This window comes from Galendromus occidentalis, unplaced genomic scaffold, assembly GCF_000255335.2.
Source record: "Galendromus occidentalis unplaced genomic scaffold, Mocc_1.1 scf7180000077497, whole genome shotgun sequence".
Classification (NCBI taxonomy): Eukaryota; Metazoa; Arthropoda; class Arachnida; order Mesostigmata; family Phytoseiidae; genus Galendromus; species Galendromus occidentalis.
In genome coordinates, this window is record NW_003805485.1 from 413,255 (window position 1) to 480,879 (window position 67,625).

A 67,625-nucleotide genomic window follows, 5' to 3' on the forward strand; every position below is an offset into this window, starting at 1 on the left:
TCAACCGTCACAACAATGTGTGCGATGTTCCATATAGTAGTCATTAGGGAGGCTGCGTCTATCCATATCTCCTCGTACCGTCATGGATCAGAGACTACTTCTATGGATTCGTCACGCAGCCTGCAAAATAATAATGGCTCTCGTTTCGCAGTTAACTGAGTGATTTTTATTTCTCGCTCTTTCTCGCCCGCTCGGGACCGCTCTCACTGGGTGCTACCGCATTCCATCTCACGGGACCGTGATTCAGACCGTGGCTTTCTCCTGAGGGGCAGCGATATATTCACGGGAACCCAGCGATCAAAAATGCGAGTGAATTGTCGGTGTCAGCAGTCTATTCCGCGAGTGCCCTACACCTAAAACAGGGTGCGAGAAAGTGCCTTGTGCAAAATTCTATTACGATGAACGAAACCGCACGACCAAGCCGCCCACGTTCGGATGAGCGCGTCGCTCTCCTGAGCACCGGAACAAGCCTTTCCTCGCGACAAAGAACATCTTGGGTTGCACGCTTCGGCTTGTGTTGATTGCGCAGTATTTTCAGAGAAAAGGCTTATGGGCGCGACATGCTCGATTCTGGACACGAGTCTCTGAAAAAGTATTTCGAGCGAAACTAGCCCGATTCGTTTCATTACAATATTCGGTAGATGCTTCCGAGATACTGGCGGTAGCGTACAGTGCTTTTTAGGGGGCGCGTCATCATTTTGGAGCCTTTTCTTCCTCGCAAGATTTCAGTAGGTCCCCTCCAAAAAGAAATCGTTTGTACGCGCCTGGTCCACGGCTAGTGAGCGGGGTCGGATACCAGTCGTTCCGGACTGAAGCATCCACCTTGTGCTGATCCCATACATTGCCGTCAGCACGGATCTAACTCCAACCCTGGAAATTCGCGGACCCAAAGATAGTCTCGAACCAGCATCTCCGTCAACGTTTGGTTTTCACGGCCGCGCTGTCCACCCGATCGGAACGCGCTCCTAGCCAGCGAAAAATGTGTCAAAATAAGGATCACCGCGAGAGATGAATGTCGCCTCAAAGCCAGATCGACGTCCATGAATTGATTGATGCACACGGATTGGTGGTCTCGATAACGCTCACAGGATTCGATCACTTCCCAGAGAGGCGCCTGTCAATGACAAGCGAGGAACTTTCCGTAAATTACGACGTATATAAGCACGCTCAACGTCCCGTGTTTCTTTGAGTCCGATGCACTGCGTTGGATATAGGGACCGAGAGCTGCACGCACCGAAGAATCGGAGGCCCATTGAGTCGATAGTTTCCCTGGTTGTTCCCTCGTGTGCCCGAGACTCCCAAAGGAACGAACGGAGAGATCCAATCAGCCGTTATCCCATCGGAGCTGTCTGAGCGTTGTTTGACCTCAGCCGTTTCGCTGAAGCCCGGAAAGAGCCATTTGAAGGCCATCCGGACGATCCTGGATTAGCGTCTTATCTACTAACACGTCTCCAAATCTATCTACCGGCGAGGTTCTACTCCGCAATCGGCCTTGCGTCCCGCTCCACCAGCCTGGCCTAGGGACTAATGAAAGCTTTTGTGGCGAAACGACACTGCTCGACGAAACTATTTCCGTGATTAAAGTAACCCATCTGCGCTGGCAGCTGGAGGGAATCAAGCGGCGGCAGCGTCCGACCGTCATGGACGCGGATCGCTTTCGAGTGTTTCTAGCGATTTTCCACGGAAGTGACGCCCGTTGTAATTAAGGCAGGGCTGTCCGCCGCATTGTTCGCGCGTTCGCCGCTTCCACTTCCACGCCCGACCCCCCGTCAGGGATCGGCCTGCTCTGTTCAGGTGGAGCACCTGCAAGAATTATAATCGGGTACCTTGAGACGCCCGCATCGAGGCTGCTATTGAAGAGGTCTGTCCGTCATGGATTCCTGATTTCCCGATGTCTTAGCGGAGAACTCCGATCTCTGTCCCCTGGAAATTCCACAGAGAGCAGCGTCTCGGCCAACAGCATGCAAGATCTCCCAGGAACTCGCTTTTCGGATGCCCGATTCCCGATGCGCTCTCATGGTTCGAATTCTTGCTGTTGATGAGTTACCTAATTTCGTACGTAAGAGGGCCACGCCTGCGAAGTGTGGCGCTCCGGGGAACCATCGATCAAGGTGTCACAAGCGTACAGCGGATGTAGATCCTCGACGAGGATTATTCCCGGAGTTCCTCTGTCGTTCCTTCGGATGCGAGCTCCTGAAGGTGGGGTCTTGCGTGCTGGGCTAATCAGATATTTGAGCGAACCACCCACCCTCCTAGAGCGAGGAAACTCCTCGCCGTCGCGAGAAGTCGGCAACCGACGCGACGTCTCAGGCCTAGGTTTGCGCCGCGCCCATTAGAATCTAGAACAACGGAAGATCCATGTCCACTAATACATTTTCGTTGGAATTATCATACGAAATTGGAATATGAAACTTCCGAGACGGCGTTTCTATCAGAACTCGATGAGCGGAGAACCGTGGAGGGAATGGATGCCCGCCGTATCATGAGCTTCAGGCGGCGAGTTCGGGGAATCGGTCCCATACGGCTCCGCAAAGGGGCAGAGCCCTTGGGAAGCGGTGGACCGGAGGGTGTCTGAGAATATATTCATACCAAATGGAAGTCCACATTGGACGAGGAACTATCTGGAGAGAGAGATAACGATCGAAAGGTGCGTGAACCTCAGCGTATATAAAATACATTCTACCTACACCACAGTAGACTCGAGTTCGTTTCACTAGGTGTACCATGACGTATCCCGTCACAACTGCGATTACAAAGGACGCGACGTGCGCATGTGTCCGATAGGGGAGAGCTGCCATTATTTCTATCGTTACTCCATCCTAAATGACGTCGAACGCGGCTGAACGAGGATAGCGACAACCACGATTCTGAAACGACGGACTAGCGACAGTGTTGCAGTGAGCTCATCCGAAACGAGGCATGCGATGCCGGAGATGGCTCGTCATCTGATAATCGATAAAGATGTCTATTTCGGGGCCTTTCCAATGAGAGCGTCTGTTTGTGGGAAGGCCCGCGTTGATGGAAATCATCATGCCCGCGAGAGGATATCACGATTGTCTGAATGTGATAACTGATAACTCTAGCCACGGTGAATCTGGGGTTGAGACGCTCGACGCTCCGGGCTTTCACGACTGTGACATTCGTGCGAAACATCATGGTCATACCGTGAAATCCTCAAGCTTCCGAGTAAGTCAGAACGGAGTCCGAAAGAAATTCTCTGCACGAGTATCAGGAAGCTTCGCTTTGTTCCTCCCCGTCGTATCCGGAGATTCGACGAGGGTTTCGACTAGAACCCCGTCGTGGAGACTGAGAAGACCTCAACCAGCTGCTCGTGCGCACGACCGGTCGGCGAGTCTTCCGCGCCACGCGTCATGCTCGACGTCACGCATCAAGGCAGCGCTGTACGACACCTCCTCCGCCCGCATGCGAGTCCGTGAGGAGGTATCAGGTCGTGCACGTGAAGAGGTATGTGGAATGTTAATAGCGTAGGGCCACTGGTTCGCCATAAAATAGGTTACAAAAGTCCGCATTCTCGGACGTGGAATGCGAGGGAAGTGAGCGCGAGCGTATCTAGCCGAGGGCTCGCGTTCATTGTTGAATTAATTTTCTCAATCCGCTAGCTCTACGGAGTGAGAGCGGAGTTTCCCTGCTAACTCCGCAAAAAGGTTCCAATGCTGGATTCGGCGGAGCCTGCAACCCTCGTTCAGGGGCGGGTTCGGGCTGACTGCTGATTCCGTCCGCGTTCAGCGGTATGGTTCTGGCAGCTCGCTCCCGCGCGACATGAAGGATCTGACCGATTACTTATGGACCGTAAGGGGTGGAACATATCCATTGGACACGGTGAACCTTAGGATATAGATATTTTCGAATATTGAGAACCATGATAGTTCTATATCATCCTTTCCTGATCTCCGAGCTGTCGTTCCAAACCTCGGCGACTGGTCACACGATGATCGCAGAAGGACGAAGATTGAGGATCGCCGTCGCCTCTTTACATGAGCAAAAAATATCAACCTTACCGAGTTTTCGGGTTTACTTCTTCCAGGACTCTCGTTCTTGAGGATTGCCGAAGTCTAGAAGCGGGTCGCACCGCCGGGTCCTAGGTCGCATGAGGAACTCTTTGCGGCATGCGTGGTACATGCGTGGATAGAGCGATAGGAGTACGAACTAGACGGAGACGGAAGAGCTCGAATGCTTCTTGGATCGGTAGTGAGATGGGGAAGCCCCAGAGTCGGATGTAGGCCCTCATGTCCTTAACGCCGCCTATGCGATGCTTGCGAGCTCTGATCAAGCTGTGCCGTTGAAGCGACAAGACAGTCTCCGTCCCCAGTTTTCACCTAATCGAATAAGTCGTCGTGACTGTGTCGAGTAGAAGTTTGTTAAACTTCCACCAGTTCCCTTCACAGCTCCTGGAGAATCGGTCTGGGGAGCTACACTGGAGTATTCGCTCAGGAACATGAGTTCTTCTCTGTTACATGTTCGACTCTCTGGGGGAGGAGTTCTCTCCCTGAAAGTTTTTGGTAGAGACTACGAGACATGAGCAAGGAACATTTCCGAACGAAGGCGATATTCGACGACTGAGAGGGATGCCGAGAGAAGATCGGACGATCACAGACCGGTACAAGACTGCGAGTCCTCCACTAATCGATTCTGCTCAGACCATGCATATCGAGCATCGATGCATGCAGGACTCGTCTAGCATAGGATCAAGAGGAGGAGACCAGATTGCTAGAGGGGGGTATAAGAAAGGGAAGTCGCTCTGCGAGGGTCCGTCGAGCATGAGCCGAAGCACGGGTCAACAGCCATCAACAAACATTGAATGAGCTATCACACGAATATATTTGTAATACAGTCGGAGGGATGAACATTATCGGTGACGACTGCTCATCCCCTCTCGAACGTACCTGAAGAGTAACTAGTGCCTCAGTAGACGCCGTCGGATGAGCAAACTTTCTCTGTCGCATAAGGCCCCATTTGAACTCATACTGGGCGTCTCATCCCAAGGGAGCCAACGACTCGTATGAGAAGCAGAAATAACATTATTTTCTAGGAGGGATCGTGAACACATCGCCTGTCTTGTTCTAGAAGTCACGCCCGACAGAGTACTCTGATGGGGAAATCGAGTCCGATGGTCATTCCACAATCGGAGGCAGAAAATATTTCTCTGTGACTCTTTGCATGCATAGACATGTCGGGGAAAAGATACATCGGTCGCCGAATTTCGCGCCGACCGCTTTCCCCGACGTAGCGGAATGTATCGGCGCGCCCTCCGTCGCCCAGGCTCGAACAGGCGAATATCCGAGAATTTCGAGTGTACGATCGACGATCTTTATGTGTTTCAAGCTCTTTTGCCACAATAACATGGGGGTTTCAACACAGTAATGGAATCCCGGCCCCGTGGAGCAGATTCGGGGAGGCATACCGGAGGATCCCGAACCGTCAATCCTTGCCGAAGGCTCTCCGAAATACGAGCCTGCTGCCCAAGCCGCGATTAGAGGAGTTCAAGTTCCATGCAGAGCCCTTATTTGCTAACGTGAGTGGGGGAAAGATTCTCCCTGGAACAGGACCTCGAGATCAATGCGAAGGGCGACAGTTCGACGTCCGAGTTGTCACCAACGGGAAACCGGCATAAAAATATTTTCGATCATATTTCCTTGAGAGTGTGCTTTGTCCAACCTGCTCCCTATGATAGGCTTCCGGGGATGCTCCCCCGCCAATACCCAGGGAGCGTCCCGAAAAAGCTTCTCAGTCCCCTATGAGTTAAACAATATTAGAACAGACTTTTGTGCACCATGTTGAATAGGGGGGAAGTGATCCGGGTGCTTGGGAGCCAATAGAAGAGTCAGCTCTCATCACTCCAATCTACAGACGCCCTATTGAACGCATAGAGCCTCCGGTGAGCATCGATGCGATTCTATAATTCTCCGCTTGACGAGATGAAGGATCCCGATGCGATATTTTTTTGTCTGAGTCTCCCTGTCCATCCCGATGTTTCTCCAGGAGACTCTTCCGTGGAACTCCGCCTTCGCGGGCTCATCAACTTCTGACCCTGATAGCGGGGGCGAGAATCATAGTACGGGGAGCATCGGGGAGCTCATCGACCGCCAATGAGTTTATTGTGTGTATCTTCGCAAAGACTGATTGTGGATGACGCTGTCCGAAAGAGAAGCAGCATTCCTTATCCACCCGCTGAAGCGATTTCTCGAAAGGTGGCCGAGGACATCGAGCATTGGCTACGAGGTTCTAGTCGAGAAAACTGCTTAGATACCATGAATGGCGAACTCGATTCGGTGTCCCCATGATACCTGCGCCGAGGGTCACGAGCTGCCATTGTTTCCCCGGATCCCCCGCTGATTGTGAGTTGTCGGGAGCAAATCATTCTCAAATCCTCATGTATCAGCAGATCTGTCGAGGTCTCATCCGCTGGCTAGGTGTCTCATTCTCAGCCCAATAGCGTTTTTTCCAAGCATTGTGATACTGCTGTCGATCGAGTGTGTCCAGAAGTCGCAGCACCGCAAACCCAGTCGACTGCTTCGAGAACATCATAGAGAGATGACTTCCCGGCTTAGACTGATCAGCAGACCATCATAGAACGATTGATCAACAATTGACGCCTCAAAGTTCTAGATTCCGATGTCCTTGACCCTGACTTTTTAACTTCTATTGTCGGAGGGTATGGTCTCGAGAAATCTTGAGCGACAGAGCATTCGGAAACTGTTGAATGGGGAAGACTTTCATATTCACGGAAAACGCATCATATTGGTAGCTTTGTAGAATTAGTCAAGGTCAAGGTCAATTCGTGATTTACCATGTCCCATGAATCGCTGGGATACATGAAGCATCCAACCTGAGAGGTCAGATCCGATGGGCGAGAAAGGACGTATACATCGGACAGCCTCGTCCATGAGCTCGATCGAGTTGGTCTTTCAGGCCCCATCGCGTATACGACGATACTGGCGTCTGCTCCAATTCAACCGCCTGAATTTCGCCATTCCAGTTGGTTTTACGGGTGAGATTCAACTTCAATCAATGAGGCCCCGAAGTATCTTCCGGAAAGCAGTCAATCCTATTCTTGGAGAGGTCGAATTTCTTCGATTTCCACAGGTCTGTCAGTGAATCAGAGCTGATACTCCAGATCTGCAGGAGGCAGTTCTTGAGCTCGCGCCGGGAGTATTCCGCGTTGAGGTTCGTCTGTGTATCGTTCTTGTAGATCTCCAGGCTTCCCGATTCCCCAAAGCTTGTGGGTCTCTTGAGTTCTTTGGAATGAATCGAAAACATGGTTTGTTCGCGGAAACTGTTGACAAATATCAAGTTGAGTTCACCGACTAATATCATTGAATGTATGGGCAAACGCATGATTCATGGCCACAACTATTCAGGTCACGACTTCGTTCATGAGTGCTCCTTCATTCTTTCAGTAGGGCCCCAACTTAGAGATGGGGCCTAATTTTTCCCCCACGAACTTCTTATTTGACTTCACGGCACACATTTGGGATATCTGACCGGACTTTGTGAAGACGGTATACCAAGGAGTGTTGTACGGCGGTCAGATGGACTCGCGGACGCTCGAACGTCGTCTGTCTGCAGGTTCGTTGCTGGTTCGTAAATCTTGGGGCGAGAGATATGTCATCAGGGCGATTCGAACGCAAGCATCGCGACGGCGACGTTGTTGGTAGTCTTCATAGAGGGGATCGCATTCTATGCCCGGAGCGCGGGAACAGACTCTTATTCCCTTTTGTTGAATATTGTGCTCAGTGCGTCATCCCGTATGATCTTGGCCCGTCGTCGGACACAAGATTCGCGAGCTCGGTAGACCGTCTCGGTGTGGAGCCGAATCGTGAGATCGTGAAGGGACCCGCCGCCCCAAGTTGATGCTGCATTAATTTGAGATCGCACAAATCTCTCGAATACCTTGCAGACGCAGTGTGCGAAATGGGAGAGCGGTAGTACCGCTGAAGAATCTGGAGGAGAGAAGGCTCGGGCGCCTCGGAATCCCTTGAGAGAAAGGCAGTTACTCCTGAGAACCGCTGAGACGACATTGCTTAGGCTTTATCAAATCCCTCTAGCGAACGGTGGGGTCGCAAAGAGCCGCGAAGAACAGGCTCTTACATATTATGTTATAACGATCCCGGCGAACCAATGCGGCTGTATTCCGATTTGATGGGTCAAATGAATCTCTAGCGGCTATTATGTATCCCCATGGTAATCGTACTGTTAACGATGCCGCTGAATTCACTCCCGAATCGACAACGAAACGAAAGAGAAGTGTGTGATGGTTGGCTCGTCGGCGTCGTTGCGGAACGGACGACTCGTTTCAATGACCCTTATTGCGGCAGTGAAGAAATCCCGCCGGGAAGCGATAGGTCGTCTTTCGTTGGGCTTCGAGAGCTACGTGCACATACGTGTAGGAGGCCTTAGATGCTCTCCCCTAGTACGCGATCGAGCGCGTCACTCCAAGAAGAGCAATTGAGTATTCAATGAGGGCGGACCCGGGCCTCCGCCGTCGTTTTCCACTCAGGCACGTTTCGACGAATCAAATCTGGCGGATTCATCGAGGGCTGACGCTCCACGTGGAATAGATCGATCCTACCACGAGCCCTTCATTCCGGAAGATAGGCCCCCGTTTCCTCGACTCTCCGAAATTCATAAGGTCTTCACAATCCGCAATGACGCAATAGAGAATCTCCAAATTGGAATGAAACGCGTCCTGTGAAACATATACATACGTATACCTGGTCACTACAGACTCATCCAAATCGGGACTGATTGCTGCTGGCGAATCGAGTTGTGAGTTCGAACGGTCCGCACTCCTTGCCTAAGTCTGACGGCGCCGACAAGTTGAGCGTTAATGGGAGGCGATAAGGGCGGTGCGTTTTTTCAGTCCCTGATGTCAACTCGCTCCACATTATCCACTGTATTACCGTGTTTTCTCCAGCAGTAGGGGATTCCCTAATGGAAGGGCACCTGCGTGGAGATCGAGACATAAACCGGTATTCTCTAATGACTGGGCAGCCTCTATTAGAAGTATGCGTTATTAAGTACCCCTTTAGTATGCGCGCCCATGGGGGAACGTACAACCCTGGACTGATTGGAAAACACACGGGCATCCTCTATTAGAAGGGCACCCTCTGATAGACGGACGAGGTTCGAGGGTATCGGGAAGTAAACGGGCACGCCCATCTTATACAGAAAATGCGGTATACCATTCATTCAAATCCACGGAAATTATTCATTCTCTCGGATCGTCAGGGAAAAACTCAGTGGCAACTGATAGTAAGGACACTCTTCTGAAAGTCTGACTGTGGAGTGTCGACATAGGAATAGAATAATATACCACGACCCAACAAGAAAGAAGAAGAGAAGAAGAAGCGGAGAAAATCCATATCGTTTCGTATGGAAAATCAATACGCATACGTTTATGAACGGGGTGTGTAGAGGGAGTCTGTTGGGGCATTCCTTCATTCTAAACTGAACTTGTCCGAAGCTGTTTGAATCTTCTTCGGAGAAGAAACATCGGATCGTTGAGGGGAGCGGCCCTACTCCGCGCTACGGCGAGGAACAAAATGTGAGGGCAACACGGCATTCTTCGCTGAAGCGACAAGAGCACTGAGAGTTCCAAATGAGGAGGAAAGGCTTTTGTCATGATTCATCAGCGTTACGAAGCGTCGTAGAGGTTTCATTCCGATTTGTCTGTTAATATCGATTGTTCGATCTGACGAGCAATGGTGTGGCCCCGAAGTGCGAGCGGCCCCGAGCCTCCGATCGGCGAAATGTACAGCGAGCTCCACTCGGGTATGATGATCCCGCGATACCCAGGTTAAGAAAACGGTGCATGCTAGGTAACGTGTGCTCGAGCAGTATTCGAATCAGCCTACCTAAGATTATTCCTTTGTCAGGCTATACAGATGATCTCACTCATTTGGCTCGATGAGAGTAATTTATTGCATGATTAGAGAGGAATCTCCCAAGTGAATAACATGTATCAAATTATAATTGTGCTGTTTCCATGACGGATCTCGACAAGTTTTGAGCTTGGAGCTGACATTTACGTGTGACGCTGCCGTTGAAGTCGGACGCTCGCGACGATGGCCGCCATTTCTGCCCTGTCGATCATCGAAGAATCATGCTGCTGGCGAAGGGCAGCAGCTGGGTCCCTATTCTGGGAGGACTTGGTCCCGGTCGCGCTCTGCCTTTCATAGAACATGGTCGCGTTTCTCTTGGCATATTTGGACCCCGTAGTCTGAGGTGCACCTTTGCTTGGCTTAGGTTTCGAGATCAGCGGCGCGCCCCTATTCGCTGTTTGGCAGCTCGCAGCCCGCGGTGCGGAATCCCGTTGCTCCAGGGGTTTTGTCGTCGGAAGCTCGTCCCGTTTCGCTGATTGGATTTTCCGGGCTTGTGGGGCGATCTCCCTGAGTTGTCTAGGTTTCCTGGTCGGGGTTGCGCTGTTTCGTTCCTCTCGGATCCTCTGGGTCGGGCCTTCCTCTCGTGGTTTCATTGGCTCCGTGGCCAGGTATTTGTTCCTGCGTACAGCTGACTTCTCCTTGCTCAGACGTGCGTCCTTCCGTGGATCCTTTCTAGCGGATGCGGCTTTCTGTGGTGCCTCTACCGCGGGAGTGGTCTCCTGCGACTTTGCTTCAGCGGGAGTTGTCTCCTGCGACTTCGCTCCAGCGGTAGTGGTCCCCTGCGACTTCGCTCCAGCAGGAGTGGTCCCCTGCGACCTCGCTCCAGCGGGAGTGGTCCCCTGCGACCTCGCTCCAGTGGGCTCGGCCTTCTTCGTCTCATCGAGCTCTTTGACCGCTAAAGAGAACTCGCGGAGCAGATTCCGGGTACATTTGGCGACGACCAAGAAGGCCTCATATCGCCCGGATTTGCTAGTGATGTAGTGCTCATCCGGCCTCAATTCCAATGAGAAGTCAGAGGACGGAGAATAATCATCCACCAGAGGATCTGCCTTACCGCTCAGGCACCTAGCCCGAGAAAGCGCATGCTCGGCACGGTCTCTAAGATTCGAGAATCGCCAGTAACGGGTCTGGTAGAGCATCGTGTCCGTGAAAGATTTTTGCTCCTCGAGAAAGGAGCAAAACTCCGCATATTGCTTTTTGAGCTCCGTCAGCTCACGCTTGAGACGATCCCTCCGGAAACCGAAATCCTGTAAGGAGAAACTCCGGATGAGAATCGACGCCGCGCCGCAAGTCTGACTCCTCATTAGGCAGCAATAAGCTCGGTTCAGAAGCTTGACCGTTGGATTGAAATTACTTACCGAGACATGATGGAAGAGAGAGAAACGGAAGAAGTCCATATTGTTCGTGAAGGCGAGCTTACTTTCGGGAACGAGAGTGACGAATGTTTGACCGGATTCCAGTTTTATACTGAGCTGAAATCAGTGAGGGCTGAAATCTTCGGAGAGGGATCTACGGATTCCTCTGAGAGAGCGGCAGTAGCGTTCCGAATCGCGAGGATTGGAATGCTCGGACACCTCGGAATTTGGTGAGAGGGCAATAACAGCCCGCTCAATGGCGGGGGTGAAAATTCTCGAGCAACTCGGAAGTCCTCTCCATCGAGCGGCAGAACCCCCGAGAGCCGCGAAGGAGGGGAGGCTCATCATGACCCCAAGCATCGTTAGGATTCCATTTCGATTCAGTTGAGTATTCGATCCGAAGGGCTATTCCGAGGACGCTCTCTCCAGCGCATTGCAAACTGGGGTCATCATCATCATCGGTGAGTATCTTCGAGATTCCCATCCGAGCTGCGATCTGGCTTCCGAATTTCATCAGTTCAAACAGAAAAGGGTTCTTTCCGAATCCCCTGCGCACCGCATCTCCGAATATGGCAGCTCATTTTGACAACAATTAGGCAGTGGCTCCACAGGAGATTCGAATAAGGCCCCCGTAAGTTCGGAATGAGCGACCGGAAATACGTGAATATTTCATGAGACGGGCAGCCCAAATGTTGACTTCAAAGTGCTACAAACGAGCCCTCATGAGCTATCTGAGTCAATCGAGTTTGACCTCGAATCTGTACGCTCGGATCCGTTGAAACTCCGGAAAGACTTCGCACGACTCCGCTCTTCGATGCGGACACGATGATAGAAGGACCCGAAATCGAGGGTGACCGTCTACTGGGATATCTACACTGCTCGGTAAAGAACAGGAGGAAGGCAGCTAACTTTGAAGCCTCTTCATTGGCAGGATTTCAACGTATGCTTCTTGTTCCGACTCAGCTCATTCGGTACCCGCTGTCATTTCTCCTTCCGCTCGTTCCTTCAGCCGCAAACGCATAATCTCACACATCAGGTTTGATTACTATCATTTTTTTCCCGGACCAGCCGAAGGATGCTCATTGATAGATCGACAATTATATGGGGCCACCGCATGGATAATCAGGCAGTCTAGATGATGCGTGATTGGAACTTGATCAGCGTGAAGCTGTACGATCTTTGGTGTGCGAAGTTCACGCCAAGCTCGAACTCCGGTGACCTGTCCAGCTGCCGTGGGTTCTCTCGAATCGACGCTATCCGTGAGAGGATTGTAAGCCAAATTGAGCTCTCAATTCCCTCTCAAGCCGCTGATTCGGGAGTTTGACTTTTTGCTAGCACAAGGTGGTACTGCCCCCTGTTCAACATGAGCCTGGGGGTCTCAAACTTCTGCTCAAGTCGGTGAAAACGATATTTTGATGTGAAAATGTCGCTTCATTCGATTCCTTCTGCGCATTTGCGAGCGTTGCGCGACACGGGCCCCTCGGAGCCGTACGGCTTTTTGCTTATTTCTGATCAGAGTCCTGCACGAGATAGGGAACTGGGATCCTTGAAATTATCGTTTCGCTACTACATAGAATTACCAGGTTTTGCATGATTGTGATCTTTATTCGGGCATATCAATACATATTGCTCCGCTCCATTTTTCGGAACTCCGAAGTATATTCCAGGAATCGTATCTTCTCTATAGACTCCTTCCTCTCTCAAATGAACGACGACGCGATGAAAGAAATGCGTGTATGGTCCGAAACCGCTGAACACTCACAAGAGAGTCTGTCGGGTCTGCCACCGTCTCATGCTAGTCGAACATGGGCGACAACGGGCCGCGGGAACAGGCCGTCACGCCGAACCGCAGCAACGGCTCCCGCGAAGCCGGACCCTACCGACCGATGGATGGCTAGATGAAGCGAAGGACGGATGAACATCTCCGAGGTAAAGATTTTCGGAAGAGGCACGCTTTCTATTAGATTATGAAAGTTTACAAAATTGTGACTTTTTCGCTAAACTATCCTGGAAGTTTGTACATCGCTCCTCCACGATATTACTCGCATCAACGAGCGTTCATAAATTAACTTTGTACAGCTCATTAGTTACAAGATTGAGAAAGCTACCAAGGCAGAGAGCCGAATATCGGGGGGAAACGTCGTTCGGAGTGTCACAACCGAACGGCGTCGATCCTCGACGAGGGCTCCTCGCGTATTTTCTTTTTCGACCCTTCGAAGGCGAGCTTCTCGAGTCGAGCAACTGGCGCTTCGCAGACTAAGTACATGAGATATGCGAGCAAGTATGCCATCGTCAAGCAGCCGAAGAACTCCATTACCTGGGAAAAAAATCAAAAGATGATGACTACGAGAAAGATCCACGAGGTCGACGACCGGATGGCGCGGAACATGTATTCGTGCCACAATGTGCTCACCAAATGGTAATGTTGGATCGAGAATCGTTCGCGGAGAATACCCGCTCGAACGAGGTAGAGAGGAGAATGGATGAGATACGCTCCGTAGGTCAGCCTACTCAAAGGCACAAGCGCTCGCCAGCTGAGCAAGGAGTTAACGGCCCCTAACGACGAGGAAATATTATTCGAGCTCCCCCAGAACGTCGGAGAGCTGATCCCGCTCCAGAAGTTACTACGGACCGTCTCGACTTTCCTCAAGAGACAAACCAAAAGCGATATCAGTCAATCGAGGAACGATCACCTTCCTCGTCGTAGCTCACCTCCGTATCCTTGAACGCAGACCACTGTCAACCAGCATAGAGTCAAAGCCCAGGCGACCTTTGCGTAGCCGGCATAAATCGCTGAGTCCAGGCCGTCCCAGGGGGCGCCGCTAAACCTGTAATAGCCCATGTTCCTTACATTCGTCATCCGATTGAAGACTCACATTTTTGGCTGTGCGGGAGAGCTCATCAAGCCAATCTGAGCGGTGCACAAGGCCGTATCAGGAGACAGCAGGACTCGGCGCCGAAAATGAATGAGAAATAAAGTCGGGCAGCCCTGCTCGCCGAGCCATTTATGTAGGCGTGACATTATTTCTGGAACATCGTCGAAGCACTCGAGAGAAGGTCCGCCCACTCGAGAGCGGAGAGGAAATCGGTTGCAGAAGAAGAGATATCTACCATTTATACGGAATGAAAATAACGGCCAGAGCCACGGCTGTGGAGAAGGTCCATCCAGAGTACCGGAGACACTGGAAAAAATGGAGAGTACGGAAGGAAGTAGGGATGCAGAAGGGGCAAAGTGATCGAGGCCGGACTATATCCGAAGAAAGGGTAGGGCTCTTCCTCGAGAGGAAATAATCTATCTTCGACCCAACTGAGTTCAGGTTGACCCTGCTCCTCCGGCATATCGTTGTATACCTCGTTGAGTCTGAGTTCCTTCCAGTTCACCATGATGTATCCCATCACAACTCCGATGACGTAGGACGCAACGTGTGCATGCGGTCGATAATAGATGGCTTTCATCATTTCCATGGTTGCTCTATCATTAATGATTTCTATTAGCGGCCGACATAAACCTAATTACTCGGTGACGGCTCCAAACCGGCAGAATCATCAACATTCCGAAAGGGAGGAGTACACCTATGAATCTAATGCTATCCGCCAGCTTCAGGAATCCGCGGAATGCTCTCTTCTGAGGCCACTCACGATAACTGAGGCTGTGTGTAGAGGGACACGGGTTGATAGGAGTTCGCATAGGCCTGGGAAGATAAGGGGTCTCGTGATTCCCGGAAGCCTTCAAGGGCTACTCGACCGGCCGCCGGCATGCGTCCAATATCGCGTCACGGAAAATGATCATGATTCATGATCATCTATGCTAGTAGCTCGGGTTCGTCGAGAGCGAGCCAGAGAATGCTTCTATCGCATTTCACGACTTGCTACCTTGTTTTTTCTCTCGCCGGAATTCTTGTGAGACTGACCTGAGCGAAGACGATCGTCGATGTCACGACGATCAAGCTGATGGAGATGGTCAGAGCCAGTCGCGGTCGCCTCGTCATCAGGATGGGGATAATCCATATGAACATGTAAATCTGCCAGTCGACGCCAACATACCATGTATGCTGCAAACACTGCAAGAATTCAAGAGCGCTAATGAGACATGCTTGATGTTTCCGGGCCGGAACGCGGCGTCGATCTACCCAAAAGCGGGGCGAGCAGCGAGAGGGCTTTCCTCGCTTACCATGTCGAAAAAGTCGCTCAGATTGTTTATGTGTAGGAGAACTTTCCACCAGTTGCGTTGGCAACTTTCGAAAAACGGTCCATTGTGCTCCACTGAAAAATTAAGACAGCAATGAGGGAGTTATTCTGTCGACCTTCGTTCGCCGTTCCGGCTATCCGAGACGATTCGTTCCAGGTTTTCATGTGTGGTCCGGAAGCGATTCTTATATAAGAAAATTCGAGCAGTGGGCTGTGTCAAGTCGCCTCGGATTCGATCCTCGATCGATCCCGGCTGCACTGTGCCTATTGAGTGTGCCCGATTCCCTCCGAGAAAGATATATTCAGGAGGAGTGCAGAACCGGAATGTAGGCATAAAAGAAACAAGGAACCTTGTAGGGGTCCATCGAACATCAAAGGGACGAGGAGCCAACAGCCGACGACGAACATCAGAGGAGCCGTCACACGGATGTACCTGGAATGCAGATGTCGGAAGAATGAATAATATTGTGCGTGTTTTCATTGCACAGAGCACACGAAGATGGACACGACCGCTCTCGACACCAATTCATGAGGTCTTTCTCCTCGATAGAGATATGAGTCGTATAGGTACCTTCGTAGGAGCAAAGTGGTCACTTTCACGGATGTGCTCATCCTGGCGCCACCCTTCTTCTCAAACTCCAGGTAATTATATGCCAAGAGGAAGCCGCTGGAAGAGAAGTTAGCTTGATGATCATCTCACTTATTCGGACGCTTTCCTCGAGTTACACAGTGGGATTTAAGAACCCCGCTCCTCACTGAACCTGGGACGAAGAAAATCGGAAGCGTGGCCCCGAGCACGGCGTCGGGACGCAGTAGCCATTCGAGCGACGACGACCGGTCGTCATAGACGATTTTCCGTGACATCGAATCTTCCATTCACAGACGCGCCTGATTGCGGTCGTCGCCGGGACGCTTGGGACGGGCAACTGCAATTTCTGACGCAAACATATCGTACTAACGGACTAACCTCATGTAGAGGAACGTTTGAACCGCCGGATACGCGTTTCCGACGAGGCACCAGAGCCAACTACGGCCGAATTGCATGGCTCGACTGAGTTCCCCTGGAAAATTACTTGGAGGTGACCACAATTGGAGAATTCGCTCATTGAAATCAACTCAGGAGACACTGTATAATTTTCGAGGCTGAACAGAATTCAATTCTCCATGGGATGCGACGCGAGATTCGAAAGAAGATCGACGCGCCGCGAGTCGACACCGACCTGTCGCCGAGGGTTCGATCGTGAGATAACCGTGTCCGAGGATAATCCAGCACGAGCTGAAGAACCTATGAGGTGGAGAAGGAAAAGCGTAAATATTGGATGAGGATTTATGCAATTTTCGATCCGAGTATCCGATCCATGTATCTTTCATTCATTTCCATGGGTTCCCGTATCCCCCGAATAGCCTTAGAGATGCCGGGGAGGGAAGATAGTCCCGGATATTCATTACCTGACTCCATGGAAGAATGAGAGTTTCCTTTGCGTTTCTGGCATATCCCTTTTGAGGGGTACGTAGAGCAGTTTCTGTGTATTAGTCACAGCCGAGAATGATTCGATGTAGACGCCCGGTGCTCCCTCTGGAACGAATACGTTTATATTTCCGCGCTTTTCATTCAGGGAAGATTCCTCGCGGGAATACGATCAAACCCTCGATACGTGAAGTCCGCGGAGTGGCGAAAATCGCCGCGAAGAATGATCTAGTGGGTTACAAAGGAAAGAGAAGCCGTAACACGGTTCAGTCTGTCGCGCTCGTGATCTCAAGATCCTCGGGGGAAAGGACAGAGTCGTCCCACCATGGATTCGGCGAAATCATTGAGACTTCGACCGGGAAACTAGAGAGCACCGGAGGTCGTCCATCTAAGGGTATCAATTTCAATCGACATACAAAGAAGCAATGCCGCGCCGCCCCAATCCTCCAATCGCTGTCTAGTGGGCAAAATCTGGTCGGCATAGGCTGGATGATCGAATTCTTTGTATTGCTCAAATGAAATATCACGTCTTTTCCCACTATCGAGAAACGTTGAACGTGCCCGGCAATTCCTACCCCTATCGGCACGATCATTCCTGTACCTACATACTCAGGGAGCACCTCAGGAGGACGCTCGGATCTCCATCAAGTATCAGAAGTGGCCTGGCGTAATTCCGAAGCATCCATCCGATCCGGAACCTAGGGTCTCAATCCGTGTATCAGGAACTTCTATTGATAATTCAGAACTTCTGATTACCTGAAAGACTTCTCGCCAGAGAAGATTTTTTCGATCGAGATTTCACAAAAACGTCCAACGCAGTGGCAACGATAACGAAGGACATCATCAAGGAGACGACACACCTGCAAGGAAACAACCGGAACCAACGACTCGGATCGTCTTAGAATTTTTTGATAAGCCTTGCGTCGGGAAATCGTTGCCCGGGCTGAAGTCCTCATAGGAGCCGAGGCTGATTCCGTTCAAGAACTCCCGGCGTGAGTTCCCGAAGGGAGATCGGAGTCCGTCGGAGGGGAACATACGTGATGGGTCGAGGTTCCCGACCTCCGCGACGAAATCGGATCAGCATAATTTTATTTCCACAGCATACCAAGGCCTCACTCACATGAGAACTTTTTCGTAGGCTTTCAATCTCGTCTTCTGTTTGACAGCACAACCTCGGAATGACGCACTCAGAGCGAAATCTTTCGTCACTGCAAATTGGTTAATTCATGAGCCGAATACCGCCATTCCCATTCTCTCTGCGCCGGAAGATGGGTGGATAGAATAATGGAGCGGAGCAGATGGTTACCAGAATTCATCAGCGTTGTCAAATCATTGCCCGAACACGTCGACGGAACACACACTCCGATCCTGAGACCGTGAGAAACATCTTGGTTGGCTTCGAGGAAAACTTGAAGATCCAGGCTAGCCTGAGAATAAGCTTTCGGGGATTAATATCTGATTCTCAATAGAGTTAGTATCGTATTTTCGAATTTGATAAGATCTTGACCACCCCGGAGTTCGGCTCCTTCCTCAATCCTGTACTGCACCTCGTTTTCGTCGTCAGGGGTCATCTTCCCAGTCAGGCTTTTCATGGAATCCAGGCTCGATGGCTTCAAGAAGAGGGAGCAGTATTGACCTCGAAAAACTTCGTCCCCGCTCCGGTCCCTGGAAAATTATGAGAGCAGGTCAGACTCGAGCCTCAGATCTTTCAAATGGGCGAAAATCCAGCCAGCAACACTTTATATGAAGTCGCTCCATCTCGCAAGTTTCCGGTCTCGTACTAGGATGAACGCGATCAACCATCCGGGTAGGCAGACAGTCAAGCTCTGCCGAGGTTGAGACTTGAGACGCGGCCGACGCGGATAGATGAATTTTTTGACCACCGAACCTCGGGGCCGTGGGGATCTCGGAGAGGGGGTAAGAGCAGGTGCTATTGCCCGCGAGCGCACAGCACATACCAGAATCAAGATGCCGATTAAGAATTCGAACAGAGCTTGGTTCAAGGAAATAGCTCAGAGATTGACTAGTGGGTAATAACTGCTTTCAGTGGGTGAGCAGAACGGGGGAAAAGATGAGGTAGGAACAGGCTTGGCCGTTCCTAACTTCCCGCCGATGTGAGAATCCACGGATCATTGACGGCACCCACGCTGAGGCCGAAACTCTCGGCAGGCTACGGTCCCCTCAGCCCAGCCCTTAGTGAGAGCCCAACGGCCTGAGGGCAGAAGGGATCTGTATGGCATTTTCTCTCTTGAAGTGTCTCTGGTACACTTCTCCTCATCCCTGATAATGAGCCTGCTCATCCGATGCGCAACTCAGCCAATGAGCTTCCTTGAGGAGACTCAATTCAGTGGGTCCGGCTAGAGAACGTACCCTAGTCAGGCAAATCGATGGCAAGACGAACTAATACCTTCAACAATGGTCAATTTGGACGATGCGGGGTTTCCTTCTCGGCCGAGAGTGAGACATAACCATTTAGTAACGGCTCCACCGAGCCGTTGGAGCTCATCGACACACCCCGACGATGGAAATTCGGACTTCCCTAAAAATGCCGAGGGTGTCTGATTGAGAGACGTACGATCTCTCCAACCCAGGTCCTAGCTCACGAAGCAAGAAAAACTCGTGAGTGGAGTTGGAATAAAGTCTCCTAAGCGTACCGAGTTCTTCGGTATGACGAGGAGATCAGGAAAGATATTCATGGATCCCGATCTCCGGCGAGTACGGAGACCACAGAGGCGGATGGGAGATTTATGGAGGCTTAGAGTGGAAGCTTCATCATGCTTCTCCGTATCACTAAATGAATTTCCCAGAGGAATGTCATAGTTATCATCCTCAGCGGATGCTTTCCCTGGATGCGGGTGGAAGCCATCTGATCATCAAGTCAGATCGAGAGCAGAGTAGACGTGTGGTCTTCGCCAGTCAACAGTATGCATCGTAATTCCGCGGAAATCCTCTCCGGTGGCGGGACCGATCACTCTTCCGGATCCCAATCAATCATCGACAGCCCGAGCTTCGCAGCCTGTAGTCATGCATTTCTTGTAACAAGGGGATAGGTGCACGATCGCTCAGTTAATTTGCGAGCAATCGAGCTGCATCGAAATCAGTGTCATGTTTGATCATTGTACATAAGTGCATTCATATATGTAGGTCAGAAGAAGACCTCAGCGGACCTCTTCTCCCAGGGGCCGGCTGATTTGAAGCCTCCTGCATGCTTATGACCACCTAGTATCGAATATCCACAATTACGAAGCCGAACACAGGCTTTGATAGGGTGAGTGGGCAAAGGCCGATGGTGTTGCCGATAACGCTCAGATATCGCAAATAAGCGGCATCGGTAGGGGGCGGCAGCTTACCTGGCCACTGTCTTCAAGCATTGATCATATTGACCGAGATCCGATATCGTCCCTGACGCTAAGCCTGAAGGCGGACGACCCATCGCATCGAGCACTGAAAGAGGAGACATTACCATTTAGTAACCGGCCGATGCCTTGGAGCGAAGAGACAGGTACCCAAAGCATAGACCACCTCGGAAAATATCTTCATTTTGGTAGAATGTTCCGAATCATGGGAGGTTTCGTATGTTTCTATTCAGGGGCGGGAGCAGTCGTTCAGTCTCTCGTTTCGCCTCATGAAGAACATATAGAGTATATATAGTCTTCTGAAGATTCATCACTCCTATTCCGACAAATATCAGGACCGAGATACCCTCGGGGATCTCTCCTCCCTCGCAGCAGCTGGGCAATCCCGCTCAGGAAGGTTATCGGGAGTACACTGGGTGAGGAATGCCAGTGGACGCTTTTTCAGCGACGATGCTTTTTCGTAGGAATAATACGATTCCTTGGTCACTTCCTGCGATTCGCTCTTCACCTGCTTCCCTTCCAGGAGATGCAAAGATAAGAAGGATCATTGTCATCGGCACGGCATGAAGGAAGCGACGGCTGATTCACGATCGCATTGCTTGAGGTCGATACGGTGCGACAAACGAAGTTTCCGAGTTTCCAAAACCAGTATGCTTTGGATCACTTATCGCCACCACGCATCGACCCTCGGCCCTTTCGTCGAAGGTCCCCTAGCCGGAACCTCGACGCGTCCATGTTCGAGGCAGTCTGTATTCGGGAGGATCGACAGAGAGTCTATAATTTCCGAATCTGGAAGAACTGTTCATGTTCTGAACATCAGAAACCCTCAGACGGCATTTCATCGTCCAAGTGGACGCTCCGAGGAAGAATGGGGTTTAGATGAGGTGGTCAATCCTTCTCCTCAAGCATCGAATCAATGCAAACTTTCTGGGATCCAAGATGGAAGAGGGAAGAAGAGAAGATGCGCGGTCTATATATGCGCCGTCCCAATCGGGAGCTTTTGCTATTTTATTCAAATTCCCGGAGCTGCGTGGTACGCAAAAAAAGTCCTTAGCCAGAGGCGCTCGAAAGGCATGAGAAAGATTTGTTTCCCCTCCGGACCATTGTTTGGATCAACACGAGACCAGGACATGTTTTTGCGCTGTTGACAGCGACTGACGACAATCTTAACAGAATGTTGGAGGAGGTTAGTGAAAACCCGCTCACAGAAACTGGTTTGACGAGGAAATTCCTCAAATAAGCTAACCCTATTCCCCGTTACAAGTGAACGAAATATCGGACGAAAACTCGACCTCCGACATTGTAGTAACCGAGCCAGTGGATGCCGTGGTTTCTACCAGAACATCCCGCCGTGGGAGAATGTCCGGCTTTTGAGTTTCCCTCTCTTATCTTTCCGAGAACGGATCGGATAGAATTTCCACAAGACAAAACGAAGGTCTGAGAAATCTCTCCCCATTAGATTACAATTATCAACAAGTGTGAACTCTGCGGAACGGAAAGTGGTGTAATTTATTCGGCGGAAGGTGAATCAAACCGCATCGCGGCCACAGAAGAGGATTGCGAAAATTTCGGCCCTGATCGGTCGTGTTTTAGCACCATTAAGATTCCGTTCTATCAGATTCTGGAGGATTGAGCCGTGTCCGACGCCCGGCCGGAACTCCCTGCCGTCCACTGCGCCTACCGTCGCAGGGATCATTCATTAAATCGTTTCTCTGCTACTTGATAATATGCCCAAGAGCTTTTTACGTCAACGCTTCATCAATCATACCGAGGAATCGTTTGTTTTCCACCCTTTGCTACCCACTCCCCTTGTTGTTCGGACATGGCGCCCTGAGCGGTACGGTGTAGATTTTCGTTGTCAATCCCGACCTTCAGGGCCTCGCGTGGAATGGGCTCCGAAGCTCCACATTGTCTCGTTACGTAACGTCCGACGGATATATGGATAGTAATTTCTGTGTCCCTAGAGCAACAAGGCGAAACCTAGTTCAACATGGATCGGAATCGCGAATTCATCTCATGAATTCAGATGATTTGCTCAATGGGTTGCTTATTCCGCGATTGTGAACCTCAACCACATAACTCAGCGTAAAAGCACAGAAAATCTCCAAGAACAAATCCATTGGTGGGTGACTGGGTTAATTTAGGTACATCTCGCTTTGGGAGGAGTCTCCTTGATGATTTCATCCCTGCGTACGTGTACTGCCGCGTGATTTCAGAGTATTTCCTCGAGCTCAGGAACGTTTCCCAAGGAGATGAAGGACTGCTTGAATTCAATAAAGACTCCGATGACGCGCCTCCAAACGCGAGCTCTCACAGCATTTCACTTCAGAGAGTTTGGCCGAATCTAACCATCTAGCCAGCGCCGTCAATAAATAAACGCCTGCCAATCACCCACTGTTCAAAGCTGACGTGAGCTTGTGCTGACGGCCATATTCCCGGTATTCGGTAGCATTAGGAGTCTCAAAGATACCGAGAACTCGATGAATGCCTGGATATACCCGTTTTGAGGATGACGTTTGCATTACCTACATGTACCTACTTGAAATAAATCTGTACCGCGAATCGAGATTTCCCCGAAATCCGCTATCCTAGTAGAACGCGCCACATTTCTTTTCCGCGGACTCGATTTCACCCAGGACTTCCGACAGAAGGGATTTCTGCATATATCGAGGGCACGCTGAGGTATTCCATACCGAGTGCGACCCTCAAGGATACGATCCTTCGGTGGAAGAGACCGGTTCGATCTTGAGGCTACGATGCCGCCATCGATTCAGAACCTCATCTCTTCAGCAACGCGGTGACGGTCAACCTGAATGGGGAAACGTTCAGAAAGCGCTACCGGCACTAATGTAAGTTGGGGGGGGACCGACAGAAACGGTCACGTGACCGCATGGTGCACTTGAAGGAGCGGGAACAGACGCTATGACGTTATACAGCTTCAATGGGAGAAATTTCTGCCCGAAACCAGCGCTCATGAACGTTCAGACGCGTTTAAGTGGAGCCGTCGGAATCATGGACGGGTGAATTCTGAACGAGCGAAAAATAGATTCAACTCAATGAGCAAAATTTCGAAGAATTCTCGTTGCGGAAACGGTCTCCTAATCGAAAGAAAAGGTGGATAGCGGGGTTAATGTTTCTCTCGTCCAATCCTTATTTCTACAAAACATTCGAACAATATCAAATCTTTCAGTGCTATGAAACCACGACCCACGGCTGTGCGCCTCACCAGCTTCGGAAGCACGCGTGTCGAGCATGCCTGAGGACGAGAACGTGTTACCGATATTCTTAATCCGTTGAAGTAGGCTTCAACCCTGAACGATTCGGAGAATGCTTCCCACAATAACAAGCTTGTTTTCTTGAAGTTCCCTGTTGCGTAAGGTGACACGTGGAATTTCTGTGGAGAAAGTCCCCAGACAGCCACGCGCTTCGTCGACGGCGTCGTCCGAAAGCTTGCCGACGTCACCGCCGAAAACTCTATTCGATTATTCTTGAGCATCTGGAACCACGACAACCGATGCAGGACATGCTTTCGAATGGATACGTCGTCCAAGAATTATTGCTCACAGCGGATGCTGAGGCTGGATACGGATTTTCGAAGAGATCAAAGCGGAAGCGATTTCTGATCGCTCTTCTGAGAAAACGGGAGGCGAAGCACGCGTTGGGGATATCGATCTAGCCCACCAAGCCCAGGAACAGAACGCGCCATTTCGCAAAACTAAGCCGATACTGAGTAACATCTCCCCGCCGTCCTCCACCTCGCAGTCCGAAAGCTTTCAGGCGCGCAGATGAATGAACGATTGTAGACATTGTCCAGGGCGGAGATGCTCGAGGGAACGGGGGGGGGGGGAGCATGGGGAACTGATGTGATAGGGGACTGAGGCGTCAGAGCCCGAGGTAGGCAGCGAAGCTGCGCGAGTTTTCGCTCATTGAACTTTCCTGACAAAAGGCACTGTTTGAGCGAGTTTCATGATTCCGACTCAAAGGGGAACTCGAATCCCTAATAATCAAGAGAAACTGCCGTATTAAGTGTGCTCTCTGCTCGCGAAGTGAGCGGACGTTCGTCACGTACAGACTTCTCCTCTGGAGACATCCGGGCGCCGAAGGAGAACGTTCTTAAGAGCAAGTGTGGAAAGAAGTTGCACGGAGCCGAACACGGACCCCGGTTTGCGCTTTTGGGTCGGAACGCCGAATCTACCGACCATGACGGTCTGGCTGACGGATTCTCTACAATCGAAGTCTTCAGCAATTCCCGGACGATATGGTATGACTACCGCTCGATGAATGAAACATGTCGGCAGCCGTTCTCCGCGTCGGAAGCTCGGACCCGGATCGAGAAGCAGGGCCGGACCAGGAAGACTTTCATATGCTACATAGAAACTTGGTATGGGATGCCCCATTCAATAAGTCGGAGCGGACACTCACGTTTTAAGGCCCACGGCTGCATCTTCTTGAGTCCTACGACCCATCTCAGTAGAGATTGGCTACAAGCTTCGTCCAGACTATCGAAGGCCCCGGATGCTGCGTGATTCTCCGAAATTCTACCGAGGACTGAGTCGATCAAGGAACTCAACTTCGCTTCGAGATCCACAGTCACGTTCCGTCTTCGATATCCAAATCTGTCGTCGTCACTCTGTCGACTGTCACGGATGTCCGCGGAGTCGTCCGTGTTAGTTGCCGTCGTCGTTTCGACACTACGCACATTTCTGATATCCGAGAGCCGGCTCGCACTGATTGCACTCGAGCCGAAAACCAACAAGGTACAGAACACCGGCGAGAAGCCACGCCGCATCTTCTCCCGTTGGCACCCACACTAAGACTACGCCGCCTGGGTTTTCGGAGTTGTCGACCGCGCGTTATACAACTAACCGTGCTTGCTTTCCTGCTAGCTAGCCGATCGTGCCGCTTGTCGCACCGCCAAAGGTCCAGTCGCGCCACGGTTTGACCTCCTCTCCGAACAAACGCTATTATGTAACACCTTCCCAGCAGAGCTGATAGGGCAGAAGTCGCCACTGAAGATACAGAAAGCAGAAACGGGTTACTGACAACGTCGATGAAGTACGTGCGACCCCGCGACGACGAGCGTCGCTCATTCAAATCCTCATTCGACGATAATACCGATAAGGAATCATCCGCGGATGGACGATGCGTTTTATGGGATATAAATTGAGACAGAAGGTCACCACGGAAATGCGGCTTTTCTGACGGAACTTCGTCGGGGACTAGGGATCGAACTTACCTCCATGGATCGATCGTTGGGTTGCGATCAGAGGCAATTCCGATCCTCCGGGAAATCGCGAGGCTCCGGCGGATCGAGATGTTATATATTCAACCGTTCAATGGAGATGATATACATAAGATTGAGATTTCATTTCGTGGCGGAGAACACGGTGCCGGCGCGGTTGCAATGCCCCGAATTGGTGCAAGTGTACCCATAAATTGTATGTCGTTGGGAGGTCGGCTCTACCGCGGGTCACCCCGAATCGACGCTAAGCGAAGCTGCGTTCTTCTGACGGAGTGCGGCGATCAAAGTGATCGAGAAGTCAGGATTCCGAGACGTTTGCTAGCAATACACCCATTGTCGCTTACGCGAGCGCGTCCCGCTCACCGTCTATCCGGAGATCTTGTATGTCTTCCTGACAATCGATTACTCAATCATTAGCGATGATTGAGGTCAACGCTATGAATTTCCCAGCTTTTCTCAGGAGACTCACAGAAAGATTCTCGAGAATACTCTGAACTTTGCTCGCTATCACTTCGAATCTCCAAGGCTTGAAGAGCAGAGCACATGTCGTGTGCGGATCGAAGTCTCTTCTATCTGGCGCACTTGCTCGGCGAATAGATGTTGATTATTATAAGGGACTAAGCATCTGGGGCGGACTTTTCACTGAGTTCGTCGTGAGCGGGTCGGGGCTGAATCACAATTCCTCTCGGCTGCGGGGATAGCATATTGGGAGCTTAGCGGGAATGCTCCCAAGTATGCATGACCGAACGAATATGAGCCCATATACGTATCTCAGTCGCTCTGCGAGAGAATAACCTTTAGTTCGGCGATGTCAACACGTCGAGTTCCGAACTCAGACTCACTTCTGTTGCCGTTCATGAAGAAATCCCGATGTGTCCGAATGGGGAGTAGCGCGAGGAATACTATTCTCGGATCCGCCAGAAGATATCCGCAGATGCTTCGCTTGCTAGCTCACTGGCTCCTCCCTAATTATCAATCTCGCATGATCGATCCAGAATGGAAATCCGGCGGTCCGAATCGACCAGAAGCGTAATCACAGGATCTATTAGAATGCATTCGATCTACATGAACACCTCGATAAGGGCCAGTCTGCTGAATCCGATTTGCATTCGTAATTTGTCGCTCGTAACTTCTGTCGTCTGGCTGTGAGAATCGTGGGATTGCAAATCCCTATGAATTTGCATAGGACGGCAAGGAGCCGCCGATCACGTGCAATGTGAAAATCCTTCTCTTTATTCCCTCGAACAAATAGATCCCGGTCTTTCCGTCGTCGTAGTTCTTCGTGGATACCGGTGTCTTCGGGAGAGCACGAAGATCATACAAGCATAGGACTGAATTAAGCTGAATCACGCTTGCGCAAGCTGTAACGGCCCCCTTAAGCGCAGAAAATGCTGCCGGGCGGCTATTAAGTATCAAACCGTAGCTCGATCCTTGGTTGGGATAAAAATCGTGGAATACGTATCTGGAGCTCTAGATCGAGCTCGTTCAGAATATGCGAGCACCGGCTAACGGAGTCATTCTGCCGTTCTGTCCGATTAAAAGCAATTTCACCGAGACTCATAGGTGAATCGTGGTAGAAACGTCGAACAATGCTTCTGTCTTGCGTTTGATACGTTCATTCTTTGTCTTCACTGGATCGGAACGTGCCTCAGATCACGACACCGCGAGCGGCGACGAACGCGAAAACAGAAATGATATGGATACAGCGTACGCAGTGCCTTGAACTTGATCTTTCGCAACAACCGTTCCATGAGTTATCCATTGTACTGTACGACATAACGTAGATACACAGGAGGAGCAACGCGCCTCACAAGCAGCCCAATCAACGATCACAGGTGCGACCTCCCCCTTCCCCCGCTCAAGGGGTGAATGTTTACCGATCGATTGGACTCCACATTCTTTATCCGCATCTCGCAAGGCACCGGGTTATCAGGCCGACGATCGGGTCTGCCCTACTACGAGATCAATCAGTACACGCGTGAATGGAAGGAAGTCTCAATATATGATTATTCTGTGTGGACGATCACCGCAGGATCATCGCTCCCTAGTTCAGTTGGCGAGCAGGGTTTTTTCAGAAGAGAGTGTCCAAGCCCCCCGACTTTTTGACGGAAGGAAATCATTGCTCCGGACACAGATCCCTCGAGTCGACAGTAATCGTTAGAGTTTTTCTAGCGAGGCATAATATTTTTATAAACTCATGGTCCGCGTCAACGCAACTCGTTTCTAGTTCGGGCTCGTTATACAAACTAGCGGATATTCTTCTGAAGGTCTTTTTCTGTGAAATAAGCGGAATGCCTGGAAGCTGCCGCCGTGGGAGCTTTTCTCGATATTGCAAAACCCTCGTGTTTGCCTGAAGCTTCGTCACGATGCGGGTCCACACACCGGATCGATGCTGACGATTCGAAGCCGGTGGAAGGAAGAGGATGCTCTCAAGTGTTATCAGGTTAAAGGGTAAATTTCCGTTGATATGGCAAGGTCCGTTTTTTACGTTCCGTCAGAGCGGTTACCAACGAAGTCGGGACCGATGGCAAGTCCTTGGTATCGCTTAGATGAGGACATTGAATTTTTAATTCGTGTTCTGACCTGGATATCTGATTTCTAGTCCTGTTGTTGATGTTAATCTCATCAGAGAATATAAAACCATGGGCTCTGAGGAATATTGCCATGCAATCGTCAAGCCTGAGCGGCAGCGTTTTTCTGGCATCCGAATCCCCTGGTCCTCTCACTGCGTACTCCGCGTTCCCAAGTGGGAGCGCGATAGGCAAAAATCCAGGCTAATAAATCATGGGGGCTCGGCAAATGTCTCGAACATTGAAAATTAGCCAAGCAAAGTTTCTGTGATCCATTCCGAATCGGATGTCCTTTGAAGAATTCAGTGTTGTGTTGAAACTCGTCGGCCCTGTCACTTACACCCGAAAGTTTCTCTAGAGACGTAGACACCTTTCTACCCTTAAGTGAAATCTGCAAAGCCTCCGTGCTGTTTTCAACTTACAAAATGTCATCAGAACCGTACAAAAATTCCAATTCAGCTCCGAGGCATCGTGATTCCAACTGGGGGTTTTTGACTTTTTTTCTGATATGAACACTGAATCGCCATGCAGTCAATCGCAGGGTCCGAACGCTGACGCAATCTCTGATCGCAATCGACTATGACAGACGGACGGATTCGTGGAACACGTGAATAAAAGCCCATCAAACAATAATTCACTACAGAGGAGAAAGGGCGGCTTACATCGATTACAGGGGGTACAGGCAAATCGATCACGATGGACAGCTAAGAGGATCGATCATGATCCTCGATATCCATGTATGGATGCCGGTGTCAATATCCCGATGAGGGTTGGGCATCCATCCTCTTTCCGTCACCGATCCCGTTATCTTCTCAAAGAAATTATTGACAGAAACCGGGCGAATAATCCTAGGAGCTCCGAACGGATGCGATTTTTCGCGCTTTCCGATCTATGGTCATGTTTTCCAACGCTTCCATCCGATTACTCGCCGTCTTCTGAGCAGGATGGATGGGGCTTTGCGTAACAAAACGGAGCGATTCCAAACGATGCATCAAAAGTATAGATTGCCTGACAGGACTCTTGTTGTCGTTCTCGTTCTGAGGACCAGGTCGGCGGCGACGGGGAACACACCCTCTAAGTGCTTAATCAATCTGTCAATCGACGCCAGGGTTAACGAATTCTGATAGCTTCGGCAGCGCTTCGGCTTCCACCGTTGAGCCTTGATCGAGCTAGTGGTAATTGCTCACCCCGTTTTCCTCAGAGGGGTACTTCGCCACGTAGTGTGCAAGAGCCTCCATGATTCATTCTCCACGTTGATGGTGGCTAATCACTTTCGTTTTCGTCCCCTATCCGGCGAGACTCTTATCGACAAATCAATATGTGCATTTCAGAATTAACGTAATGGCGGCTCACGCATCACATGCTATTGCTCAAGCCATCAGCAGAAGATTTGATCGATCGAACCGCTAGAACATCATGCGAGCTGTTCGAAACGTCCTGCAGACTCGCGGAGATTGTCAGGTTCTCACGCTCTCGAATTCCCAAGCTCTCCCCGTTATTGTCCTGACGTCGCACGAAGCGACGGCTAACTGACTCTTCGGTCCGATGGTAGTTCTGATGCGGTAGCGGAGGAAGCCGCGCGAATCGATTGTCGGCAGCTGACGTCATCCCGGAGCGATCAGGTGGAAAATCGCTCCGAATAGGCGGGGACCGATCAAAGCGCCGCAGTCAGAGATCGGAATGACGAGGATTTATGTCGGACCGGGGCTCACCGTATGAGAGGATAAGTGGAAGTTCTTCTGTTGCTGTGGCGCTTCACGGATCCGTGACATCGAACGATCTGGTGTCGAAATATCTGTCTCCAGACTCGCCACGATTCTGACTCACAAGGGCTCGGCATCGATGGTGCTTTAGTAAAATCGCCGAAGCCGAGTCGGGATCGCCGCCGCCGCCGCCACCAAGAGCTACTCGGGTAGACATGCAGGCACCAAAGTTTTATCATTCGATTGTCGTAATGACTTCAAGGTCATCGCAGCCGCCGCCGCCGCCGCAAGCGCAGGGCCTCTGGAAGCGTCTGGACGCCGAGAATGTGCGTCCGATCAACAGACAGATCACGACTCGGCGTCGAGCTGAAAAAGGTCGAACACTGGGCGTCTTCGACTAATTTTTCCAGACCAGCGGCAGCGCCGTTCTGCTATGAGACCCACGGTAGCGGCGGCGGCGACTAATCGATTCTCCGGAAGGATGGATGTATTGATCGTGGGCCGCATTGACCAGTGTTCTCGAAGTTCCCAAGGCCATTTTTTTCGCCCTAAGGTCATCGGGTACTAGTTTGACGTCCGATACGCTGACTGCGAATGGGGTTCCGGCTGAGAACCTCGACCGGAGGAAAAGCAAGCCTTTGACGATTTCAATGAGTTTCTGGAGGGATCATTTTTTCGACAGGTTTGGGGCATGCAGGGAACTGATCTGTGACATTTCGATTCCTCCCCTCCCTCCCCGTCGGAAGTTCATTCTATGATACTCAGTTCTGGCTCGATGGAAATTCCCGAAAATAAACAATGATACGCATGAGCCGCTCGATGGATATTCATTCTTTCCGGTGGCCTAAGGAAATCCCGCGTCAACGAGTTCTGGCGCTGAATGAATACAGAGACCTTCTCCTTGCATAATATCGGCCAAACATGATATATGTACTGAAGTAGCCTTGTCAGACGATGCCCTTCGACGGTGAAAAATCGGAAACGGAAAACGCCGAGTTATGGCTGATGCCAGCTCGTTTCCAAGCTCAATCATCGATCTTTGCCCTAGCGAATGTCTACAGAAATCTGCCTCAGCGAGAGTTTCGAAGGGTTCCGACCCGGAGAAAACGCCTGCCTCCTCAGTCAACACCGAATCCGACATCCGAGGATAACACAATGACTCTGGGGCTACAAGCGTCGACCATTTCCGCGAGCATTCGGATGATGATCCCACAAGGATGTCCGCCTCGACCGAACCGCGTAGGACTGGTACTCAATGCTCAGTCAGCCCTCCTGAGTCCGTCTTGTCTGAGTATCGGGCGTCAGAAGAGCAGGCAAGCCGAATCCTAGTGTCTGGTGAGCCTCGTTCGAAGAGACTCATAGGAAAAACCCCCCTTCACGTCCTCTGCTTGGAGGCACGTACAGCTTCACAGTAGTTCAGCGGTAAGGGGCAGAGTATTGAAGTTTCCGAGACGCCCCGGAGCCTTCATAGACCCTGGCGAGTCCGTATCTTTTCGGATACAGTAGATTATGGTTTAATACCAGGCTATATATATACGTTTATTGCGTACCAAAGGATGCCTTATGGGACGGGACTCCGAAGTCTGGTATCCCTGTCGAGCAATGACTCACAGCCCCGCTAATAAGCGGACCTCAATCCTTTTTGATGGGCAAGATGAAACGTGCAAAACAGAGCGAAGCGTCGAGAGATGGATCCCCATACACAGAATCCGCCCCTGGTATCCCCTCAGGGATATATATGTATGCATATTCCTCCAAACCGGAGTTTCAAGAAGAATGGGCCGAGGATGTTTCTCTACCAGCCGTCGAATCTTACGGCTTTCCCTCGTCTACTCCACTGGGTAAACATTCCGGGAAGTCAGGAACACGTGAGGCTCGTTTAAACGTCAGTGTCTGGACAGCACTCTGCGGCAAGGCTTCTAACGAACTTAACGGCTTTATCAGCGAACACGCAATAATTCTGAACAAAGGCGTCGCTTCCATTTCTGACTCCGGAACGATTTATTCGGTGCACCTTCGCCGCCGGAATTTCTTGTAGACGCCGCTCCGGCTGACGACGCCGTTATTGCCTTCGAGAAGTGACTGTGCGGTGATGCAAGCTGCAAGGCCAGGCATGTGGGGCAGTCAAATCTGGTCTTGTCTGGAACAGACAGATCATCAAAGAGGGACGAGAATTGAGCATTTTCTCGCGCGTCAGCTTCTCTTGTCGAGATTAGACATAGCATTGACCACCCAGTGACGTTTTCCTTCCGTCGCTTGCGCTACGCGACAGTTTGTTCGTAGAAAATGTCGAATCCTCAGGAGTCTTTGGGGTCTTTCAGATACGATTCTCATCGGACTGTCGCATGGCACGCGAGCCTGAACTCCCCAATGCCAAGTCAAGGAACCGAGTCTTAGGATTCACTGTCCCATATAAGGCTCGAACCATAGACTCCGTTGCCTGAAAAACAGGCTCTCTGAAATCATATCCGGTGACCGGTGGGATCGACTAACGTTAGAGCGCAGGTCGGGCTGCGAATGTTAAGTCGTGAGCGAAGCGAGTGAGTCGCAAGTGATCGCTTATCGCGAGATGCCGCCGGCGGCGTCTTGATTTGAGATGATTCTTCTCGGCTGCCCGGAAGCTCTTGCGCGGAGAACTCTTCCTCCATCGCGAATCGAAGAAAAGTTCACTGGCTTGCTTGGAACTTCAGCGCTCCTGAGGAAATTGGGTCGGAATCACGCGTATCGGGCGTATCTCAAGTTCAGATTGACGGTGACTCGTGGGTTCATTGAGATGATGAAAGACCAACGATCCTTATCTTCCTGGAGTTTTGAGAAGGTGAAAACTGATTCGATCGTCTTTTCTACTCCGCAACCACTCATTCGTAGAACGCTCCGTCGATTTCAATTTGCGTCGATCTTTGAAGATATTTCTCTGTGAATTAATTCAATCATGAGATACTGCAACGAGCCGGCGATGAAGGTGATTCGAACTTTACTTTCTTTCACCATGCCATCTACCGGCGGATCAAGAGTCGAGGGAACACGCGCGTGCGAATCAACCCAAGAGTTATAAACAAAGATTACATCACTTACAACGGATTTCTGGAATGTCAGGTCATTGCGGTAGAGCGGCTTCCTTCGAACGACGCTTGTGGGATCGATATTCATCACGAGCTGTGAATGAGCAAAGTTTCCTGCCATGGAATCTTCCCGTTCCGACAGAATCAAGAGAGACGGTCTCCCCGAGAAATCACGATCCGGGCGGACTCTCGTAGACAGAGCAGGGGTCGTGCTTGCCATGTGACTCCCGAGGGGCTACCAGGCGATACAGGTCTGACGGGAATCATCGATCAATCGAAGTCAAGCGTGCCCGTGTTATAAAACGTGAAGCTTTCTGACCCCAAGTCGGAGTCGTGAGGAGGGGCATAGCATTGGAAATTCCCCGAAAATCATGATTGCTCTCCCGTAGCTCCACCTTGAATCTTAACCTATGCGCACGAGGTATTTCGGGGCATACCTCCCCACTCGAGTTGCTTAATGACCGCGAGTCTGTGGATGTCGCGAGGTCCGAACGATGGCGAAGCTTCGAGATTCTTCTTAGGCTAGAACTCCGATACCTAAACTTCTGACGGGTGAGCTTCCCCCGACCGAACGGAGTCGGAATCGAGGTATTCTGCAAAGCGATCCAGCAAGGTAGGACATGGTCGTTCCTCAAGGGATAGACGGAGTTCAGCGCGAAGGATGCGAGACTAGAAACCTGTCCAAGATATCAAGTTCACTCGGTTCCGGAGCTTGATTATTCTTACGGTCCATCACCTTCCTGAGGAGCGTCGATGCGGAATATTGAATCACATCATAGACTGCAATAGAAGCCGCACGATAGAAAAATGGGGATTCCGGAGCTCGTCGTATTTGGTCACCACCAGCTCATGGCTGCCAGAGCTCCCGAGAGGAAGCGGAAAACGTCGAGGTTTTTGTGAAAAATCGTGGTGCATATGAGGAGCGGAACTCCAATCTATTGCGATACCGGGAATCAATGAGACCTTCCCAATGATTAGAAGAGGCCGTGGCCACCACCGGAGGCGCGTGTTTGCTCCTTGAGGTTTTTCAATTATGGGAAAGTCTTCATGGTTTCATGAAACGCTCTGGTGAATGAAAAACCCGCATCGTCTTCGCAGTCCGTAGGTATCGAAGAGTCTCCTGGCTCCACGAGAGAACGTCTTCCGTTTGCTTCGTATAGGGGTAGCCTCACAAGTATGACACATCGTTCAGATATACCAGAGTCGGATTTTCGGGTCGGTGATAATAATCATGATACTGGAAGGGTTATCCAGAATCCAAGCCCAAGAGATCCGTTCATGAACTCAATTCGGAGCTGCTTAATCGAAATGCGTCGCGGGAACAACCAGAGCTCAAGAACCCCGATACCATTTCAACATTGTACGTAGCTTTCGAATGTCAAGTTGGTAATTGTTGTTGTAAACAACGAGGTACTTCGTGGGAACGTCTTGTGTCGCTTACCGCTGGTAGTGAATAACCTCGGTCCACTTGATCTGAACAGGCTGGCGGTCTGAGTGGAGGAGGAGAAGTAGGAGAAAAATGTGTCTTCCGATCAGAAGGAGCCGCGAAATGCCCCTAAGCTAATCGGAGCAAGGTTCCTTCGGAAATCTGGTAATCGGCCATTCGACCCGGAACGCGTTGTCGACTGACTCATGTTCACTGTCCGACCTTCTTCTCGAATTTAAAACCGGCGCGGCCAACTTTTCTATCAGGGCGAAGAATCTCCAGAATCGTACCGTCGTCTCCTCGGACAATAGCAAGGAGGAACTGTAGTGAACTGCCTCAGAGTCGACGGTGAAGCTCTCTTCTCTTTTCAGATCTGCGACATGTCCAAACGTGAAACTTGGGCTCCCTCGTTTCCCTGCGGTGAGATATTCACCGAAATTATCGTCTACAGAGACATCGAAGTCTTATCGGAGTATACAGAGTTTATATTGCGTCTTCATTCGAGAATATATACTTCACTCCTCCGGATGCATCGTATGATCGGTTTTTAGAAACTGGATCAAGCGTCAGCAATCATCCTACCTACGAACTATTGTCGAAGACATGCTCCGATTGTCCTGTACAACTTCGCTCTCTTCGAAATCCGCGTCGGAAGCCTTCAAAAATGAGCCGTGACAGATTTGATGATTCAAACCCTCCGCTCGTCTTTGCTGAATCCATTTCAAACCCTATCCATGGAGCGTCAATCTCCCCCAGTCTGTCGCAGAATATCAAAAAATCTGAAAGTCGAGGATGTGACCGAGCCGTCTTCGGCGAAGCATTCCCCCAGTCCGATTTTGACTATTCTTGATACGACTCCGGCCGCGAGACCCTTCTCGACTTTGAGGCTCCTTTTGAGACATTGTTTCAGCGCTCGATCGCATCGACAGTCCGATATCGTGTATTGATTTGGTCCCTTGGACGTCGTGGTTTCTCCAGGGAGCGCTCTTATTGGACACAGGTCGTGGTCTCGGCAGCAAGCATCGGGTCCTCGCACTAATCCCAAAGCTCCGTAGTTTTCCGCCGCATCTCCCGGACCGCACCAAAGAGTCCCTGAATCATAAATTGCAGCATCTATACGTAGTATCATTGAATCATGCGATCGAGAGAGGATGAAGCCCCGTGGAGCGGTGGCCAAGTCCTCGAAAGGCTGACGACGACTCGAGCGGCCGATTGCAGAGATTCTCCAATCGAGAAAATGGTCGTGGAACCATGACGGGACTGCACGGAGAATGAACAATGTATTCCTTACCGGGGAGCAGAGGATTCGCGAAGCGTGGAAACACCTGACTGCTAGCAACAACCTCCCCGCATTTTCTAATGAGAGTGATCATGCCCTCGAATTCGATCACTTCTGCTTTTCGTCCCAGTTTCTTGTACAGAAAATCGCGTTCGGCGCGGTCCCTGCAGAATGATGAGGCAATCACTCACTAATGATCTGATGATAGCTTACATCAATAATAATCTGCCAATTATCTGATGAAAGCTTACACCTCATCAATAATAATCTTCCGATCATCGACCACTGAGGGACTCAGGAGCTTGAACCTGAGTGTCGTGAATAGACCGATCACAGAGAAATGTCGAAGCTCTCCCGGGAAAATATTGGATGATTTCTCGCTGCGATGAGTCGAATCTTATGCTCTCGAGGAGAGCTTTCCCTATATGCCCTATACTTGCGGTCGACAGTTTTCGAGATTAGACAGCCTTGGTCTGGCAGCTGTGATAACGAATAATGTGCAGGGAGATTTTCCTGAGGAGAAGCTAGTTCGCTGCCGCGCCTCCATGAGGGGAATCAGCTTCAGAATAAGAAGGATGCCTGGAGTATGTAGTAGTATCACTCGAAACTAAAACGTCTGGAGATAATCCTTCGCGATATGATTCTTCGCCGAAAGAATCTGCTCAGAGCATATGAGGTTCACTCCGCCAGGAGCAGACGCTGAGAGGAGTGTGCGCTCAAATTCCGCCTCTCGTCAGCATACCACCGATCGAGACTCAGTTGACCATTGATTCTACTACCCGACAGTCTCATGTCTCCCATACTGCTTTTGCTCGCTCACCTTAGTTCAGTGAAGCGGCAATTAATGATGCGCCCGGCTTCGTCGTGAACGACTTCACCGACTATGACACCTGATGTGACGACCCGAGTTCCATTAGGCTTCAATATCGAAAGCCCGTTGGGCTTCCGGAACCATTCGCGGGAACCATGTGCTTCCCTGGAGAAACCAAGGCTCCTGAAATTTCGAAAATCATGGAGCCGTATTCCTCTACGTAGTTTGTCTCCCAATCCCACGCGCGCAGTCTTCTGAACGCCGTCGGAAGGAATTCGTCGTAGTTGTAGAATACGGGTATGGAGAGGGTCAAGGAAACTTGCCGAAATTTTTTGCCGTTTACCTGGTTTGGTGAAGCGAGCAGAGGATGCACACAAGTATTTGGCGAATCATCTCCGCGAGTTTTCCTCGACTAACTATTCACTTCGCACTGGAATTTCGGCTTCTCCGGCTCCGCAAAACATTCTGTGAGACGTGTGCGATAAGTGAGGGTATCGCGTACAGTTCGCTGTTTCCATCTCAACTCATAATGACCGGTCATACGGAAAGCGATAAGACATTCGAGAGCTCGCACTCTTGAACGGATCACGCCCGCCTTCAAAAATGTGGTCCGAGATGTCTCGCAGCGGGATTCCCTAGGAATGGTCGAATGTTCGCATTTGCACTGCCATGGGCGCGACGAGCACGCTCTACGTCATTGAAGCGGAGAATTTCTTGTGAGGCAGCAAAACTCGAACGCTCACACAAGTTGACAACTCTCACTCAGACGTCTGATGCCAGACATTGTTCTTAGAATTTCCGCTTTTCTTGGCCACTGCCGCGGCGGCGGTGACGGGGATCGCTGCGATCAAATGACGGCTGGGGGACCTCTCGGATGGATATGTATAATATTTTCATAGGGGCAACCCGTAGACTTGATTCACAGATCGCCGGATGACCATGGGAGGTAGCCAGACTAAGCACTGGAGAGATCTCACTATCCAGGAGGGAACCTGGTATACTCGAATCGGTCCAGTTCATCCACCCATTTCCAAATCAACCGCTTAAGCTCATCAAAGAATGCCAATTACACTCCAGATAAAACCAGAACAGCATTGAGTCGCTCTCGTTCGTGGCACGTATGAGTGTTCATGAAGCACTCGAACGTTGCACAAAGTTCCAACGTCGCGGGATGATTTCTCATGGCTCTGAGCAGTTGCGGCTGGGCAAACTCAAAAATAAATGATCGGTTATGAGCGAAAAATTCAAAGTACACTGACCATATCTGAAGCAGAGGCACTGAGCTCCCCAACCGCTGTCGAGGCGACCTATGAGAGATGCGCCTGTTTTTCGAGGAGACAACATATAGCACGAAATTGTGTCCGGACTTGCATCGGGAGACGAAATTCCTGCCCGGCTAGGATTAAATATCTGTGTGACTTGACAGGTTGAGCACGGGAGACCGAACAGCAAAGGCTACAGGTTTCCGTCTCCGTCCGCAGATGGTGGCGCAGTGGCGTCACTGAGTGCCGCGGACTCGGCGAGCAATTTCAACTTCCTAGAGCACGCTCGATTGGGATTTATGCTATTGTAGATGAGGATTCATCGTATCCCAAAGTTCCAAGTTGAAGATGAGTGGGCCACTCTCTCCGAGGACTAGTTTCCTACGCATCATATCCCAGGGTCAATCAATGGGAGCGTCATCCAAAATCTGAAAGATTCTTGCAATGAGCTGGCCTTGATCCTTCTTCTCGTGACGGCGTGACGTCCGGCTCTGAGAGCGTGTCGTCAGAAATTCGGCACCTGCTAATCCCTAATTAGATCGTTCCGCATTCTGTTTTCCTATCTAGACAGAACGGCTAGTCGCGTTCTACGATTTGATCACGCAAGAAAAATGCGACGAGATCAGACGGAATCATCATACGTGATATGCTAGATACTGGACGAGACCGAGAAGAACACACATATACTAGAGAATCATCGATTTATTGAGCGGCATCGCCATTCGTCCTGAGGCGTCGCCTTACGGATAAGGACGTACGCCCCGCATATTGCACATGAGATCAGTGAACACCAGTCTGGAAGACGCCCATCGCAATCAACCTTGATCCGGGGGATCTTGGAATACACGGGCATCGCGGTTAAAGTGTGTCTTGGAGAGGAAGACACCGGGTCCTTCTATGCTTCGAATGCTCTTGAAGCTTGTCCTTGCGGGAGAAAGTCTTCGAACAACTCCCACATTTGAACGCGCGCGGCTCGTGAACAGCCTTCACATGCCTGGTTGGGAGAAGGGATGCGATCAGATCCTCCGGAGTAGACAGGAGTTTCTGCATAATGGGTATCGTGAGCTGTAGGCTTCGGATGAAAAACTGACATCCATTCTATACCTCACGACTTGATCCGGTCTAGCGAAGGCTCTAGAGCATTTCGGACAAGAGAATGCCTTTTCGTTGTGTGTTAAAATATGCGAGGCCAAGTGGTGTTTGAGCTTGAAGCCTTTGCCGCAATGTTCACAGAGGAATGCTATTTCTGCCTCGTGGACAGCCAGGTGGCGCCGTAAGTACCGTTCCTCCGAGAACCTGAGGGAGCGAGACCTCTATCTTTCTTATCTGAACTTCGGAGAAAAAGGTCAGGGGAACGCCGAATAAGTTTGCGGAATTGATAAGCCGATCCTGTCCCGTACCGGCTGCTACAATGGGGGCAGTTGTAAAGGTGGCCCTTAGACTCGCGATGTTCCTTGAGGTCTTCAGGTTCTGAAAATCGTTCTTGACATATCTCACACTTGTATTGGAATCTTTGCGCGCGCCTCCCGGAGTTCCTCTGGGGACCCAATTCTTCCGACCGACTGTGTGCGTGGTTGTGGAAACTGAATTGGTACAGGTTTGGGAAGACTGCATCACACGGTGTGCACCTGCCGAGCAGAGCTCCTTAGGAATTGATCTCATCACTGCTCCCGGTCGTCGCTCCTTAATTTTGGCCCCACGGCACCGGCAACATTCAATCGCAGTTCATTTAAGCCCTGACTTAGGACGCACCTATATTCCTTGAAAACGTCATGGTGCTTCACATGATTGAGGAGTTCGTCTGCGTTCCCAGGGGTTTCTCCGCAGGATGGTAGGATACATCGGAACACCTGCATGGAAAATCTTTGTCGCGTCAGAAGAGACGGATTCTCATCAGACATTAGACAAGACTCTCGGTAGATTCCCGGACATAAATTTTCTGCGATGCATCGATTTCAGGAAGGAAATCTCACCCGCTCGGATATGTGCGTTTTTAGGTGAGTCCTGAAATCAGCGTAGGTGGCGAAGGAGGTAGTTGAGCAGAAGCGACATTCGAATCCTTTATCCATGCTGTTCCCTGTAGTCGGAAACGGAAATGAAGCAGAGGTACATGAAATTCAGACCTTGACGGATTGTTTTCCCCACTCTGATCGCGAAGTCCTGAAAGCTCGACTATCCAGTGCATGCAACTCGCGGGCTATATAATTATCGCGATAGATGACGGAGAAAGTTCCGTAGGCAAATGGAGTCAGAGACAGCTTCCAGGCTAACGGGAAGATTCTATTATTCAACAGTTCTCCGGCTCAAAAATGTCACTTTGTCCTTCACGTACCTCTGAGCGTCTCTTTCGGTAGGTGTCCGGTCGTGGTGAAAGATTCTTCGTGGATGCGATGGGGATTCCAAACCATGTGGGTGACCAGATGTTTCTTGACGTTGCATTTCTGAGCAAACGCGAGACCGCAAACAATGCATAGAAAGGGCTTTTCTCCAGTATGAGATCTATGGAGACCCACAAGAAAATTAAGATTTCTAGTGAGAAGTTTCAGACGAAGCAGTCTATCTTCCTAGTGGAGTATCGAGAAGACGGTGTGCGGCACTCCAAGAGCTACCTCATGTGCTGAGAGAAATCGAAGTTCTTCGTAAACTCCTTCTTGCAGTGGGCACACGTGAAGGCTTTCGGCAGAGGTCTGCGCTTGTGTCCTTTTGCGGATGCCGCAATCGGACGTTTTTCGGTAGTGTCATCGCCGCTCGGAAAACTCGTCTGCGGCTCCACGTTGGATGGGAAAGCAGACGAATCGGGCTCCAAGATCGATGGGACCGCGTCGTTGCATTCATATAAATCTAAGGAAAGCAAATTGTGAGAAATCGAGTCCAACCTCAGAATGAACACCGAGTGATCAGCTCAGCGACGGGCACAGCTTAACAATGGACACGAATCCAACTCGAGGGCTTGGAGGCGCGGTATTGGGCACTCCCAGGAGTCCGAGATCACTCACCCGGTATGAATCCGAAAGAGACCGTCGGCATCTGGCGATCGAAGTACACTTGGTCCGCTGTCGGGTAGGCAGCTTCCGGCAACTGGTACATTGAATTCGAGGCGAACAATCGAGGATCTGCCGGAGCGCCGAACGTTGGACCCGGAGAAGGACATCTGAGGATGGAAATGTCTTCCCGGAGGATGGCATCTGCAAAGAGATGAGAATCACCCGTTGATTAATGAAAACGTGGCTAGCACTCGTTGCCCAACGTCGACCATGCTCCCATCATGCTGAAGTTCGGGAGCGTTAGAACTCAGCACCCATGGTGAGAAGAGGAATGAATTGGGGAATGGAAAGTTTCAATATTTCCAAGTGCAATGGACGCTCGTCCATGAGAACACGGAAAGAATTCCATCGATATTTCGAGTGGAGTTTCTAGAATTCGATGAGCAGATGCACGAATCTCTCTCTCTCGAATAATAATAATCGGAGAGAAAGCTCTGCCGAATCCCATGCATAGCGATTGTGAGCCTTCCGTGAGGGATCGTACCTGAGAGGTCCTCCATGCATGAGCTTATCGCTTGATCGTCGTCTGGAAGATTAGAAAAAGTTCCTTGATTGATGTCGGAATCTCGGCTCTTGCTCTCGCAGATGCACCCTCGAGCGCAGCTTCTGAAGGCCCTCGACATGGACTCACGAAAGGAGTAATCTTCCCACAGAGAGCCTCAGGACCGACTTAAGGAGCTAAAGGCGGGGAGTTCTCGAATAAGAGCCAACTCCGCCTAGAACGAATCTGATCAATTCCATCAGCCACGGAGTCATATACACAAAATCGCCGATCAACAGCGCGGAATCTCCCAGAGAGAGGGGACATCTTTTGGGCTACTCTACGAAAGGATCAGCTGAACCTACCTTGCTGATGGAGTCACAATGATTTCTTGCGACGACTCATTAAAAACTCAATCACGTCGAACGAATTGGAATGAATTGCTCGTATGAGTATGGGCCTTTCCGTCGAGCACGCGAGCGGAAAATCGTCGACATATTTCCGGATGCTTTTAGCGAACAGAATCTCGAGCAACGCCGATCTTGGAGAGACTCTGCTCTTTTCGAACGAAAACAGCGTGCGTGTTTGTTTTTCTCCCAACTTCCTCATCTCTCGGAGTAGAAGCCTCGCTGTCAGAAGCGGCTCGGCACAGCGCGGCGGTCGAGGGGTTCGTCTCTCCTTTACGTTACGATCTGAGGGTCACAATGATTTGGAGCGGACGTTTACTTTGGGGACATCGAGTCCGGGAATAGGAGATGAAACCCCGATCCAGATAGGAAGGCCGTCTCCCTCATCAGGATTGGGGGGATCATACGATTTTGGAAACATAAGATGCTCCGTGCAGTGAAGTCCGAACCCATGCAGATTCACGATCCGCAACACCTGTTGTTGAGAGCCCTTCTCCCATATGACATTCTGCATCAGCCCGGAAGCGCGGCGTAATCCCATGATCTGAATTCTTACACTCCTAGAGGAATGAATGATTCAGCCCTTTATTCGGGAGTTTGCATTGGCATATGGGTCTGGGAACACACCGTGAGAGGGACGACGAGAGATTTTCTGGACATCAGTAGCATCCGTGTGTAAACGCAAATGTTTCCCGGCTGGTCAGCTCCTTCTCTCAGTAGCTCTTAGCATGTTCTGAGATTATGGCGGGAGCTTTCGGATCTTCCGCTTTTCCCCTCTCATGATCGTGAGTTCTGGGTGAGAGGAATCACCATCATACGGCTCTAGGGAGCAACATTAAGAGGAGACGCTTCCCGCACTCGAAACAGCGCACAGCTCATTTTCAAGGTGGGTGATCAGACGACGTTTCTTGAGACATCCTGCTGAAAAATTCAGGGGCTCAAGATTCCTCCACGATTGGGATTCGGGTCCTCAGGACCGGCGGCAGAAGTCGTTCGATTCTCGATAGGCGCAGCTGATGCACGTGGCATGACATTGGGCTATACCGCCAGACGTCACTCGGTAGAATCAAGGTCGTACATTGGAAGGCTGTCACCGTAGCTCTCGGTAGAATATGGGCTCACTCTGACGCGAGACTACCGTTTTCGGACGATCTGCAATCTCGTCCCGTGGGTCGGAGTTTCGCGCTGCCTCAAGGGGAAACTCAGAGCAGACCAGGATAGGGAGAAGGGTTGCGAAGCATACCGACATCGTCGCGTCTAGTCGTTTGCGTGGGGAATGCCTCTGATGGGACAGAGCAACGCCGAAAGACACATGAGACGGCACGCCATTGATAAATATCCTCCATAATTTTCAGTTGATCTTGAAGCAAATCAAGTGAAGTCAGTCTACGATGGGTGATTGCGGCCGTGTTCTAAATTTTTCGGCCGGACCTTCCGCGGTTCCTCTGGAAGTTTTGAAAACCGCGCAGCGAGAGATGTTGAACTATGATGGATCTGGGTGTTCAGTCATGGAACTCAGTCACAGGTGATGACAGATTGCAGGATTCTTCGCATGGAATATTTATTGTCGAAGATCTCTAGAGCCGGTTTCCTTTGGAATATCGAGATCTTCGGCTGAGATATTTTAAAACACCAGAGGATTCGAACTAGACTTCCGCGGTGTATGGTACGCTTATCGCGCATCGTACGATTCCCCCACAGGTCGGCCACCTTCGACAAGATCATTAAGTCCGCGGAGCAGGACTTGCGTGATATCCTGAGCATTCCTCCGAACTACAAGGTTCTTTTCATGCAAGGCGGCGGTACAGGGCAGTTCGCGGCCGTACCTCTGAATCTCTGCCCGAAGCTCAAAGAACAGAAGGCGGATTACGTTGTCACTGGTGAGAATCTACGCAGAGTTGCTCTCGGGTGTTGAATCAACGGAGAATTTCCTTCAGGGAGCATTCAATTCACACTTCGGCTCGGAATCTTGGGGAGAATTCCGTGAGACCATCTTGCGGTAGCCCAGCGTGACTTTCGGCGGCATTCCGCTGTCTCATTATGTGTCTCGGTCGTAATACTCCTCTGGCAGGGTCTTTTCTCGCCAAAATCATGACGAAAGCGGCTGGTATCGCGCGAGTGCTCTCCGCGCCTTCCCGTAGATTATAAACCTTATCGTGAATTGCGATCTCAGGGAACCAGTTCGGTCTCGACGCGATGCTGCTGATTGTCTGTGATCATGATCACGCTCTCTCAATCGCACTCAGATAATCCTCATGATGACAGTGATAAGATTTTTTATTCTCTACGGACGACGTTCACAGACCGTCAAAATGAGGGACAAGATTCGAAAGTTTTCGCGGAATGAACGTGCAGTATAATCTCAAAAATTCTCGGGCAGTTTTAGTGGAGAATGCTCCAAACTGAATGCGTACGCGCTCGAAGAGGAGCGGCGCGGAAAACATCGCGAAAGATCAGGACCACAACGAGGATCTCCGATCTCGGTGACACCGCGGGGAAATTGAAGGCGATACCGGAGCGCGAATATGTGATTATTACGATCCATCTTACAGGTACTTGGAGTCAGAAAGCAGCTAAAGAGGCCGCATCGTTCGTTCAAGTAAACGAGGTGTTCCCCCGACCAGCAAAATTCGACAACATTCCGCCCGAGTCCGGATGGAAAACATCACCAGACGCCGCTTACCTCTATTATTGCGACAACGAGACGATACACGGTGTCGAATTTCCACGAGTCCCATCGGTGGACTGTCCCATAGTTTGTGACATGTCTTCCAACATCCTGACCAGACCGGTCGATGTCTCGAAGTTCGGTGTAAGTATCCCATGACTAGCTCAGCTATGGAGTACAGTCGCGATTGAGCTCCTCGTCCTAAATTCCGTCTAACCATGGAATCAGGTGATAATTGCCGGTGCACAGAAGAATCTGGGACCAGCGGGAGTCACTCTAGTCATCGTGAGGGAAGACCTCATCGAGAATCCCGCTTCGGTTTGCCCGTCGGTTTTGAATTACAAAATCACCGCGGACAACACATCTTTGTACAACACGCCGCCCACGTACTCGATTTACCTCCTCGGTCTGACGCTCAAGTGGATTAAGGAGCACGGCGGAGTCGAAGGCATGCAGGAACGCAGTGCGAAGAAGAGCAAAGCCCTTTACGACTTGATCGAGGCTTCGGAAGGTTTCTATGTGAATTCAATCAACAAATCCTGTAGATCCCGAACTACGATCCCGTTCCGAATCAGATGTGACGAGGCTTTGGAAAAAAAATTCTTGGCAGAAGCTGAGAAAGCCGGCATGATTCAACTGAAAGGTCATCGCTCCGTGGGCGGTATCCGTGCTTCAATGTTCAACGCAATGGAGGTAGAACAAGCACTGAGACTCATCGAGCTCATGAAGACCTTCAAAGCTCAGAATCAGTGACGTAGAACGAGGAGACACGTTTCGCGGATTGTGGTTATCCTCGAAGGACTTGGATACCGGCTATTAAAACAGGTTCTTGAGCGGTGATGAAACCATCAATCTGCGTTGTTTACATTGCTCCGCATACGTGAATAAAACTTTCCATTGGGAATTATCGTTTTCCATTATCGACAAGCAGGTGATGATTCTTCATGGCCTCCCGACAGGGGCGTGCCCAGAATTTTTCCATCGCGTCGATGTATAGCGTATAGCATTGCTCCGTACACGTCGGCCGCACAGACGCATCCCGCGCTGCGGCGTTCGATAGGGGAGTATTTTATCATACACCATTGTCGGACGCCCCTTGAATTGCCCGCGCGCTCGTTGGGGAACGAAGTTTCGAACCCCCCCTTAGCCTAGCCTGCGGTCATGAGAAGTGTTGGGCGAAGCCTCATCGGTCTTGGGGGATCGCGCACGGGGCTTCGATCTCTCTCGGACAGATCTATCAACGAATCAGATCAGCGGACGTAGGAGCTCGCGAATTTAGGATGACCCTCTGCTCGGACAGAAGTGAATACCGAGCTGAATGGAAGCTTTCGAGAAAAATCAACGATTCCCGATCTGGAAAAGACACGAGAATCTTCATGTTCCTGAATATCATCAGTGTTCCTCGTGGAAGGTGTCTCCTCCGAGAATACTCAACAGGGAGCGACAGCCCCGAGCAAGCTCTTGGAAACACGGGAATGAATACAACTTATCGAGGGGAAGAACGGGGTCATCTGTATTTTACACTATTGATAATACTTCCATCGCGTCACGCTTCCGATCCGTTGGGTAAGGAAATTATCTCCCGGAGCCCGTGACCGAAACTCCGTGGGCTTCATCGGCACCGCGGTCTGGTCATCATTCGATAGGGGGTGCTTTTTTTGACACTGATTGTCAGCTCACGACAGGGTTTCGCCTTTCGTCACCTGAGGAGGAGAAAACATCTTCAGGGCGGGATTTTATCGACTGGCTGCGCCCTCCAGGAAATCTCGACTAAGGAAAAATGAATGATCATCCTTCGATCCGGAACGGCTAGGGTTTTGGGACTCCTCCCTCCGCATCCGAGATTGAGCCCCACTCGCTCGGAGATCAGGATAAATCACCATGAGGAAATTCTCACTCTTGCTTCGAGGTAGTCGATCTTCCGCTCGAGTGCCGTGAGCTTTTCGTTGAGAGTTGCCAACCTCGCTCTGCAGGACATGTCTGCAATGGGAGTAGTTTCCGTTAAGAGCAACCGCGTGGTGAGAGCTTAGTCATACGGAAATATCCGCCAAGTCAGCTTGATTGTTCCCAATTCCTTCGTCTTCTTTTGGAATCAGTGAAAGGTCGGACTCCCCGATCGGTCCCCGGATTGATCGCAGATAGGCACGCAGGACTCATCACTTATCACCTCATTCGGCCATTCGGAGCTGTATATGAGATGTTTCAGAGACCAACCCCGTATTTCGGAATGACATAAGAATACAGTCTGCTGGAAGTCTTTTGAAGCTGGGCAACACTAACCGAACGATGTCAGGAAGTCCGCGATTTTCTTTATGCTACCGGAGATTATTTCAATGTACTCCCGGTTCGACCAGTCCTGTTGAATTCCTCGAGCGACCATTCCTCGCTCCATCGCGCCCTATCGATCCCGTCTCGGCGCGAAGAAATTCAGGGTAAGTTCGAAACTTGTTCCGGAGCTTTCCGCGGTAACCGTAGAATATTGGTTTCACACAGCTCGCAAGCTCTCCGGATGTCAACAGCGATCTCGAGCCTCAATCTGGCAGCAGCAGCAGGAAGGGAAGCCGCCATGTTTGTTTATATTCTGCGCGAGTCGTTCTTCGAGGCGGGAGGAGGAAAGGGACTCGCGATATCTGCCAGATATGTCTTTTAAAAATGGTGCTCACTCACCGTATACCTGTGTCATTTCATTCCTGGGATGCGAAAAATTTTTTCGTCGAGATCTGTGCAACTCACCTCTCATGAAGCTCAGACTCCCTTCGAAGCGTTTCTAGTTTGCTGCAGGGAATCACTTGTCACTCGCTATCTGCTAACATTAACTTCGCATTGCCCGATGGCAATAAATTGGCACCGTCGAGCACATGATCCGAGCTCGCGATTCTCGCATTCCTTCTCTCACGAAGACCGTTAATGAGTCATCAAAAAATACGAGTCGTTCGAGATTCCGCAATTGATGTAAAACGAGCTCCGGGGTTCCGAGCTTCCGGAATTCTAACGAGCGCTCACCCCCAGAGCCGCGGCTTTGAAGGTTCGCAGAAATCCGAAATCGCGATTCATTTTCGAATCGAACGCATTCGAGAGTATCCCTCACATCTCACTCATTCGGCGAGGGGTGCTGGCTTCATGTGACCGGAATACAGAAGTGTGCCGATGCTAGAAATCAGAGCACTGTACTGTGAACTCCGAGGAGCCGATACCGTCTGCACTTCTCCCGTAGGAACTGCTGTTGTGCGAAGTCCGCAAATCGCCGACGTCACGAACGGGAAGTGGTGAGTGTTCTGATTTTGTTGAGCGTCGAAACATCCTTGTGAGTCGTGAGTCTCGAACACGGGACTGCAAGGACGCAGCAAGTTCTTGGCACAGAGGATGTGCTGCAAATATTCGAGAGAGGTCCCAGGAACTCGAAACACTAGGCCGCGGAGCTCCGCTTCACCGATGGGGAACAGACCAATCCTCAAAGCGATCCAGCCGAAACCTGAAAGGCTTGAGACCTGGGATTGATCGCACTGGTCTCGTTTCCTCGCGAACAGAGCTGTCAACTTCAGATTCGACAACAGGAGAACTGTCGTTTGATGATGCTTGACGCACCTATGTCCAGCATATCCTTCAACAAAGAGAGGGAGCTGCTCGGAGATTTCATGCGGACTAGAGTTGTCAACATGAAGACGAGCAGGGAGACTGCAGATATTTATCTCCACAAAGGTCCCGGCGATCCTTGGCATCTTTCCCTCCGGGACCGAGGGTGTAATCGAGATGCACACCTCCTGTCTCTCGAGGAAAGCTGCCTCGATGAACGACAGCCCATCTATTACTATAAGCTTCACTGCCGAGATCGACGAGAACGACGATTGCGTGCACTCTCAGCTCCAAGTTCCCTCCGAACCGGAGCATGGGCATGCCATGGCCTTGACCAAGTCAAAGTGAAAAGACATGCGGGAATCTCAGTCACGGCGAATCGATCACAGTCGTCATTTAAATGTGCATCGACGGACAGAGACCAACAGCAGCGGTAGCTGGCGCGCGGGCGCAGTCGTTTGCTTTCTGCTAGAAGCCCTCTCCACGACGACCCGTGTGGCGCTGTATTCTCTCTTACGGTGATGGTGGTGGTGGCTTTGGTCCTTGATCACTGTGTTCAGCAGCGGCGAACGCTGTTTCTGTTGCAATTCTGATTTACCTAAACAAGTTGCGGGATATTCCCGAAACTGCACGCTTCCCAAGTCTCCAATGTAGCTCATGTGCTCAAGGGGCATCCGGTGCTATCGGCGAGTCGTTTCGTGGTTCGTTTAGCTATAATGCGGTGAGTCTTCCTCAGGCATGTCTAGACACTTATAATGATCATCATCATGGTGATTAATGGTTTGGAGCTTCTCGGCGAAAATCAATGGGGCCATATCGATGAGTATAATGTGGATCCGCATGCTCCAAGCGCAGGCTGATCGAGTGTGTGTGTTTTGCCTCCATGGGGGGCAAGCCAGCGATGCCCTCCCTGTCTCTCGGACCGCCCTTCTACCCCATGAGCGGCGATGTATCATACCTTTTCGTTCAACTCGAGGACTACGTAGTTCGCCTCAGCGTTAGCGGACGTCTGCCCGCCGTAGCTGTTGGCTTGACTTCGCAAGAAGCGTGAGGGTCGCGACGTGAACGTCACTTTCTTTCAAATTCCGGTCTGCGGCTCTTGCCATGCGTTAGTCTGATCCGAATCGTCGATCATTGTTGTAAACAAATTGTATACTCGCGATGGTCGGTTCTCGAGAACTTGAATCTTTCATCGCTGCCGGGCTCGATCCGGGGAGGCTGTATCGTGTTTATTGAACACATCTCCCCAGTATCTTCCTGGAAAGTGAGAGCGGCTCGTTTCGAAGTAGCAGGGGGTGAACGGCTATCTGTTGCTCGGGTCCGTGGGAATTTCACAATTTGTATCAATTGGATGATTTTGGATCTTGGTACAGTTTCTCGTCCGGAAAAGACTCCTCTGTCCCATAGGCTCTGTGTTTGAGTTCCTCGCCCCTGTTCGGATTGGCTACTTCCATGTTCTACTCGGAGCAATGTCCCATTGCGGTTCTCGGCTCAACGGCGGAGATGAGATCAGCTCGACTCCATCGAAAGACAAACGGCAACTTCTTTTCCGCCGTGCCGTGGCCGCTCCGCCTTCGTCGTGATGTTCGCTTGCTTATCTTTCTATGCTGCATTATCAGGTCGCTTCTTAATAGAGGCTGCTCTTAATTTCGACGGCAGTGCGAGATATCGTCGGAGCCACACTGAATTCTGGATCAGCAGGCTCTGAAGTCCAGCTCGGTTATTCTAGTCACCTGTGGAGGATGAGGAGAACTCGCGACCCTTGTCATTGCATTATTCTGTGCGAATCTCGCTCGCAGCTCGGCGCGAGAGACAGATATTTCAATTGGCTATTGGGAGTCGGTGAGGCACGTGGTTGCTTTATTCGACATGAAGCGCAATACGGCGTCGGACGCAAAGGCTTCTCCCTTACCGTCCTCAGTGCATCGAATCAAAGGTCTGTCCTTGGCATCTTCGTAACTTCCTGCTGTTAGACGCCAATGTCTGACGACGACAAGTAGTGACGTGAGGAAGCGAAGAACAATCTTGTTGGCGAAACCGCGTAAGGAAAAACCAGATTCGCTGCGATTCGGCATCGGTCTACCGTTATTTCACATTAGTCTAACAGCGGTGGCTAAGAGCACCAGCGGTGGCGTTCATGAAATGGGGAATCTAAGATGAGGAATTTGTGGTCGTTCACGATCCGCTTCGGTTTTTTCAAGCCCTCATGTGTACATGCACCGCTGGATCATTGTGCGGAGTGGAATATTTAGAGCTAGTAGCTCCTCCGGGAAAAATTGTCGAATGCGAATATGTATGGGGTATCCTCTGTTCTCCGCACATATGGAATCTGCGGATGGCGGAAGCATTTGACTCATGAGGATTAAGATCGACGTCCATGTTGATGCGCGCCTTCGGTTTCTTCCCTTGAGAGCAGTGACAGTTCGTTCATTTCCGATCACAATTGTGACGAGAATAGGAAACTCCGTTACACATTTGATGACTACTCGGATTCCATTGATTTATTCGAGACAATGAGTCGCCCGAACCATATTTCGCTGCTCTCCCGACTACCGAATTCTCGAATGTTAACCATCCTGGGTATGAACCCCGAACTTGCGAAATATTTTCTGTTGTCACTGCCAGAACTCAGTGGTTGCACTCTATTCCTCCGGCGATGACCGCCGCTGCCAAAAGAGTGCGAAGCGATTTTAGTTCTTTGCGCCCAATATGGCACTTGCTTCGCCTCCGTCAAAAGTCCACTAACGGTGCGCGAGTATGTATATGATGATGATCCAGCATCAAAGCGTCGGATCAGAATGTGTCTGGATGTGATGGAGATCGAGGATGATCGCTCATCCGGACATGAGACCCATCTGTAGCAGCGGAACTAGAATGCGGGTGGAAGGAGGCTGTGTCTACGCAAGACTTCTCCCCGACAGGGCTCTGCCCTAGTGCAGTGCACGAGGGTGTACATTTGGCCTCCAACGAGATATCCTCCATTGGCTTCTCAGGTTCGGAGTGGGGAAGGGTCGATTCTACTCCCGCTCAGATGGTGTGTTCAAATATCAAAGCTCTAAAAATTCATTTGTCCCACAGCTGACAAATCGCAGTAGCTGAAGCCGAAAAATGACTTCTCAATCACTCGAGGTCAAAATCGAGCTGGGGCACAAGGCCGTGTTGAAGGAAACACCGACAGCCGAAGGATACACGCATGATTGGACGGTGTTCGTCAGGGGGCCGGAGGGCTGTCGCATCGAGAATTTCGTAGAGAAAGTCGTCTTTCTACTACACGAAAGTTTCCCGAAGGCTCGAAGGACTCTTCGGGAACCACCCTATCAGGTGAGGCACGATACAGTTTTCGCCATCCGATCTCTCCTCCTCCACAAGGCAGGAGCACAGGGAAAAGAGATATCATTAATCGCGGTCTTCCACGACTTCCAGGTGTCTGAGAGCGGCTATGCAGGCTTCAACATGCCGATCATAGTCTACTTCAAGACGAAAGAAGAGCCCAAGAAACTTCAGTTCATATACGATCTCTACCTCTCTCTCGATGGGAAGCCGCTCAACAATATCCGGTGTGAGAAGCTCACATTCCATAACCCTCCGGAAGATTTCTGCCAGAAACTCTTCAAAGGCGGAGCCGCAATAAAGGATAATTCAGCAACAACGGCTGGCCCGTTGCTCGCTGTCTCTCCTGCGAAAAAGCCCCCAACGCCACCCCAGAAGAAGTCTCCGCATCTGGCGGGAGCGCCTCCAACATCATCTCAGTTCTGCGGCTTGTTCGGTGCGCCCATCATCAAAGGCCAAGATGCCAAGGTAGGCTCCTCGCTGAAACAAGACTCTCCCCCGCGTAGAATACTGAGGTATCGAGATGAGAATGGCGCTTGGAACTCCAAAATCGTCCCGAGAGAGTCTCGTTGCTCTTCTAGAGTCCTGAAATTTGATTTTCTTCCGGTAGGATGGCAAGAAGGAGAAACGAAAAGACAAAAAAGACAAAGACTACAAACGCGACAAGAAGGAGAAGAGCTCATCTGCCGGTGGCAAAGACGAGAAACCCAAGGAGTCGGTGAAGTCAGAGAAGCCTGAGAAGAACGACAAAGTAACTCTCACAGTAAATGCCAATGGCAAGTCGAACGCGAGCCATTCCTCGGTAAGTGCTCCATACTATTCTCATCACTGTCCATCGGAGGCCTCGGGTTCCAACGTGACCCCGTCTTATATTGGCTCATACGCATTCACTGATCCGCCCGTGCCTTGACCAGAATCGTTGCCCCTCTTACAGGACGCTAAGAAAGACGGTATTCGAGAGAAGAAACGTGACAATTCATCTAGTCCAAACCACAGAGAGAAGGACGAACTCAAGCGCAAAAAGAAGAAATCTTCGTCTCACAAAGATTCCCCCGAGTCGAAGAAAGTTCGCTTGGAGGAGCCCGTTCCTCCAGCTCCAGCGTCCAATGCCGCACCGAACTCAGCAGCGTCGACGGCCACGACGATGGTCTCGAAGTCCAAGAAGAAATCCCAAGGCAAAGAGTCTCTATCGTCGACGACGACGACGTCGACGACGTCACCGCCACTTGGAAACGCGAGCGAAGTAGAATTCACCCCGTCTCCCCCTGATCAGCGCAAGTCGAAAACCCTCAAAGAAGTGAAAAACGCCCCGAACGATGAGCTGAAACCGTCGCTGCCCCCACCGAAGTCTCAGGCTCCGCGACGGGTGTCGTCTCCCGCGGACACCAAGAAAAAACGTCCAACTTTGCAACAGCAGCCAACGAGCGTGTTGACCGCGTTGATCCAGGAGATGGACGCCGATGGGTCGTCACCCGAGTCTGAGACGGAAGCTAGTCGGTACAAGAGACTTTTCGCGCTCAAAACGAAGATAGCCAAATTGCCGAGAGAGAAAATGCAGCAGGTCGTCGATATCGTCGAGGAGTCGGGAAATTTCGAAATCAGCGACGAGTCCTTCGACTTCGACCTGCATGTCGCGGACGCTACAACCATTCACCGGCTCCAGCAACTTGTTAGTTAGCTAAGCGATCATTTAGCCATTTAGCCGTCGACTCTAGCAACAACCCAATCAACGAACGAATCAACGCGACGATCCTGGATGAGCCAAAACACACTCTCGCAATCGATTGCAAGGAAGGAAACCACCGCAAGGTCACTATGCCTCCTACTCCTAGCATCCTTCTCCCGCTCCTCAAAGGAGCGAAGACCTTTGGCATTGTATTGTCTCGATTGTGCATATCATTCCGTCGTTTGCCTTCAACGAACTTGAAGTTCCTCATCGGAAGTTTGCTGACTTTGCGCACCCAGTCTCGCGCCTTACACAGAAGATGACTCATCAAATGCCTCATACTCATTTGCCGATGATCTTCACCGTCGACTCCGTCAGGATACGTCAGAATGACACGGTTCCTGACAGCGGAGGAGTCCGAGCTTCTCAGAGACCGTGGTTGCGCCTATGTTGAGCAAGCCAGGTGAACTAGATGAATTATTATTACCTTGTCAATGTTGTAGTTATCGATCGATTCCGAGCATGGATGACGGCCGCTGATCCTTTCCTTCGGATGCGAGTCCGAGATGTTGATACTGATTGCTAGAGCGTCACATATTTCAAACATGCCAAAGTTCTCGAGACGTATTTCTAATTTTGTAAAAACAAGAAATATTACGAACTCCCTCTCGACATTTAGTCCGAACGATGAAAAGAGAATCGTTTTGTTCTCTCGGACGGAACTTCAGTCTGAGGCATTCTCCAGTGAGATGAGCTGTTCGATGATTATGCATCGATTATTCCGGGAGACCGCCTAATGATAGTGATATTGATAGAAAATCCGACGAGTCTTGTGCTGCTGCAGACGCTGCTCTCGCTCCATCGATGCTCTCTAGAATAGTCGTGTTAGTTGAAATGAATATCATGCCGCATGTCCGCTCCGCCGACTTGTTTGTGAGACAACGGCAGCCGGGGGCGAGAACGAGAAAAACCACATCAACCTCGATGAAATCATATATTCTCTATCCATTCGAAACTCGAGCTCTCTCTCCAATTCGGCTGGGATAGCGCAATTCGCCGAGGAGCGTTTTGCGTCGCAGCGGAACTGGAGGATCTCGAGCTCGATCCTCATGTGCTTGCCTCCGAAGTCGTCGAGCCCTGTTGACGGATGAGTAAGAGGGGGGAGATACAATCGAAATAATCATGGGAGTGCATCTTTCCGCTGAACTACCAGCTGGACTGAATTCAAAAATCGACGCGAAGTCTTCGGAAGGAGACCTCTCTTCCCTTCGACCAACGCAAATTCCGCCCCTTTACGGGGATTCACGGGAGTTGACGCAGGCCTCTCCCCAGATTCCAGATCGGCCTTGTTTGAAGGAAAACTCATGAGTGAGTCCCGATCGATCCGAAAGATAGGACAGACACTGAGACAAGCGCGACTCGGGTTCGTTACTTCAAACTCATTGACATAATGTGCAACTCATGGTGCAAATACTTCGCCTCCGATGAAGCCTACTCGAGGGAATGGATCAAGTTATGGTGAACGGCATCGCGATAGTCAGGGACGATGCCCTCCATTCCTTCAGTAGACCGCTCGTGGGTGGTTGCTCTTTGGTGGATAAGAGCCGTCTTCGGGCACCTCGGACGGAATCGGTCCGCTGCGACTTCCTTCGCTAATATATTTGTACATACCACAGTATTTATCTACCTTCGACGCAAAGAATGACCGAGAGGTCAATGATGACGAAAATGAAATAAAGCCAATCTACATGTTATTCGAGCATCACTTCTCTCCGCTCCATGTTTTGTTCTGTACCTGTATTGTCCTTGCTGGAAAATCTTCAAATGCTCCACTGAGCGCGACTTCCCTCGAATCTCCTCTCTGGGATTTTCTGTCGTCAAGCTGTCTGACTCGAGCGAAGAGCTCGAAGCAGACCGACCAACCTCCTCTTATTTGGACTCGTCGATCCCTTTGAGCAGGGGTGTTCACCGAAAATTCCCGACAGGCCGCCACGCGTAAACAATCACACGAGTTCGAGAGATTGAGCGTGCGACCCCATAATATGATGGGACCCCATCAGCTGAGCTGCATCCGCACACATTTTGATTGTTTCTCATCGACAATGAATCGAGCATGAAATATCTTTGAATGGTCGGAGACCAGAGCCCGCCATCACCTACATAACTTCTCGCCGTCTCTTTGAGCGCCACAGCCGTGGGAGCTGCTCTTCTTGGGTCTGTCATCGAAGAATCTTCCTGCCGAAAGTGAGCGGGAGGCGCCGAATCGGTCAACGAAGCCGAAGGCGCACCCAAATTCCGGGACCCTCTCTGGAGATCGGAAGTGTAAGCGTTCAGGAAACTCCCCGAGAATCCAGTTTGCGAACTCAGTTTGCGCGACGGAGTCGTAGCAGCGAATCAGAAGCAAGAGTTCGGCGTGCAGCTGATGGCCTGTATCAATTCAAGTGGATGCCGTCCGGGTTGGCGGATGCGCCAGCAGCTCTCCAACCTGATGGACAGGCTCATCGATCCTTTGGAATATCAGACTGACGCGAGTGATAGTTCTCGGAGCAGTTCTCGTGCAGATTCAGTATGGTGAGCAAAGACCAGATTTCTTAATAAAGCCGTCGTCTCAAGGCTTCGGAGGCGGAACGCCACTCTGTGGAAATGGAATGTTTGGCCGTAGAGTATTATTCAGAAATTCCATCCCTATCTATATGATCGACGATTTGAAGCGATGAGTGATGACGATGACAGACAGCATCTCCTTGGAATACCTCTGGAGCAAGGCCAATCTCTGCCCTAGACTCGTTCGACGGGCATTTTCTATTCAGGATTATGGTTTCGGGGTAGTAGTCCACCGTAAAGAGAGGGACGATGGGAACGCGGATGCTTTCCCCGTTTGACCATTGCGCCCATTCAGATTGAACCAGTAAATAAACAACTGTGCTTTCTGTCAGAGAAGCAAGGCATCGCCACAAAGAATTGGTGATCTGCAGCCGGTCGTACCATCCGCAGTACTTTTCGGAAAGTTCGGACTTGACTTTGTCGGGCCCTTAGATGTACCGGGAAAGCGGCCGGCTTACATCGTAATTGTCGACCACAGTACCCATTCGTCCATCCTAAAGTAACTGGACGGATTCCGGCTTCCTACATTGTACTCTCACTGGAAACCATGAGTAACCCGGTCGGGCATATCGGCACAGTTGCCACTGATAATGCGACCTGTGTCCGGGGGTTCATTTTCGACTTAAAGTTGGGTCAGAGATGACCTGACAACGAGCTGATGTGCAGGTCTGAAGATTCTCGGTCGATGGTGCTGACAATGAGATACTATTGTAAGACTGGCTTATCGAACCTCCTCCCTCCAAGGTCGCATCAGCCAAGGATTCCGAGAGAACAGTGTCGCGAACAAAGGGTGGACGGGTTGTGAAAACTCGTTTCATGAGTTCCGTAGGTCTCAACGGCCGATCAATGACGTATTTCCACGTCAAAACGGAGAAGATTTCGCGCTTCCAAGGAGTCAAGCCATGTGGTCTTTGACAGGGACCGAGATTGGGGAGTACATTCAGCAGCGTAGATGGACGGAGCGGAAGAGTGTCGCCCGAAGAAAGCGGCAGGTCGCGATTCTCCCGAATCAAATGAGTGTACGTACGTTGGCGAAGCCGGGGTGGATGTACACTAGGGAAATCACCGGATCCCGGGCATGCTTCCTTCCATGCTACCATGTATAATATGAAGATTCTTAGGGTTGAATCGTCTTGTGGACCTGTTGAGAAACTTCGATGATCCTCGGCTTCCCTATACCGAAGATTCTCAGGGTTGAATCCTCCAGTAGGTCATTGGACAAAATTCCTATGATCGTAGGGAATGCCGGCGACAATACCGATATTTTCTGTTTGGTATGGCGTTATTAGGAGTCGCATCGAGTCTTTGTCGATGGAATAAAGACTCGTGGGATGAAGGATGCTCTCGATATAGGCGTAGTGCTGAAGTGAGACTGCACTCTTATTTCTCAGATCCGGAACTCGTCAGATCCAGAATTTCACAATTCCTGAGCTTTTTAATTTTAGAGTTCCACCGTTCAGCATATTCAGGAAACGATTCCGGTGCTGACAGTAATCAGTCGGACTCTCACTGTCAGGCTCATCAAAGATATCGGAGGAGAGCCCAAGAAGCGCCCGGTTCCGGGTTCGGGAACCGTCGGTACGGATCAATGTCATCATTGGTGTGCGCTACACGCTCTCCGACGACAGTCAAGGCGCGCTGATATGCCGGCAGTCGGCCATGATGCTTTTCGAATAAATGACGTCAGTAGGACTTCGGCTGGAAGAGAATTTCTCAGCGCTGCTCAGGGCGGGACAGGTTACCACTCACCCAAGGAGCTCACTTATGGCTTCCTCCTACGATTGCAAGATCAAAATCGAGTTATTCTGCGGACTCATGGGAAGTCTCTGGTTAAGCCAGCGCTCGACGAGACCCAAGCTGAAGACACACTTTGGCGATGAGAAATTTTTTGGTGGCTCCCCTCATTCTCTCCATGACGATGGTGGACCCAGGCACGCGGGAAGATGCCCTCCCTGACCGAAGTCTCTCAAAAGAATCTGAGAGAGAAATTCCCCTTGATTCCGTGAATGGAAAAAATTGCGCCGCCCGGGAATCGAACCCGGGACGCAAGAATGGGAATCTTACATGATACCACTACACCAGCGGCGCCTCGACCACAGAGTGTGTCGCAGGCTGAGTCTACCCGAGCTCCGTATGGCTGCGCTATTCTTATCTGGTTCGGCGCTGTTGTCGATGCGCCTCAAACTCATACGAATTCATCTCTGTCTAACTAAATCCGGACGGGAACTCTGTTCACGAAGTTTGCAGAGGGAGAAAAGACCCGGTGGTACAGGAACTCTCCGGTCACATGTTTTATTGTTCCAGTCCATTGGATGCTTTCAGGGCATTAAATCTATTTTTCGAAGACAATTGATCTCACAAAATACGCAGTGTGGTCGGAAACGGTGCTCGTAGTGTTTCGGACTTCTGACTGAACTGAGAATGTCCGATTGGGAAAGAGGGCTGCGGAGGCGGCATTCTTGGTAAGGGCTCGGAGTCCGAGGAATATTCAGGGATCGCTATCCCGAGCGACAAACAGCTGGGAGCATGACGAAAGATCCACGTCGAGGAGATTCTTGGCGACACTACGCTCAATTGGGTTTCTCTTTGGTGCTATCAGCCCGAGGTCCAATATGGACATCATTGACTTTTTGCGCAAACCTTAGAGAATTTATTGTTTCATTTACGTCGATTTGGGCAGGCGATACATGCACAATCATCAAGGCCTTGGAGTTTTTTCCCAGCGACGTGGACAAGAGATGCGTCAGTTTTGAGTTTCGGTACGGAATGTGAGCTGCCTGCAATGGGGAACGTTGAGAAGGAGAGACACTGACACCGCGAAATTCAGAAAAAGTCCAAGATTCGATCGGAGACTCTCGTATTACCTTATTGCCGAGGCTCATGATAACGGTGAGCAGTTGAGTCAGGGAAGAATTGATTTTGCGGGTCTCAGTGAGCCGAATCCCTTCAACCTCGGATTGTTTGACTCGCTCTGATCCAGCGAGATCTACCAAATTCAGGACGCTCTCCCGCTCTGCTCCGGTGGAGTTGTTCTTCGCCCGTACGTGAACTCGGAGCACACAATGAGAACGAGAAGAGCGTCCGTTACACTTTGTTGTTCCCACCTTTCTTTGAGATCGAGCTTTCTCGAAGAGTCTCGCGGCGTAGCCCTTGTCGGCCACGGAAACGGATGACACATTCTCCAAATGAAGAATCTCCGTACGGTTCGAATCCGATGCAGCGATCCTGATGTTGCACTCAGTGTGTCTATTCAAGAGATCCAAAATCGTTTCATTGTAGATCTCGAGCATCGAAACTTGAACGCTGTAGACCCAGTCCTGGTCTCGACGATCGTGGATCAGGTTGAAGATCTCACAGAAAGCTCTCGGAATGACCCCGATGCGATCGTCACTCATGTCGTCCGGATTCGATCCCAGCGGACCCTCCATGGTGTAAGTTTTGCCCGATCCCGTCTGTCCGTACGCGATGACACAGACGTTAAATCCGTCTAGGGCGGACACGATCAGCTGACGAACTTCGTCAAAGACCTCCTTCTGTGTCACCGTCGTATCCAGAACCCGGTCGAAGCGATACGGTGTTGTAGCTATCGACCCGTCCTTGGAACTCATTTTCGTCACCGTGAGGGAAGTCGGAGTGTTCACGGAGAGACAGGCTTTCACTTCGCCGTGCGGCAGCGGTCGTACCCTGACGAATACCCGGATGTTCCCTTTCAATTCCAAGACCTCGTTATGGAGCGCCATGGTGCGTGATTCGTATTCGAGCATTTTTCTTTTGATTATCTCGTTTTCCTGAGTAGCGAAATCCAGCTCTTCCTCAAACTTCCTCGATTTCTCTCTCTCTATTTCCAGGAGATCCTCGAGCATTCGGTTTTCTGCTTCTTTGACGTCCATCAGTCTCCTCAACGCCAAATGGTCTTCATTGAGCCTCTCGTAACTGATGCGAAGCGTTTCGAGTTCCAGGTTCTTCGTGTCGAGAAGGGTCTTCGTTTGATCCAGGTCTTTCCGAGTGCGGAGGTCATCTACCGCCACCAACGATTCGGAATGATAGATTTTTCTGCAATGCATTCTCGCAGATTATGGAATCCGTCGACATTCTCTCCTCCGAAAATTACAACGGAACTCTCTCCACTCACTCCAGTCGAGCGATCCTCTCGCTTAGGCGAATGCTTTCCTTAGCCGTCTGCTGATTATCTCTGTTCAAACTTTCCACGACTGCTTCAGATGACTGCAATGATGAAGCGATGGAGAAAGTGCCTGCCGTCCTTCAACTTATTAGAAGCATGAATTCAATGATCTCTTCGAATGGCGACGATAATTTCTTTCGGAGACCTGGAGTTCCGGGAGAGATGTGGGAACTCTGGCGTCAGTCGAAGCGATCAGATTCACTCTACCTGGATGTGGGTCTCCAATTTCTTCTCCAGCAGCTCCAACCTATCACAAACTTCTTTGGACGAAGGATAAAGATCTAAAATATCGAAAAATGTCATTCGTACGTGCCACCTCGCCACTTGTCATAGTCTTGATTGCGGGACTCGATCGGTAAATAATGTGAAACAGCGTGACGCCTACCTTTGCTCAAACGAGTCGTCAATGCCGGACGAACACCGAGAGAGATCCTGTCAGACGAGCTTTGTCGTTCGCAACTCGGGAGGATTGTTGTGGGCGTCGAAGTTTTCACCGAAGATGGAAGTTTCTTCAGCGTGGTGCCAATGTTGCTGGTGCTGTCAGGAGTCTCTCTCCTGCTCGTGATGAAAGTTTTGTTCAGCGAATTGATCCGGCTCGTAACGAAGGTTCTGTTCATGATGTCGCTTCGGTTCGGCAGTGCTGGTGCCCGTTCTAGACATGTCTTCTTTGGCGACGCGGTGGGACCTTCCGGGAACGTCGGGGATCAATGATTCCGATTCCAAATCCGACTTATTGTTTAAACAGCCTCTGAGTCAGTCGATTCTCAGCTGGCTAAGAAATCTCAATCCGGATCGAATTATCAAAACACGCTCAGACCGGCTCACCTCCACCGAGACTAGTTTTGCTGAGTGATCTCTTGAGACGGGGCGACGGCATAAACGAAACCTGTGAGAGAAAATATGATGGAGTCGATGCCCGAGAGGAAGTCAGCGCGCATTCCAGCTCAAAGGGGGTGGCCGTGCAGAAAACTAATGAAACCTTGGGAGGCATCTTGCTCAGCTTTGATGGTCGCAAGGCAGATGACCACGCGTCCATGGTATTCTGGGAGATGTCCCTCCCGCTTCCCGTGGGTGAAGATTAGTATCTCGTTGACTCCCTTGAACTCAACAGCGTAGGAGAGCTCTCCGTTATCGTAAACAAAAACATGGGACACGTCCGGCGAGAAGAGAGTTTGCCGTACGGTTAGGCCAGCTGATTCACAGCGCGCGGGAATGGCACTCGAAGCATGAGTAGCAAGTGTTCGGGAAAGTCTTCGCCCGGGAAAGAGAAGACAGGATCGCCAGCAGTCTCCCGCGGGAGAGAGGAAATTCGTGCAGGGCTCGACGTCTAAGGCGAGTAGGAGGCTTCCCGGATTTTGAGACGGTTAGACGAGAATCCCCGTGCGACAGCCTTGGGGAGACATCAGAGTACGGAAATGAAAATGGATGTTCGGAATCGGGCTCAAGAAAAGCAGCGGATGGGGCGGGGAACTACGGATTGAAATCCCGATCGATACTTGAATTGGGGTCGACTCACAATCCCAGTGCCGACCCTCCTCTGTCCGATCCCTTCGGTACTCTTCTAGCATGGATTCGGGAGCACCAAGAGAAACGGTGGCTCGCATCTTCCTCCCGACATGCTGCTGCGCTGATCTTCGTCAAAAAGCAAGAGCCGAAGATTCCCGAGAGCCTGTATGGAAAAGCTCAATTTCGTTTCATCCAATATTTAGGAAGGACCGCGACAACTACTGAGCGTCGGGTTTGGAGCAGGTGGGTACTGGAAAAGGATCTACGATCGACTGCGCTGCGAGGGATTCCCTGGACTACGGAGAATTCCCGCGCATGCTCTGCAAAACATGTTGCCCCCTGCCCGGAATATGGTCAAGAGCAGTATATTCAGATCGTCTCGAGTGTCGGAAGGAGCGAATGCGGAACCAAATACACTTGGAAAGATTGATACACACGTCGAAATGAATTTTCTACCGACTGCGCGCACATTACACCACTTCCAGCCTATCATATTCCGGTGGTAGAGTACTTCCATTGTCCCAGAGAGGAATACTCGAAAAGCTCGGTCAAACGGACAATTTCACGGATAGACGGCGTGACATGAAACAATACAATTCCAAGTGAGCTTCCATTTCCCAAGAGAGAGAGTTGAGTTCACTGATAGTGTTGTGTCGAAGCCGCCGGTTCGCGAGCTCCCTGGATTACTCATGGATGTGCGACCACGACGGTGGATCATGTGGAGTCCGATACTCGCGGGCGTGGTGATCGTTTCGATATCGAACAGCTGCGTTTCCTTGGAAAGGGAGAACCACCTGCCCCTGCGAGAACTGCCGATGTCGAATCTCAAAAGTCGCAGTCGACGTGCGCTGGATCGACATGTCGAACTGGATATCAAGTCCGATACAGGGAAGAATTTCAAAGTGAGGGCGCGCCCCGCGCAGAACTTATTCGCACACAATTTCCGAGTCTTCGAAAATCACGGGAACGGCACGGTTCGAGAACATAATGTGGATACGCGCAAACTCAGTGAGCGCTACCTCGAGGGTGAAGTCATCGGAGAGCCCGGCTCCAGTGCGGTATTGCATCATGAGGGAAGTATCCTCAGTGGGAGTGTTTTCCTGAAAGATGAAGTATACACAATCGAAGATGCCGCCGTCCTCAACTACTCTTCTTCTGGAAGAAGGAGAAATTACGAGGCAAAAACTCGCTTGCTCTATGAGGATTCCGAAATAGACCGGATCGCTGAAGCTCGAGGCTGTCCCGTCGTGCGACGTCCTCGGAGATTCTACTCTTCCGGAGTCCATGAGCCCGGGCTCGATCTCTCGCCCGATAAAAAGCGCTGTCCGCTCCGATTGGTGGCGGACCACACGTATTTCGAAGTGGTCGGTGAGAGTAACCTCCGGAAGACGATCGATAAAATGGTCACTCAGATCCAGCGCGTCAACAAGATATTCAACGAGACGATGTTCATCAACGAGGAGAACGACGGCTATTTCAACATGGGTTTCGTGATTCGCGACGTCCTCGTGTTTCGTGAAGCGACCGAGGTCGCTGAGAACCGAGTGCATTTCAACATGGAAGGTTCGATTTCGGTGGAGGATATTCTGCACTCCTTCGCTACGGACGAGAGCACCGAGAACCAATGGGTCTGTCTGGCGCATCTATTCACGGCGAGGAATCTCGAGGGCGCCCTCGGCCTCGCCAATATTGGCCACCCGATCCAGGAACGAGGAATCTGCGCACGACGATACCTCGACAGCAAGGCGGGAAAGTTCATCGTCGAAAACGTCGGACTCTCAACGTCAGTCGTGATGGGCACGCGGTTGCTGACTCGAGTCTCAGATCTGACCGTCGCCCACGAGCTGGCGCATGGCTGGGGAGCAGAACACGACCCCGACAGCGAAGAGTGCATGCCACCGTCCTCCAGGGGAGGTTCATATCTGATGAACGCTCATTCGAACTTCGGTTTAGCTCAAAATAATCGTCACTTCAGTCCGTGCAGCATTCGGCAGATCGCAGCCATGCTGAAATATAAATCGAAGTGCTTCGTCGAGCTCGCGTCGGACCGATGCGGGAACTTCATCGTCGACGATGATGAGGAGTGCGACATCGGCCCGATCAAGGACAACGATCCTTGCTGTTCGAAATCCTGTAAATTGAGGTCGAATGCGATGTGCAGCGACATGAACCACGCGTGCTGCGACCAATGCCAATACGCGGCTGCGGGAACGCTGTGCCGGGCACGGCTCCCATCCGAATGTCTCGGCGACGCGTTTTGCTCCGGCGAAACCGAAAGGTGTCCCCGGCAAAGACCCGTCGCAGACAACGAAACCTGCTTGGATAAGGGAAGCTGTAGGGACGGGGCCTGCATACCGTACTGTGAGTCGCTTGGCATGATATCGTGCAGATGTTACGGGAAACTAGAGTGCCACCGCTGTTGTCGTATCGCCAGTCAGTCTCAATGTTTCCCCATCGAGCCTTTCGACGCTCTGAAAGATGGAACCATGTGCTCCGACGGCTTCTGTAAACACGGCTCATGTAAGAAAAAAGTGCAGGATATCGTCACGCGCATCGTCAGCATCTTGCAGAAAGTGAGCCCGTCCTGGATTTACGGGATTATGAAGCGTCATTGGTCATCCATCTTGATCCTGACGCTATCTCTGGTGTGGTTCCCCGTTGCTTGCTGTCTTCACCTCCGCGATAAGCGAAAATATAGTTTCAGTGCGCAACCAGTGTTGCGAAACTCTTTGAGATACTCAAGACACTCTCTGAACCCACGAGCTTCGATGGGACAGATGTGTGACACAAGCTTCGATTCCTCCGAGTCATGAAAACCTGTATGATGGCGATCTCTGAGCGTAGGACAAATCTCTGTTAGGATCCGGAGTGAAACGAACTGTGATCTGGGGGGGAACAAGGATGAATGGATTGAGCTGACTTGAGGACCGGTCGAACTTGTGGCTACTTGAACACGGGACTACTTTGAGCTCGTGGAAAGAAGCGAAACTTGAAATGATGTGATAGGATGTCGCGAGGGAAGTGTACCCTTGAGGGGTATCAGAATGGAAACCCCAAAAATCGTTCCGGGACGAATGGAATAATGCGAAGATTGTATTGTTATTTATTCAGAAGAACATAACCCGAGGACCAGAAAAAATGAGAGCTGGTTCTCTCCCGTCCCCGCATATTCTGACAGAATAAAACGCCGCTGATTTCCCATTCGATTCCCAGGCTCACTCCTATAATATATTGATGACAAGTAAACCGTTAAATTTCCCCCGAGGAAAAAATACCCCGAGAAGGATGCAGAGTGCCAGAGGATACTCTTCTCCAGGTGAGAGAAACCCACCATCAGATTCACGAACCTTGCTCAAAGAACTGCAACATTTGAGCCGATCGCTCAAAAGAGTATACTCCGATGCTGGAATTAGGTGACCACAGAAAAAGGAACATATCTGGCGATGGTGACGAGCCCGCCGAATGTTATCATTCTTATTTTGAATCGAACGCTGTGAACTAGACAGAGGAGGGTTGCATTCGAAACGATCGCTAAACGAACTAATCCCCGGAGAATCCGGGTCTCTTGAGTTGTTGGTCGCCTCGATTCATCCGCTCATCTCACGATAGTTGCAGGGAGGGACTCATCTCGCTAGTACTGAGGAAGGAGCGTGTGATGAGCTGGAGCTACGGCCGGAGCTGTCTCTCGAATTCGAGTCTCCTTCTCGAATATAAGATACATAATCATTGAGAGTGAAAATTTATAATGTCATTTCCCAGACTCTCCAATCACGTTTTTATTGGCGCGATTTTACAGGAAGTTATCGTATATGGTGAACCATTTGATTCGCTCGCTCAGGGACTATCCAAATCCAATCTCCTCTCCGAGAGATGAAAACTATTGCGTTCCGATTCACTTTCAATCATTTGCTCACATCGTATATGGCATAAATAAAAATCGAATTTGAGTCTAACACAAGTTTGCGCCGCTGCAACGTCCTGGATTGCAGCACTGAGAATCGATTATTGGAGCTGCATCAGCCTGAATCGTAATCTTGACTTTACAGCACCTCTTCTCCCTGGTGTTCACGTAGGCGTGGTAATACCCTCCTCTATCGGTTTCCTGAAATGAGATCAGTCTCAATTCTCGTGCGCGTTAGCACTTCACATCATCATCACCGACATAGATTCCAAATCTCGATCCGCAGGCGGCTCCCACGGACGATGAATCTCACGATCAGCCTCGAAGCCTTCGTCAATGATTTGCTCTCATATTCGAAAATAGGCGTCTCATCTGGCATGCAAGTATGTCAGCGATTCCGTCACAGTGAGATGCAGCAGAATCGCTTGAAAGGCGGTCAGGTTCCTACATTTGGGAACGATTGTCTGTCTAGAATCTGGAGAATGATCGAGTCGATCATTACTCAATTAGATGGCCTTGGAAAGTCGATGCACAAGGAGGAGAAGCGTCTCAGTCATAAACATGGCTCCGCGGGTCCGGTGTCCCAGAATATCGCTGCCCGGATTAGAATAGCACCAGGGTCCCGTCATAGACCCTTTCGCTCGACGTAGCACCATAACTTGATTGCTCATCGTTTGCTAACACATGACTCACGAGTAAGCACAGAAGAAGACGATCCATTGAGCCAAACAAGAGGAAATTCATTTTACTCACCCCTGAGAGTCGCTTATCAATCTGGAACACCGTCGTTTTTTCTATGTCTATAGGCTCCCCGTTCACCGTCATCACAATAAGCGCGAAAACTCCGAAGACCGCCAAACTTGTGGAGCGCATGGTTCTCCTGAAAATAGAATCCAGCCTCCTAGCCTGACTTGCGATCGGGACTCTCGCGATGAAAATTTTCGGAGGTCCGAAATTTCCTCAAGCTCTCGAGTTCTGCTGAACTTCAAGACAAATAATTCCGCGATTCGTTGGACGAGAAGAGCGGAAAATTTTGTCGACGATAAGGCAACAGAAAAAAACCTACGTCAAAGTTCGGTCCCGAGTATATGTATGAGCGATGGGCCGGGAACTATTTTCCGGAACGATGTGTATCGCAGTCCGAGGAGAATATTTAAGCATCCAATCTCTCTCTCACAGTCGGGGAAAGAAGTGAAGTGATGCGAAGAACGCGAGTGAGGATCCACGACAGCGAAATTGGCATCCTTTTCGTTTTGGACCATTCTACTCCATCGTCAGAAGTGCCACTTCTGAAGTCAATGATCTAGCTCGCTGGAAAATTCAGATCGAGACAGCTGTTCCTGAGTTTCGCTCTGAATGCGACCCATCCGTTCGGAAGCTACGTTCGATACAGGGTTTTACGCCCCCGTGGACATTTACTCTGCCCCTACGTAGTTAGCGTCCGCTCGGAGCTCATTGTCCTGAGCTTTCTAGGAGGGTGATGAATTTTTCTAGGTAATCGGCTCTTCAAACCATAGCTGAAAATTCTCCCGCCGTCACCCATGTCCCAGCCGTAGACATCCGACCAGCCGCGCCGGCCGCGCAGCGATCTGACAGCTAAACGATCGATGGCCGTCGAGAAGAATACTTCCAATCGGTATAATGATACGGAGGCGGCGGCTACCGTCGACGTCACGAGCTGCAGCGCTGGCGCTGTCCGGGTGTCATTTTCTTCCGAACCTGAACCGCGAGGTACATTCGAATGAGAGAAAAAAATTCTGGAGGCAGCTTTTCTCCCATGCGAACCTGTCCGGAAGTTCCGCTTATCATTTCTTCGTGAATTAAGACGCTATGCTTCAGAACTTCTGTCTGCATCTTCTCCCGCTTTCGGGAGAGATTATCCCGCGATACTGAAGATGCTATAAGCAATACTGCCGCTTCTTACAGGGGATGCCCGCCTGCCGAGCTCACTTCAATTTGCTCGACGCCAACGAGAGCGCCTTGACAGAAAATGAGGTTCTTCCGCGAAAATTCCGAACCTGACAGGCTCTTCAGCAACGGTGCAAGCTCGTCCGTCTCTCTCACGAGACCCAAGCGGGCACAAACCTCCCGAGGCGAGCTCTGACGGGCGCTCGGTCGCGCGTCACAGGGTAGCGTTTGTTCCGTAATTGAAACGCAGCACGCATCACAAACCCGCGCTTATTCGATCAGTCATTCGCGTCGGAGACTGCGCCGTCGAGATGAACCTTTGTATTCTCCTTGTTTCCCTCCTGTTCTCCCGCACGGAATGCACACACCATAACTCCTCCACTATGTGAGCATTTTACTCGTCACAATCCTTATATTTTCCGCTTGTCAAGCCGCGTGGGAGGGAAATCAGGCGTGACGAGATTTCTCCCATTGAAGGTGTCAGAGATCGACGCGCGCCGTGCCCGAGCAAATGGACATCCGATCGTATATCATGGAGAAGTACGACAAGAGGATTTTCGCTGGAGACCGTGAGTGGAATTGTACTTTTATCGCTATATCAGTGTCCATCAGGCTTCTCTCGATCCGTGGATGACAGCTTACGGATCAGGAGTCGCGTGAGAACACAATTATTTTTCAGCAACCACCGTTCAGTACCATATGACGCTACTAGCAGTGGAATATTCGCAAT

General features: G+C 50.7%; 8 protein-coding genes and 1 non-coding gene across 9 annotated transcripts in view; 4 read left to right on the top strand and 5 right to left on the bottom strand.

Annotated features, from left to right (window-relative positions):
* Positions 1 to 10,045: 10,045 nt before the first annotated feature.
* LOC100905787 (nose resistant to fluoxetine protein 6) lies at positions 10,046 to 25,058 on the bottom strand. Its single transcript, XM_029112368.1, has 21 exons — positions 24,692 to 25,058; positions 20,264 to 20,357; positions 18,456 to 18,578; positions 18,220 to 18,335; positions 18,034 to 18,121; positions 17,670 to 17,773; positions 16,895 to 17,021; positions 16,666 to 16,730; positions 16,413 to 16,506; positions 16,017 to 16,112; positions 15,796 to 15,878; positions 15,429 to 15,520; positions 15,169 to 15,318; positions 14,897 to 14,949; positions 14,561 to 14,729; positions 14,369 to 14,439; positions 13,970 to 14,085; positions 13,671 to 13,813; positions 13,422 to 13,574; positions 11,261 to 11,374; positions 10,046 to 11,149 (listed from the first exon to the last, which is right to left on the bottom strand). Exons 1-21 carry the CDS (start codon positions 25,056 to 25,058, stop codon positions 10,046 to 10,048), a joined length of 3,522 nt encoding a protein of 1,173 aa, XP_028968201.1.
* Positions 25,059 to 34,745: 9,687 nt separating this feature from the next.
* LOC100907150 (uncharacterized) lies at positions 34,746 to 36,934 on the bottom strand. Its single transcript, XM_003746430.2, has 4 exons — positions 36,706 to 36,934; positions 36,372 to 36,545; positions 35,564 to 35,715; positions 34,746 to 35,364 (listed from the first exon to the last, which is right to left on the bottom strand). The coding sequence occupies exons 1-4, from the start codon at positions 36,753 to 36,755 to the stop codon at positions 35,015 to 35,017; spliced, it is 726 nt and encodes a 241-aa protein (XP_003746478.1). The 5' UTR covers positions 36,756 to 36,934; the 3' UTR covers positions 34,746 to 35,014.
* Positions 36,935 to 38,320: 1,386 nt separating this feature from the next.
* LOC100905936 (zinc finger protein 341) lies at positions 38,321 to 41,168 on the bottom strand. Its single transcript, XM_003746498.1, has 9 exons — positions 41,153 to 41,168; positions 40,621 to 40,809; positions 40,234 to 40,465; positions 39,957 to 40,123; positions 39,598 to 39,701; positions 39,377 to 39,474; positions 39,025 to 39,252; positions 38,729 to 38,920; positions 38,321 to 38,618 (listed from the first exon to the last, which is right to left on the bottom strand). Exons 1-9 carry the CDS (start codon positions 41,166 to 41,168, stop codon positions 38,483 to 38,485), a joined length of 1,362 nt encoding a protein of 453 aa, XP_003746546.1. The 3' UTR covers positions 38,321 to 38,482.
* Positions 41,169 to 42,343: 1,175 nt separating this feature from the next.
* On the top strand, positions 42,344 to 45,068 carry LOC100907004 (probable phosphoserine aminotransferase). The gene is made up of 5 exons (XM_003746429.2): positions 42,344 to 42,442; positions 42,912 to 43,081; positions 43,258 to 43,436; positions 44,109 to 44,368; positions 44,453 to 45,068. The coding sequence occupies exons 2-5, from the start codon at positions 42,948 to 42,950 to the stop codon at positions 44,975 to 44,977; spliced, it is 1,098 nt and encodes a 365-aa protein (XP_003746477.1). The 5' UTR covers positions 42,344 to 42,442; positions 42,912 to 42,947; the 3' UTR covers positions 44,978 to 45,068.
* Positions 45,069 to 48,335: 3,267 nt separating this feature from the next.
* LOC100906083 (ENL/AF9-related super elongation complex transcription factor) lies at positions 48,336 to 53,664 on the top strand. Its single transcript, XM_018640754.1, has 5 exons — positions 48,336 to 48,518; positions 50,876 to 51,118; positions 51,221 to 51,595; positions 51,738 to 51,929; positions 52,062 to 53,664. Exons 2-5 carry the CDS (start codon positions 50,906 to 50,908, stop codon positions 52,803 to 52,805), a joined length of 1,524 nt encoding a protein of 507 aa, XP_018496270.1. The 5' UTR covers positions 48,336 to 48,518; positions 50,876 to 50,905; the 3' UTR covers positions 52,806 to 53,664.
* A 3,750-nt stretch (positions 53,665 to 57,414) lies between these two features.
* Positions 57,415 to 57,485, bottom strand: TRNAG-CCC (transfer RNA glycine (anticodon CCC)). Its single transcript has one exon. It is a non-coding gene; the product is annotated as a tRNA-Gly (tRNA).
* A 370-nt stretch (positions 57,486 to 57,855) lies between these two features.
* On the bottom strand, positions 57,856 to 60,571 carry LOC100906229 (kinesin-like protein KIN-14N). Its single transcript, XM_018640753.2, has 7 exons — positions 60,560 to 60,571; positions 60,406 to 60,466; positions 59,966 to 60,265; positions 59,788 to 59,861; positions 59,530 to 59,621; positions 58,262 to 59,450; positions 57,856 to 58,174 (listed from the first exon to the last, which is right to left on the bottom strand). Exons 1-7 carry the CDS (start codon positions 60,569 to 60,571, stop codon positions 57,968 to 57,970), a joined length of 1,935 nt encoding a protein of 644 aa, XP_018496269.2. The 3' UTR covers positions 57,856 to 57,967.
* A 1,201-nt stretch (positions 60,572 to 61,772) lies between these two features.
* LOC114828393 (ADAM 17-like protease) lies at positions 61,773 to 64,257 on the top strand. Its single transcript, XM_029112362.1, has one exon. It carries the CDS (start codon positions 61,776 to 61,778, stop codon positions 63,897 to 63,899), a length of 2,124 nt encoding a protein of 707 aa, XP_028968195.1. The 5' UTR covers positions 61,773 to 61,775; the 3' UTR covers positions 63,900 to 64,257.
* Positions 64,258 to 65,671: 1,414 nt separating this feature from the next.
* LOC114828394 (glutamate-gated chloride channel alpha-like) overlaps positions 65,672 to 67,625 on the top strand; it is a 3,652-nt gene continuing 1,698 nt past the window's right edge. Inside the window, exons 1-3 of the mRNA XM_029112369.1 lie at positions 65,672 to 65,682; positions 67,373 to 67,464; positions 67,575 to 67,625. The exon at positions 67,575 to 67,625 is cut by the window's right edge and continues 89 nt beyond it. Of these exons, the coding sequence (XP_028968202.1) occupies positions 65,672 to 65,682; positions 67,373 to 67,464; positions 67,575 to 67,625 (154 nt within the window). The remainder of the gene's footprint in view (positions 65,683 to 67,372; positions 67,465 to 67,574) is intronic.

Coding starts and splice junctions, on each gene's coding strand:
- LOC100905787 (XM_029112368.1), bottom strand. CDS start 25,058: ATGCGGCGTGGCTTCTCGCCGGTGTTCTGTACCTTGTTGGTTTTCGGC. Junction 14,730..14,896: donor TACACACAGCCTCAGTTATC/GTGAGTGGCCTC, acceptor CATTAATGATAG/AGCAACCATGGAAATGATGA. Junction 11,150..11,260: donor CTCTCTTCCATCATGTCTCG/GTAAGTAATTTC, acceptor TTCTCCTTACAG/GATTTCGGTTTCCGGAGGGA.
- LOC100905936 (XM_003746498.1), bottom strand. Junction 39,702..39,956: donor ACCGAAAGAGACGCTCAGAG/GTACGTGAAGGA, acceptor TTCCGACTACAG/GGAACAGCATGGATAAAGGA. Junction 39,475..39,597: donor AAACGCACATATCCGAGCGG/GTGAGATTTCCT, acceptor TTTTCCATGCAG/GTGTTCCGATGTATCCTACC.
- LOC114828393 (XM_029112362.1), top strand. CDS start 61,776: ATGGATGTGCGACCACGACGGTGGATCATGTGGAGTCCGATACTCGCG.
- LOC100907150 (XM_003746430.2), bottom strand. CDS start 36,755: ATGATTCGCCAAATACTTGTGTGCATCCTCTGCTCGCTTCACCAAACC. Junction 36,546..36,705: donor TGCTCGCTTCACCAAACCAG/GTAAACGGCAAA, acceptor TCGAAATTTCAG/GAGCCTTGGTTTCTCCAGGG. Junction 35,716..36,371: donor TGCCGCTTCACTGAACTAAG/GTGAGCGAGCAA, acceptor ATCATTCTGCAG/GGACCGCGCCGAACGCGATT.
- LOC100906229 (XM_018640753.2), bottom strand. Junction 60,266..60,405: donor CAAAACTAGTCTCGGTGGAG/GTGAGCCGGTCT, acceptor CGTTCCCGGAAG/GTCCCACCGCGTCGCCAAAG. Junction 59,622..59,787: donor AATTGGAGACCCACATCCAG/GTAGAGTGAATC, acceptor TCATCATTGCAG/TCATCTGAAGCAGTCGTGGA.
- LOC100907004 (XM_003746429.2), top strand. CDS start 42,948: ATGGGTGATTGCGGCCGTGTTCTAAATTTTTCGGCCGGACCTTCCGCG. Junction 43,437..44,108: donor GGCGGATTACGTTGTCACTG/GTGAGAATCTAC, acceptor TCCATCTTACAG/GTACTTGGAGTCAGAAAGCA. Junction 44,369..44,452: donor TCGATGTCTCGAAGTTCGGT/GTAAGTATCCCA, acceptor CCATGGAATCAG/GTGATAATTGCCGGTGCACA.
- LOC100906083 (XM_018640754.1), top strand. CDS start 50,906: ATGACTTCTCAATCACTCGAGGTCAAAATCGAGCTGGGGCACAAGGCC. Junction 51,119..51,220: donor TTCGGGAACCACCCTATCAG/GTGAGGCACGAT, acceptor CACGACTTCCAG/GTGTCTGAGAGCGGCTATGC. Junction 51,596..51,737: donor TCAAAGGCCAAGATGCCAAG/GTAGGCTCCTCG, acceptor TTCTTCCGGTAG/GATGGCAAGAAGGAGAAACG.